This window comes from Prenolepis imparis, unplaced genomic scaffold (genome assembly GCF_030444845.1).
Source record: "Prenolepis imparis isolate NDT839.2.m4 unplaced genomic scaffold, iyPreImpa1.0 SCAF_50, whole genome shotgun sequence".
NCBI lineage: Eukaryota > Metazoa > Arthropoda > Insecta > Hymenoptera > Formicidae > Prenolepis > Prenolepis imparis.
Window position 1 is genome coordinate 134640 of NW_028141208.1, and position 72089 is coordinate 206728.

A 72089-nucleotide genomic window follows, 5' to 3' on the forward strand; every position below is an offset into this window, starting at 1 on the left:
ACATAGATAACAGAAAAAAATCTTGAGGAAATAATAAGGCAAACGAAAAATGTTTGGGAAATACGGAACGGCCGTGTGATGGCGATAGCCAACGCAAAGAAATCTCCTATCTCTCTCCTGACTCCTCTCCTTATCTCCGTCGCTTAAGCCAAGTCTCAAATTTCTTAATTAACCGAAGTTAAAAATAATTTTCCCTTGGGCCCCACGTTGGGCGCCAAATTTGCAACGGACTTTTCTTCCTAGTGCCGCGCAACTTCGTCACTTTTCTCGGTATCTCTATACACAAAAATTCGACAGATTGCTTAGGCGCCAGGTACGGTCAGGCCGCACCACTCAAAATAACGATAATTAATTCTACGATAGTGACGGCTTAAGCTCGGTAACTCAGTTTCTTAATTGGCAAAGGGGCGGGATTCTTAATGCGGGGAATCGTACTCGGGGCTTCGGAGAGAAGGAGAGTCATTAAATCAGCAACTCGGAATCTTTCAATAAAAATTAAGAAAATATATTTCGTATAAGAAAATGGATTAATGCTTCATATTATTCATTTACGGCCTCGTGACTCGGTAGATCCTCGACACTCGAGGTATTACAAAACAATTGTGGTCTGATATTTATCGCTACCAAGGGGAACATATTATATTTCCCGTATTATATTTCAATCGAGGAGGCGAGGGAGAAAGACATCTCCCAAATTACAAGACTCAAATACTCGATACAAGACAATCAGAGAGACGAAACTCGATAAATAATTAGACTAACATTTATACACAAAATTCTGGACTGTCGACTCGGTACGACTCTCCACGGAGAGAGAGAGGCGGCGCAATTCTTACATTAATGGCGAATCTCGGTACGGGCCTCGCGTTTTGCACACTCCCGAGTGCTCGGTAACGAAAGTAATTAACAATAACCTAGGTAACAATTTTTGCCGTGTTACTAGAGACGCGAGTCCCCGCCGAGTTCGCTCTTACCGAGATTTCGAAAGTGGTGGCCTTACAATATATGGAGGTCCGTCAGTGTCTCACGTGGTTCGCACGCCGCAGTCTCGTCGAACAGTGTACGACTCACGGCACGCCGGTAGCCGGCGTCGGTGGCGCTGCGCGCGCCGCCTATAATCGATCCTTGATCCTCTGTCGACGATAGTCGATCCTTGTGGGCCTCGTGGCCCCGGTATTTTCGGAACTGCTCTCGGTACTTTTCGGAATGTTGGTGCGGATAATGTAGCTGCTCGCTGCACGTTCCGAATAACTGCTTCTCTCCTTCTTTAATGGCTGTCGACTTGCTGGGGAACCCGCCGAGAGGTGATCAGTCTCCGACGGTTCCGCTTTCTTCGGGACGATGCCGGCGGCCCCACTGGAGTAGCCATCCCTGTCTCGAGATGTCGGTACCTTTTTATGTGCTGCTCCGCTTAGTTCCGTCCGCTATCCGAGGCTGTAAAACGTATCCGGCAGTAACGGGTCCTTGCGTATTTATTCTATTTATTTGACAATAAATACCTTACTTGATCGTGTTATCCGGCGTCCCCGAGCGCACCGCTTCCACCCAGGTCGTCCACTCTTGCTGCAAATTCCGCCATCCCACGATGGCTGCTCCCTTTGATACATTAGAGCCTTCTCCGACCACTCACTTCCACTCGGTAAACCTACGGGACTTAACTAACTAAAGGCGAGTCGACGAAGAAAAGTTCGTCGCTCGCCGACCCAAAATTCGTTTCCTCCCTCTCGATCCTTTCTCGGCCGGGCCGTTCCGGCCCTGTGACGGGCGTAAAACCGTCACGTCACAAGGTGTAACCGAAACCACGCATGCCGGCCTTAGCCGACCAGAGTGGCCGCATCCTCCATGTTCCCTACACATAGACAATGGGAGCAGGGATGACCGGCAATTATGCCAATCACCCCTGCATCCAACTAATGGTCCAAGGACCACCACTGGACAACGACGATAACGAACGCCACCTCATTAAAAGGACGTAACCGGACCTAACATACCCGCGAGGCGAGTCAGATAGGCCGCAGTCCTTATCCACATTAAATAAATAAATAACCACGTACAAAAATGGACCAACTAACGAAGGGCGTAACCAGACCATACAGACCGGCCGAAGCCGTCAACATAGGCCGCAGCCCCCATAACATTAGACGAAACATTACATACCGAGTATGGGAGAGGGAGGCAGACCCACGTCCACCGGGTTCACCTCCATATCCCCCTGCTCTTCTCCCTCGGTGGATGTGCCCTCGCAAGAACCCCCATCCGGGCGTCCCGAGGCCTGTCTTTTATCTTGAGAAGCGGCACCCATCCGCTCCTCACCGTGCCTTTTTGGAAGGGCGGCCAACTTGGCACACACCCCTAAGCCCAACCTGTGATTGGCAAGTTTGCCCCTGCCCGCGCAGACAACGCAGTGTGGCGGCGCCGAACAGCCGGCAGCCCTATGCCCCACCTTGCCGCAGCGATAACAGTCCCCTCGATCCAGATGAGGGAACTGTATCTCAGGGCCGCGTGTCCAAACTCTAAGCAACGGTAGCATTGTATGGGGCGGCGGGCCAACGGAACTACTGCCAGTTCCGACTACACCACACGAAGCCTTTCCTTCGCCACCAACTTGCGCGCCACCTTAGCGGGGCAGCGTAACCAAATTGTGCTGACGTCAGTTTTTGGGGTACCTCGGACTAACCCAGCCCGGATGTTCCCAAAATCGCATTCTCGACGTCAGCAGCCTCCCTCAGGATGTCCTCGCGAGAAGAAAAGGCCATGACACCCTTTAGACGCACCTCCTCCAGTCGTACCGGACGTGATATCCAGACGTATCGAGACCCGTCGAAGATCTGCCTCAGCCGACCAGCAAGCTGGTCCGCCTTGGCAAACGCATCCTGACTGGGTATTTGCATTAGCGAACCCCCGGTTACCGTTCGACACATCCCCATCCCCGAGATGCCAATCTTCTTAAGGTCGATCCACTCCTTTGCCTCGGACAGAACCGAGGCATAGGTGGGCCGATCCTTCCCCCCCCCCCGACCACAGTCAACGCCACCGTCGCCGTGGACAAGGGACGAATACGGACTCGCTTGCGAGGAGCCCCCGCATCCGAAGCCGCAGCGCCAACGCGCATTCTTTTCTACCCTGTACGGAGCCTCCTGGCTCTCCTCCTAGTCCTCCCCCCGATCCCAGGGGCATCCGAGGACCCCTTCGCAAACGCAGAGGGCACAGAGCCCCCATGAGCGGGAGAAGCAACGGGCGCAATAGAGCCCGTAACACTGCCCGTCGGACCCAAAAATCTGGAAACTCCTTCAGGAGGAGGAGCCCCAGCCTGAGCACCGACAGGCTCTAGTCGAAAAGCGGCTGCCATCGTCGAGACAATATCGCCTCTGAGATCGACAAGTTTTCGATCCAGGAGCAACGAGATCTCCTCCGCAAACGGGGATCTATCCGCTATGGCAGCGGTCAGAGGAGGCCCTTCCACAAGCAATGGAGGGGGCTCTCCTTCCCCCTTGCCGGCTCCACGCTCTGCAACTCCCCACTGTAAAGTAGAGCATCGTATTTTGCCCCCAATGAAAGGAGGCTAGCCCGAAGGGCTCCTAGTTCACCGTTAACACGGTTGACCTCCTTGTCCTAATATGCGCCACCTTAGGCCCTCATTTTCGGACCATAACCCCTTTACCTGCGAATCCGCAGCAGCATATAGGCGTTCTTCGAAAGCTCCCACGATCTCATCCAGCCTGGAAGATGAGATCAAAAGCTCCCTAGCCAAGGAGTTATCCAGACCCTCGGATACCTCAGATACTTTTTCAATCTGGCACACAAACTTCCGCGCCAGATTCCGTAAATCCAGCGGGGAGACGTTCGCAAGACCCCCGCGAAACGTCTCCCGAGATGGAATATTCCCCCGGCTCACAGCGGAGAGGACGGGACCAGTGGACGGATCCAAAATCCTCTCAATCTCTTTAAGCAGGATCTCCTCTTTCTTGGCAACGTTAAGCCGCTCCTTGGCTTCGGCAATGCCAACATAATCACCGGTCTTAGCCGAACGACCGCGTTTTTTTAATAGAGTGGAGGTTGTACTCACCCTTATCCGCTTGTTTCTCCACTACTGGCTACGGAAACGTGTCGGACGAAATCACCATCGGAGCCTCCTCATCCTGGCTCACCGATGGTGAAATATCCGTCGACGGTCCGGGAAGCGGCGACTTCTTCCCCATATGAACCGCGAGCCTTTCCAGAACAACAAAGGGAATCTTCCCGCTGTCCGCCAAACACCGTAGTGCCGCACTTCGGGGTTGCTGCTCTTCCACAGCGCTTTGAGCGATAGCCACTTCCTCTGGCACCCTCGCTGGCAAAGTACCAGATGGCTCGACGTCTGATGACGACGAGGAGGTGGCCGGGACAATACCCCCCGGTCCTTAAGCATCCGTGACTCTAAGGCAGTCTTCTCTTGTTTCTTTTCCATCATGGTTTCTGAAACATTGGTTTTCTGTCAGGGTTTTTCTTCCCTTAGGAGATTCTCTTACCAGACTAACGGAGTCTCCACTCCGGGTGTTTTTTCGGTGTTTTCCTTCATCTAAGCTCCGGTATCTCGGGCGCGCTAATGCCCGTACATCTTAGACTCGTCTAAGATGCCTGTGAGGGGATCTATCTATTTATCTATCTATCTATCTTGTTTTTTTTTCGAATCCTGCATAGAACACCCTCTACCTCGGGGGAGGCTTCGGGTAGTGCCGGACTCTTACCGACTAAACCCCACCGGTGGCAACCTTGCGCTTGCGACGACACCCCGGAAACTGCTCTCGCATAACTTCCGGGATGTCGCTTCGCGCCTTTTTTTACTCGCTGGGGAAACCTTTTATAGGTACCCATGCCTCCGGGATGAGAACATGGGTTATGTGGGACTCATTCTGCTTATCCCAAGAAAAACCGAAGTTTTCCCCGTGATAAATCACAGAATATTACCGCACTAAAACCCCAGCGGGTGTCCTTCTCGGGCGTTGGTTGGGGGGCGCCCGGGATGCTGGTATCCCATGCCGTCCGGACGCCCCCCCGCCCAGCCTTCTCCAGGGAGATGCCTTAACCTTGCGGCCAAGACATCTCCCCGTCCGTCATCGTGCGGATACCACCGGGTTGTGACGCGGAGCGGACACCGGCTCCACGTCACGCCCTCCCATTGGTATTGGGGGGCGGGGTCGGGGCTCGAGTGTTCCCGCTCGAGCCCCGGCCCCCCGCCCTTCGGCCGCGGCCCCCTCCGTCCCCCACAAGGTGCAGCGGATCCGACCGTCAGCCGGAGGGCCCTCCTCGAGGTTCGGGCGACTCCCCAGGACTTACGCCGTAAGAATCCGCCCTTATCCCTCCCTCGAGGTCTCCGGGAGCAGAGCGCCAGACTTAAACGTCCAGCACTCCCCCCCGGTGACCTTATCCCACCCCAGTACTATCTAGGGCGAGACGGGGCCCGACCCTCCCCCGGCCTCCACCACAGCGACCTCTTCGCCTGGGCAGCCAGGAGGGGTCGTCCCGGGATTCAGGGAAGAGAACAAGTCTCCCCCTTCTCCCGCTCTTTTTCCTCTCCCTTTCCGTCTTCTCCTCCTTCTGCGACATGACTTTTTCGACATGACATGTCCGGTGAATACCAGGGTCATCCTGTAGGACACCCCTCCTCTGGATCTGTCCAGCCAGTGGACGAGATGAGGTCTAATAGCCTCGACGGTCCTCTGGCCGGGCAAGCTGGGGTGGAATCCTCCAGCATGCCCCGCCATCTGTCTATGAGGACTCGTCTGGCTTGTCCCCTCACTGTACGTCTGATACCGTCGGTGATGAGAACTCCTGCCCGCTGTAGCTCCTTTATCCTGGAGTATACCTCTGAGTACATGCGGGCCAGGAGCTCCGCAGGGGGCACTCCGGAGAGCACCCCCACTGCCGTCCAGCTCACTGTCCGGTACCCCCGGCATATGCGGTTGGCCGCCCGGCGCTGCAATTGCCTTAAGGCGTCACGCAGGCGTCGAGTGGCCCCCACCTTTTCCGCCCAAACGGGGGCACCGTACATGAGCATGGCGTGCACGGTACCAGCGTACAGTCGACGAACATTTTCTGCCGGTCCCCCAAGGTTTGGTAGTAGGCGGCCCAAGGCCATGGCCGCCCTTTCTACTTTGGGGGAGATTCGTCTGAAATGCTCGCCGAACGTCCACCGACTGTCCAGGTGGAGGCCCAAGTATTTAATGTGGGCCCCCACCTCGATCGGGGTGTCCATTACCCTTATTCGGGCTCTTGGTGGCGCCCCATGTTTTCCGTTGTGGAAAAAGGCTGCCTCTGTTTTAGGGGGCGCCACCATGAGCCCTACCGTCCTTATGGTGTTTATCACCCTTCCCGTGGCCCAGTTGGCCCTTACTATTGCTTCCCCCCAGTTTCTCCCTCCGGCTAGGAGTCAACAGTGTTGTCTGCATAGCAGACGACATGACAGCCGGAGGGGAGGGCAGTTCGCAGAACCCCGTCGTATGTGATGTTCCACAGGAGCGGACCCAACACGGATCCCTGTGGAACACACACGACATACTTCGTTCCGTCCTCTCCGCATCCCGGTCGTAGCAGGAGACTTTCCTACCCCGGAAATAATCCCGAACCATGGCTATCAGGTAGGGGGGCACTCGGTGATGTTCCAGCGCTACCCCTACCCGACGCCAGGGCAGGGTGTTAAAGGCATTGGAGATATCCAATGACACCGCCACCAACACCCCGCCCTCCTCCATGACGGATCCCGCGATTGAGCGCACTCTCTTGACTGCGTCAATTGTCGAGCGCCCAACCCGGAATCCGTACTGATCATTATTGAGGTTCGGGCCCTCCCGAGTCAAGTGCCAGACGAGGCGGTCGCAAACAATCCTTTCAAGGACTTTGCCCGCCTCGTCTAAAAGGCATATCGGCCGGTATGCGGAGGGCTGGTCCCGCGGCTTGCCCTCTTTCGGAAGGAGGACTATGTTTGCCTCCTTCTGGGGGGTTGCTTCCATACTGGGGGGAATTTGCCTTCCCTGAGACATGAGGTATAAAGGTTCCTCATATCATCCTGGAGATCCTTGTGAGCAAGGCGCCATGTCCTTCCTGGGATGCCGTCAGGTCCGGGCGCCTTGGCGCTCTTGATTTTCCTGACGACATCCCGCAGCTCTCCTCTAGAGACGTGCATCAGCTCCTCGTCCCATTCTATATTCCTCTCGGGGATTGGGTCATTGTAACCATCCTCCATTATTGGAAACAGGGTATCAATGACCCGTCGGACGAAGAGCGGATCCATGGTCTCTGTGACCGGGGACGCCACCTGTTTAAACTTGCCAAGCACTAGCTTATAGGGGCGCCCCCATGGATCTCTGTCTAGAGAGGAGAGCAGTTCTCCCCATGACTTCGTTTTCGCTGCCCTGATCTCCAGTCTGAGTTCGTCCCTGAGGGACCTATAATCTTCCCATGCCTCTTCGTGTCCTTCCTGGTTGCGGCATCGGTTGGCCCGTCTTTTGGCTCGGACCAATCTTTGTCGTAGCTCCGCTATCTGTTCCGACCACCAGTAGGCTTTCTTTGGTGGCCGGAACTTGGTCCTGGGCATGGAGGCTTCGCACGCAGCCTCCAGGGTGCCCATGACCCAGCGGAGCTTGTGTCGTCCAATTCTTCCAGTACGCCCTTCTTACAAGGGGAGGCTACGACGTGATACCAATCGATTTGAACGAAACTCGTTGTAGCGATAGATATTGATGTCGAGTAATATTGGGTAAAAGGATAAGTTGCAATACTCAAGCGTTTACGAGAAAACCTAAAATGAAAATTTTGAGCGCGTTATAAGCAAATGGAATAGAACGTTTTTTCGAAGAGCGCGTGGTCCAGCGGCTAAGTACCAGACACGTAACGTCAACATTGCGGGTTCAAATCCACAAGTAGAGTGTCTAGAGAGAAAGAACGTAAATAAAAAGATTCATTTTTGTAAAATAAAATAAAATAGACGTATTAATCCATTAATCGTATTTATTGTGTGTCATAATAGCATTTTATTATTAAAAAAAAAAAGTTAAAAAGATTTGAACCCGCAACGTTGACGTTACGTGTCTGGTACTTAGCCGCTGGACCACGCGCTCTTCGAAAAAACGTTCTATTCCATTTGCTTATAACGCGCTCAAAATTTTCATTTTAGGTTTTCTCGTAAACGCTTGAGTATTGCATCTTATCCTTTTACCCAATATTACTCGACATCAATACCTATCGCTACAACGAGTTTCGTTCAAATCGATTGGTATCACGTCGTAGCCTCCCCTTGTTAGTCATGAGGGCGCACTGAATGGATGCCATGAAGGCATCTCCGTCTAGTTTCCTGAGGGCCTATCGCTTGGCACGGGACTCCTTGTCCCGGCGGCGGGCCACGGTCTCTCGGGGGATGGCAGCAACGGAGAAGGTTATATGCTCATGATCGGAGAGTGTCTCCCTCTCCGCCGCTACCCTCCATTCCCTTATGATTCTGGCTGCGAGGGGGTTCGCCCAAGTCAAATCGACTATTGAACCCTCTCGCATTCTGATGCACGTATTATGTGCGCCAGAATTTATCACATTGAGACCGAAGTCCGCCGCCCAGTCCAACACCATGCCCCCTCTCCTGTCCTGCCGCGGGGACCCCCAGACGCCTGATTTAGCGTTGAAGTCTCCCGCAACGATGATTGGAGAGAGTCTTCTGGTCAATCTGCCCACCCTTCACAATCTGCGCGCGTATTCCTCGTGCGACAGACTCGGTGAAAGGTAGACAGATATGACTGCGATGAGCCCCCAGGTCACTGCCACGAATCCTTTCCCCCTGGTATGCGTCGCCATTGGGGAAGAGTTTGTGGCTCCTCTCCACGTGATGGCCGCCGTGCCATCCAAACTAACGGCCCACCTGGGACCCTCTCGGGCATTGTACGGCTCCGAGAGGATCCCTAGGCCACAGTTCTCCTGCGCCATGTATTGTAGCAGGAGGTCTTGCGCCGGCCCCGAGTGGTTAAGATTGGCCTGTATTACTCACCTATGTGAACTTGGCATCTGACTTTAAGAAAATGGATTTTTTTAAAAAGCATTCGATTACGCTTCGTTTGCACCCGTTTGTACCGTCTTTGATTTCGTTTGTACCCCAAAGTTATTAAGAGTTGAAAAATCGCCAGCACCCCACTTTAAGATAACGTAATTTTTTTGATGCAGTTCGATTCAGCATCATTTGTACCCGTTTGTACCGCCTCTCGTTTCGTTTGTACCCTCACGGGGATGGAAATACCAAATTTTTAAAATAGGGGTAAGAGCCAACTGTTATTTTGAGAGATATTTTAATTCTGTAAACGGGTGCTGTTTCGTAATCGTTTGTACCCGTTTGTACCGCTTTTCGTTTCGTTTGTATCCCTACGGGGGTGGAAGTACCGGATTCTAAATGTAGGGGTAAGAGCTAACTTTTTTATTTTTAAAGATATTTGAATTGTGAAGCGGATGTTGCCTTCTAATCGTTTGTATATTTAATTGCGGAATCTTTTATATCAAATCTACGGTATAGATGTAAAAAAAATAAGTTGCAGGTTTGATATAAAATTAAACTAAAATTAAACTGAAATAAAATTCTCAATCTGAACTCAAACTAAAATTGAACTAAAAAATTAAACTGAAATAAAATTCTCAATCTGAACTCAAACTAAAATTGAACTAAAATATTAAATTGAAATAAAATTCTCAATCTGACCTCAAATTAAAATTAAACTCAAATTAAAATTCTCAAACTGAACTCAAACTAAAATTAAACTAAATTTAAACTTAAATTAAAATTCTCAAACTGAACTCAAACTAAAATTAAACTTTAATTAAACTCAAAATAAAATTGAAAAATGAATATTCTTTGATTAAAAATTTATGTCTTATTAGTTAATCATTTTTTACTTCTGCGGAACTAAATAACAAAAACTTAAATGTAAATGCTTTGACATAGTAAAATAAAAACGTGTGTGTGTGTGTGTGTGTGTGTGTGTGTAAATTGTGAAGTGTAAATATATATAAATATATTAAAATGTAAATAATATGTTAAAACTTTACATATATTTTTTTATTTTTTTTATTTTTTTTTAGGTTTTTTAATTTTTTTCCTTTTAAACTTTAAAACTATTTTTGTTTCATAGACATTAAACAAACTTAAAATGAATAATTAAGATGTGGCACATATGTATAATAATAGTGTGTTTTATATTTTAATATATATTAATAAAGATAATTTCTTTTTTTGTAACATCATTCTTTGTGATGCCAGTAGCGGCTTTTTATCTCTACAGAGATCATTATGAACTTCCCATTTTTCTGTCAGCCTGCGTATGTTTGCAATATAATGCCCTACACTTTCTGCATCTGATGTGCCTTGATACTCTATAACGGAAAGCAATTTATACATGCAATCATGAAATAGGAGATCTACGGGTACGTGGCTCAATGTGAATGTTCCTTCCCAATCTGATATATTTAAGTTTCTTGCTAGATGTGTCGATTGTAAACACTCTATATCAATAAAAAGCAGTTGACCACAAATAACTGAACATTCTATGTTTTCTCCGTCACAACGAATACATCTTTTGTTCTTGTAAATATATTTTTCATTTATCGAATGTTGTAAAGCGCGCATATTTTCTTTATAAAAGGGCTTGACATTAATATCTATAATATTAAAGTTGTTATTTTGTGCGTGTTGGCAATTCTGACAAGTTACATTTATGCTTAAGGAGAATTCGTCCTTTAATAAATGTTTTGCAACTAAATTACAGATATTATAGCAGCAATTCATAGTTCCATGTACAGGAGTGATAAACTTATTTAATATTAGTGCTCTTTCTTTATATATTTTTGTGGAAGGTCCACATGTCGATAATTTTTTAATAAACTGGAACATGTCACTTTGAGCTTCTTCTACATAACAATGGAAGTTTGTCCAATCATAATAACCGACTAGTAACGTCTGAGCAATTGCATCAAAAGGGCATGTATTAATAAGCATAGTAGAATTTTTTCCAAGAACTACCGGTGCTAAAGTGTTACCATTTTTTAATAAGGGTACTGAGGTTGTGAATTTTGGTTTTAGATGAATATTTTCAATGTCCGGGCACACAGTTAAATATTTTCCACGCTTCTTTGGACTATTATTTTTACCTCTCCAATTTTCCATTTTATTAAGATAGGTAAAACTTAAGTTAGCGCTAGTATCTTCTATATTACTGTCTGAGTCAATAGGCTTAATATCAATAGGCGCGATAGAATTATCAGACACGCTAATATCGTTCTCAGTGGTAATTTTAAAATCTTTCGAGCTATTTGGAGGATCATTTATGTCATCGGAAATGTCATTATTATTTATAGTTGTTTGGAAAATGTCTAAACTCCTAAACGACCTCTTCCTTGTTCGTTCTCACTCCCACTCACCCGCTATCACTCGCTCTCTCATTTTCTCTCTTTCTGACTTCACACATCGCATTCTCGCTCCCCCTTTCCCACGGCCCACAAATCACGGGCTATCTCCCTGAGGTAACTAGGCCAATCAAGTAGCAACACATCAATCATCGTGCGCACATGTCGTCTCTCAAAGGATCTCGCTATCATCGTTTCTGTACTTCGTTTTCTGGCAACAACGAGCGGTTCTCTCGCAGCTACACACGTGTGAACAAGAAAGTGAAACGGATCAAAAGGTGAATATCAGGAACTCTACAACGGATCAGTGCTATCTCTCGGACTCTCTATCTCCAAGGAACGATTATAGGATCTCTCATAATGACAACGGACTACGACAAGTGAATCTCAACGAACAGATCAAGTGCGACATAACAATCAGTGCGGCCATTACCGCTCTCCTCGGGCGGCCACGTGTCGCGATATCCTTCGGACTTCTCCATACATTTTTCTCGTCATAAAGACCAAAGACATTTTATTTTCCATTTTGTATATTCTAACGTTTCTTGATTGGCAGAAGGCTGGTATTCAGTGCCGCCGTACATTATTATAATAAATTAGAATTATATTGTTGTGTGAAACATCGCCCGTTTTGATTTTGTGGTTTCTGCCCATATTTCCGCCTCACTCCAACCAACCAGAATTCTCACCGGACTTTTATCTCAATAGTAGTATTGTTAGTAATACAGAAAGATTGAACATTAGATTTATTTAGATTAATATTATCATCGGAATTATCCGAGTTATTTTGTGCGGCATGCAAATTAGTACTTACTAGCTTGTAAAATTTTTACCGCGCCTGCAAGCGATTTAATGTGTGTAACAAGAAATTTGTCGATACGCGTACACTTAGCATCTTTAAAAACAAGTTGTTTTAATTCCCTAAAATATTCTTCGCTGCAAGCGGAAGATGCTATGCTGGCCGACATTATTGCTGTCCATAAAGGAAAGTGTCTAACAATTTTTAATAAATTGCTGCCAACTTGAGGACACCAGTATGGATTCGGTTTTTCGCCAGTATCACTTGGTTTACTTTCAATTTGTATAGATTGCAAAAAACTTGTTATTTTCATACCGCATTTATCATCTAAATCATCTATCAAATCTTCATTTGTAAAGTCTGTATCATAATTAGTATCATAATTAGTATCATACATTTTATCGTTTTTTATTAATTGGATTAATCTTCGTTGTGCAGTAAGGCATCTAATTTGTTCGTCGGTAATTTCCTCTTCAGTATCTGATGCGCATACAATTAAAATGTCACGACAAATCTGACGAAATTGATATTAATCCTATTGACTCAGACAGTAATATAGAAGATACTAGCGCTAACTTAAGTTTTACCTATCTTAATAAAATGGAAAATTGGAGAGGTAAAAATAATAGTCCAAAGAAGCGTGGAAAATATTTAACTGTGTGCCCGGACGTTGAAAATATTCATCTAAAACCAAAATTCACAACCTCAGTACCCTTATTAAAAAATGGTAACACTTTAGCACCGGTAGTTCTTGGAAAATATTCTACTATGCTTATTAATACATGCCCTTTTGATGCAATTGCTCAGACGTTACTAGTCGGTTATTATGATTGGACAAACTTCCATTGTTATGTAGAAGAAGCTCAAAGTGACATGTTCCAGTTTATTAAAAAATTATCGACATATGGATCTTCCATAAAAATATATAAAGAAGGAGCACTAATATTAAATAAGTTTATCACTCCTGTACTCGTACATGGAACTATGAATTGCTGCTATAATATCTGTAATTTAGTTGCAAAACTTTATTAAAGGACGAATTCTCCTTAAGCATAAATGTAACTTGTCAGAATTGCCAACACGCACAAAATAACAACTTTAATATTATAGATATTAATGTCAAGCCGTTTTATAAAGAAAATATGCGCGCCTTACAACATTCGATAAATGAAAAATATATTTACGAGAACAAAAGATGTATTCGTTGTGACGGAGAAAACGTAGAATGTTCAGTTATTTGTGATCAACTGCTTTTTATTAATATAGAGTGTTTACAATCGACACATCTAGCAAGAAATTTAAATATATCAGATTGGGAAGGAACATTCACATTGAGTCACGTACCCGTAGATCTCCTATTTCATGATTGCATGTATAAATTGCTTTCCGTTATAGAGTATCAAGGTACATCAGATGCAGAAAGTGTAGGGCATTATATTGCAAACATACGCAGGCTGACAGGAAAATGGGAAGTTCATAATGATCTCTGTAGAGATAAAAAGCCGCTACTGGCATCACAAAGAATGATGTTACAAAAAAGAAATTATCTTTATTAATATATATTAAAATATAAAACACACTATTATTATACATATGTGCCACATCTTAATTATTCATTTTAAGTTCGTTTAATGTCTATAAAACAAAAATAATTTTAAAGTTTAAAAGTAAAAAAATTAAAAAACCTCAAAAAAATAAAAAAAGGTAAAAAAAATAAAAAATATATGTAAAGTTTTAACATATTATTTACATTTTAATATATTTATATATATTTATACTTCACAATTTACACACACACACACACACACACACACACACACACACGTTTTTATTTTACTATACCAAAGCATTTACATTTTAGTTTTTGTTATTTAGTTACGCTGAAATAAAAAATGATTAATCAATGAGACATAAATTTTCAATCAAAGAATATTCATTTTATGTTCAATTTTATTTTGAGTTTAATTAAAGTTTAATTTTAGTTTGAGTTTAGTTTGAGAATTTTAATTTAAGTTTAAATTTAGTTTAATTTTAGTTTGAGAATTTTATTTCAGTTTAATTTTTTAGTTCAATTTTAGTTTGAGTTCAGATTGAGAATTTTATTTCAGTTTAATTTTAATTTAATTTTATATCAAACCTGCAACTTATTTTTTTTACATCTATACCGTAGATTTTATATAAAAGATTCCGCAATTAAATATACAAACGATTAGAATGCAACATCCGCTTCACAATTCAAATATCTTTAAAAATAAAAAAGTTATCTCTTACCCCTACATTTAGAATCCGGTACTTCCACCCCCGTAGGGATACAAACGAAACGAAAAGCGGTACAAACGGGTACAAACGATTACGAACCAGCACGCGCTTTCAGATTTCGAATATCTTTAAAAATAAAAGTTAGCTCTTACCCCAATTTTAAAAATGCGGTACTTTCACTCCCGTAGGGATACAAACGAAACGAAAAGCGGTACAAACGGGTACAAACTATTACGAACCAGTACCCGCTTTCAGATTTCGAATATCTTTGAAAATAACAAAGTTAGCTCTTACCCCTATTTTAAAAATGCGGTACTTTCACCCCCGTAGTGGTACAAACGAAACGAAAAGCGGTACAAATGGGTAGAAACGATTACGAAACAGCACCCGTTTACAGAATTAAAATATCTCTCAAAATAAAAAAGTTAGCTCTTATACCTATTTAAAAAATTTGGTATTTCCACCCCCGTGAGGGTACAAACGAAACGAGAGGCGGTACAAACGGGTACAAACGATGCTGAATCGAACTGCATCAAAAAATTACGTTATCTTAAAGTGGGATGCTGGCGATTTTTCAACCCTTAATAACTTGCATCCCTTTGGGATACAAACGAAATCAAAGACGGTACAAACGAAGCGTAATCGAATGCTTTTTAAAAAAATCCATTTTCTTAAAGTCGGGTGCCAAGTTCACATAGGTATTACTCTACAGGTCATCTTCCTCGGAGCCGGTGTCCTGTCCGCCCTGCGCTTCCATTTCAGAAGCGGAGTCCTTTTCCTCCAAATTTTCTCTTAGCCTCTTCCTCTTTCCGCCTCTCATTGCTTGAGGGGTGTTTTCCTCCTCCTTCGCTTTCCTCCTTTCGGCGTTCGGGAGGGGCGTCGAAGCCCTAGTGGAAGAAGAAGAAGTTGTGGGTCTCCTCTCCTCCTCTCGCCCTTCTTGTGTAATGGGCTGGCTTCTACTTAATGTAGTAAGAGCCAGCCCTCTTGTGCCCTTTCTCACTGACGGGCATGATTTTCCTCCAGAGCGGTGTCCTGCTGGGAGATTTTTGTCCTTACATATTGGACATTCTTCTTTCTCCCGACAGGACCTCGCTTCATGTCCCTTGCCGCACCTAAAGCACTGCCCGCTGCGGTCTTCTTTGTTGGGGCACCGCTGCCTGACGTGGCCTCCCTCCAGGCATTTATAGCACTGGAGGGGCCTGTTTTCAAGCAGCTGTACCCCAACTATCGCCCACCCTATCCTTATTCTTTCCGCAGTCGCAATTTTGTTCGCCGCGGTTAGGAGGCATCTGGCTCATGCCGTTCCCATGCCATTTGGGGACATTCGTATGTCCCCAACCTTGATCTCTTCCTTTTCACATCCCCCGGCTAGTGATATCGATGTGGCTATTTCCGGAGGAGTGATCGATTCCTCGAGTCCTCTTAGCCGGATCTCCGCCATTTTGGTGGGTCTATCCACCCTGACGCTGTCCTTTCCCGCGAACACCTTTCTAAGGTTTAGTGCCAGCTTATCAGCCAGCGCATTACCATTCTTGCCGGGGACCTCAATTATGAGGGCCCCGGTTATTGCTCTCCTTATTTTGACTCCCTCTGTGATGCCGAGGGAACCAAGGCTTATTCTTGTTCTTGCCTCTCGCATAGTCTCCTCATACTTGCCAGGAGGGCACGTAACGGTTACTGCCGCCGTTTTTGGTTCCCTCCTGGCCTTTGTCTCGATTTTGGGTTTGGTCGGTTGTCCCTTCCTCTTCTCCTCCATCGTTGTCTGTCCTTGGGCAGTAGTTTGTGTCGCTTTTTTTGCCTTTTGGGCTGTTTTGCGACTAACTACTGTAGCCCATGTATTTTTGTCTTCCTTTCCTTTCTGTTGTGCCGCTTTTGCCGTTTGTTGTTGCTGCTGTTGTTGTTGTTGCTGCTGTTGTTGTTGCAGCCTGGCGTTTTGCGGTTTCTGTCCTTCCTTCATGGCCTTTGGTTGTTGCCTTGCTGCAGTTTCCTTCTCGTTCTTCCTCGTTGGGGGTTTTGCGACCCTGCTCTTCCCCGGATTGGCAGGGGGATTGAGCGTGGTCGCAGTCGTTGGTTTCCCCTTCTTTTCCTCCTTATCCTTTCCTTTGTCCCCTCCCCTGGTCTTCGTCAGGGGGGCCGGTCTAATTATCTGAGAGGTGTCAATGCCTCTCAGTTTGTCCTTCTTCCATGCGTCATGGTTGTTAGTTGGGACGCCTAGTCTCTTGTCGAGTAGGCGTTCCATCACGTCTTCCAGCATGGCCATGAAGCGCTCCTGATGCTCCATTTCCCCGCCCATTGACTTGTCGGCTGTTTGCGACAAGATTCATCGGTGAGGGGTTCCACGTGGCCATGGGTTCGCTGTCCTCCTCCATCATTACATCCTCTTCTTCTTCCTCCCTCCTTGAGGGGCTCGAGGTCTCCCCACTTAATTGTGGAAGTGAGATTCCGGGTTCCTCCCGATGCCTGGAGGCCCGCCGTCTTCCGACGGGGAAGTGGGGCTTCCTCGCATCCCTCCTGTTCTCTCCTCGTCCTTCTTATCTCCCTCCTCGGCCTCTGCGATAGAGGTATTTCCTGTATTTGTTCCAGGATTTCTTCGTCTAGGGATGGTTGCGAAGTCCCGGAATTTCTATCCCAGAAGTCCTCTCCATCTCCCGTTGCAGGAACCTTCTTCTTCTTCTCTGTGTTCTTGAACTTGTTTAGAAGAATCTTGTTTAGAAGAAGTTCTTGTTCTCGTGCCTTATTTTGTCCATCTGGGCCCTCGTCCAATTGCTGGTCGATTGGTGTATCTATCGGGTTTTGGGCCCTGATGGCCAGAGCGGTTGCTGCCGCGCATATACTCGTGGCTGCGTCTTTCGTCCCTTTTGTTAGAGTGCCCTTTATTTGGCCACTCTTCACGGCTATCTTGTATAGCGTTGTGGCCTGTTCGGCCGCTTCCAGGTCTGATGTAGGCCTATGCCTATATTCTGCCTCCTTGTCTCGAATTTCTTCGAGGAACTCTTTATACGACTTAGTCGTGTCCGGTTTCTCTAAAGATTCGAGTATGTCTCTCTCCTTTCTCGCTACCGCCTCTGCCTGCATCTTCTTCTCCTTTTCCTTCTTTTTCCGGAGTCCTCCGGAAGAAGTGTTTCCGGTCTTCCACGATCCCTCTTTTCAGGGATCTCGGGGACCTCGACGTCATTCTCCTCCCCGCTGGTGATCAACTCGGTGTATATGGTCCGAGTCTCGTCGTTCGGATCTCCTTCTTTTGGGCCTCTGAGGGCCTGCGGCTCTTGACTGCCGCTACTTCCTTGAAGAGGTTCCCCCTTCATTTCTTCTGTGCGCCCATACAAGGCTGCTGTGCGCCTACAAAAAGTGGCTGCTGTGCGCCGATAAATTATTACATATTTACAAAAAAATGGTATCTTTGTAATTATTATATTTTTATCGAATATATATAAATAATGTCTGTAAAGACAAAAAAGCATAGAATTCTATCACCTAAGGATAAAGATATAATCATTCGAGGTGAATGGTTAACCGATATACATATGGAATATTTTGACAATTTATTGCAAAATTGTTCAGATTATAGACGTGTCGAAACATGACGATTACAACTTCCTGATACTATTCAGCCTATGCCAATTGATAAAAAGCATATACAAATATTACATAGTTCATCAGGTCCATCAGATGGACATTGGGTGTGTAGTTATTACGATACAAAAAATATATTTATTTATGATTCATTATTAAAATGTACTATTAAAATGTATAATCGATGAATTTTTGGCTCGTCTTAAAATATTAGAAATCGATACTTTTTTACCGCTGACCCTATGCGACGCATCCTTAATTTATGTATAGCAAATGAAAAAGTTTGTACGCTGTTGTCTGCTTGGTACCAAAAGATTCTGTAATCAATGTACTATTAAAATGTATAATGGATGAATTTTTGGCTCGTCTTTAAATATTAGAAATCGATACTTTTTTACCGCTGACCCCATGCGACGCAACCTTATTTTATGTATATCAAGTTAAAAAATTTGTACGCTGGTGTCTGTTTGGTACCAAATGGTTCTGTAATCAATGTACTATTAAAATGTATAATCGATGAAATTTTGGCTCGTCTTAAAATATTAGAAATCCATACTTTTTTACCGCTGACCCTATGCGACGCAACTTTATTTTATGTATATCAAGTTAAAAAATTTGTACGCTGGTGTCTGTTTGGTACCAAATGATTCTGTAATCAATGTACTATTAAAATGTATAATCGATGAATTTTTGGCTCGTCTTAAAATATTAGAAAGCGATACTTTTTTACCGCTGACCCCATTTGACGCAACTTTATTTTATGTATAGCAAGTTAAAAAATTTGTACGCTGGTGTCTGTTTGGTACCAAATGGTTCTGTAATCAATGTACTATTAAAATGTATAATCGATGAAATTTTGGCTCGTCTTAAAATATTAGAAATCCATACTTTTTTACCGCTGACCCTATGCGACGCAACCTTATTTTATGTATATCAAGTTAAAAAATTTGTACGCTGGTGTCTGTTTGGTACCAAATGGTTCTGTAATCAATGTACTATTAAAATGTATAATCGATGAATTTTTGGCTCGTCTTAAAATATTAGTAATCGATACTTTTTTACCGCTGACCCTATGCGACGCATCCTTAATTTATGTATATCAAGTTAAAAAATATGTACGCAGGTGTCTGTTTGGTACCAAATGGTTCTGTAATCAATGTACTATTAAAATGTATAATCGATGAATTTTTGGCTCGTCTTAAAATATTAGAAATCGATACTTTTTTACCGCTGACCCTATGCGACGCAACCTTATTTTATGTACATCAAGTTAAAAAATTTGTACGCTGGTGTCTGTTTGGTACCAAATGATTCTGTAACCAATGTACGATTAAAATGTATAATCGATGAATTTTTGGCTCGTCTTAAAATATTAGAAATCGATACTTTTTTACCGCTGACCCTATGCGACGCAACCTTATTTTAAATATTTGAAATCGATACTTTTTTACCGCTGACCTCATGCGACGCAACCTTATTTTATGTATATCAAGTTAAAAAATTTGTACGCAGGTGTCTGTTTGGTACCAAATGGTTCTGTAATCAATGTACTATTAAAATGTATAATCGATGAATTTTTGGCTCGTCTTAAAATATTAGAAATCGATACTTTTTTATCGCTGACCCTATGCGACGCAACCTTATTTTATGTACATCAAGTTAAAAAATTTGTACGCTGGTGTCTGTTTGGTACCAAATGATTCTGTAACCAATGTACTATTAAAATGTATAATCGATGAATTTTTGGCTCGTCTTTAAATATTTGAAATCGATACTTTTTTACCGCTGATCCCATTCGACGCAACTTTATTATATGTATATCAAGTTAAAAAATTTGTACGCTGGTGTCTGCATGGTACCAAATGATTGTGTAATCAATGTACTATTAAAATGTATAATCGATGAATTTTTGGCTCGTCTTTAAATATTTGAAATCGATACTTTTTTACCGCTGACCCCATTCGACGCAACTTTATTTTATGTATATCAAGTTAAAAAATTTGTACGCTGGTGTCTGCATGGTATCAAAAGATTCTGTAATCAATGTATTATTAAAATGTATAATGGATGAATTTTTTGCTCGTCTTTAAATATTAGAAATCGATACTTTTTTACCGCTAACCCCATGCGACGCAACCTTATTTTATGTATATCAAGTTAAAAAATTTGTACGCTGGTGTCTGCATGGTACCAAATGGTTCTGTAATCAATGTACTATTAAAATGTATAATCGATGAATTTTTGGCTCGTCTTAAAATATTAGAAATCTATACTTTTTTACCGCTGACCCCATTCGACGCAACTTTATTTTATGTATATCAAGTTAAAAAATTTGTACGCTGGTGTCTGTTTGGTATAAATAGAGATTTCAAATGCTCGCTTGAGATCCATGAAAATTACCCCCACCATTTTTGCCTCACTAACTACCAGTTTCCATTCGTCAATGACTGTTTGAATCGCTGTTTCACACGAATACTGTTTTCTAAAACCTGACTGATGTTCTGTTATAATACAGTTATCTTCTAAATACGCCTCAATTTGCTTTTTAACTACTAATTCTAATACTTTCTCGAATATTGGTAACATATTAATAGGCCTAAATTCACTTGCTTTTCTGGCTTTTTCTATTTTTGGAATCGGTATTATCGTAGACGTTTTCCAACCTTCTGGACAGCAACCTTCCCTCAAAGAGTTATTTATTATATCAATAAATTCCTCTTTTATTACGTAAAATACTGCTTTAAGTATATCACTAGTTAATCCCTCCTCCGTGCCTTTCTTTTTTGGTAGTTCCATAACAATTTTTTGTAAATGCTCTATTCTAATCATCTCATAATTTTCCATTATTCCCTCGCTTTCAATAACAAAAATAATTCTTTTACCTGGACTTCCTAACTTATCTCTACTTATAGATTTTACTATGTTCTCAATACTCTGTATATAATATAAATTAAATTTATTAGCTATATTGCACCCTTCAGTATTATCTAATATTTCAAAATCTATATTCTCTATTTTTTTTGTAACCGTTGGTTCGCCCCTTATTATTTCTTTTAAGGTTTTCCACATAGATGTCGGATTTCCCTTGTTATGATCTATCATATTTTCATAGTATTCTTTTTTCTTTGTCCTGATTAGTTTAACCACTGCATTTCTTTCGATTTTAAACTGTGACCAATTTTTATCCGTGTCATCATACAACGCTTTACTGTACGCCTCATCCCTTTTAGCCGCTGCTTCCCTTATTTCATCTGAAAACCACTTTTTCCCTTCCCATATTTTCGGAATTCTAAATTTTTTTCTAGGTGCTGTAGCATCCAACGCATCTACTATATTATCGACAAGTTTCTTCGCTCTCACACTGACATTCATATCTTTTTCCTAATTTATTTTCCACTAATTTAATAAATTCATCTACATTAAACTCTTTAAAATTCCTAGCATTAAATTCTCTGTATTTATTATCAATTTTATTCGCATTAAGATCAACTTTTAACCACGCATGGTCCGTTATTTTAGGTTCATGAATTACTTGCACTTCTATTTTATTATTAGCGTAAATTAAATCTATAATTGTCTTACTATCTTTCGTAATTCTCGTCGGTTTATTTACATATTGTTTCATGCCTAAGCTCAACATTGTCGTTTGTAACTTCTTTGTATAAAACGAGTCCAACATAATATCTATATTAAAGTCTCCTATTACTATACATTCTCCCCGTATTATTAATTCTTCTATTATATCCTCCAGAAATCTCACGAACTCACCATGCGATGAACTCGGTGAATGATATATTACTGTTATCACTCCTTTATACAATTTATCTTTCACCTCAATCGCAGCACACCAACAATTCGCTTCTAACTTTTTTACTAATACTATCTCATATTTAATATCGTCCCTTACATATAAAAGAACCCTTCCTGTATTTCTGTTTTCAGCATCACATCTAATCATACTATACCCCGTTACGTTCACTTCACAGTCTTCAATTTCAGCAGTCACTCTGGTTTCTGATAACGCTATGAACGCAGGATTCATTTTCTTCATAATCTGATGCTGCATCTCGTCTTTATGCGCCATCAAACTTTGCGCATTTGTATATAGTATTAATTCCGTTTCCTTCTGTAGTTGCTATTTATCTTCCTCCCATCCGGCCCTCCTCTTCTCCTCCTGTATCGCCCTCTTGAAAGTCGGACATTCCGGATCAAGTGCGCCATGCTCATCATTTATTTTCAAATTGTATGTTTGAATCTTAAACATACAATTTATACATCTTTTCTTTGTCGCTGTACATTCACTCACCTTGTGATTTCCTGCACATTTGTGACATGTTTCATTACGCGCTCAATTCTTTGCAATATGATAATAACCCCAGCATTTAAAACATCTTTTAATGTTAATGTGATTGAATACAGGACACTTTCTCCATCCTACATTCAGTTTCCCTTTTCTTAACATTACTTCATGAGTCTCTTCATCTGCTTCAATTATTACGATACCATCTTTTCCTCTTCTTCCGGACTGATATTTCTCATTTATTTTCTCTTTAACTATTCTCTTCACTATTCGCATATGAATTCCTTCATTTTTCACGTCAATTTTGTTCTGCTTCTTAATTGTACCTATTAAATCATCATCATTCAACTCCATTTCTTCCTCGCCAATATTGACAATTTTTATCTTAGGTTTCATCCGCGGTGACTCAGTAACGTTAAAGTTCTCGCCCAGCTTGGCTTGTACTGTCGCCTTTAGCTTTTCCATTTCTTCTCCAGTCTCACAGCCGAGAATCACTGTTCCCTTACTTCCTTTTTTTAACTTCGTTATTCCCATAGCCATATTCTTGATATCTACCTTTTCTTTTATCAGTTTTTTAGTTGCTTCACTCTCCTGTTGCACCTTGGGTTTGACAATTATAATATTTTCTTTTTCCTTCTCTTTAACTGCTTCACTATAACATCTTTGAGCTCCCCCTGCCAGTCCACCCGCTCCTCCTTGTATAATTCTTCTCAAGTCTTCCAGTTCTTGTTTAATACTTCCAAATTCTTCTCGAACTATTTCCTTAACCATCATTTTAATTTCCTTCTTACATGCTGTTTCGTCTTTTATTTCTTTCACAGTTTTTACAAGCCAATCTATTTTTACGTCAATACTCGATGATCCACTCGCTCCTGATATTCTATTTCCACTGCTTGATGTCGTAAACGAACCCGTAGATCCTGTAGATCCTTGTCTTTCCCTGCTGCTCCCCGCTGCTGTCGGTGCCTTCTTCATATCTGCTTCACTTTCAATTGTAAATTTCTCAAATGGGCCAGGACACGACACCAGTTAGCGATTTCTATCATAAATGTTATGTTTACTTGCACATCCTGGATGATAAAACAGTTTAATACAAGACTTGCATGCAACAACCTGATTTTTTATTGCCTTCTTACATGCCGAGCATCGATACTCGTCATATTCATCGTTCATATCGATAATTACCGGCCGAAGCTGTTAATATCAGCATAGGCGGTCAATTACCTTTGTCCAAATTCACACGTCAGCGCTTTGTGTCCACCTTTAATGTCTACCTGTCGCGTGAAATCTCGATGCCTCATACACGAAATATAACTCTCACGCTCACAAATCAGCATATTCCTGTTAGATAACACTCATGTCTATTCCCGGTCTATGCAACTATTACTTCAATACTTTTTCGCCACTCTCCCTCACTATATAATCACTTAAAAGTTATCACTTTTGCAGAGCGATGTTTGACACGTCTTCTCTCAGAAAAAAAAGAGAGAGAGAGAGAGAGAGAGAGAGAGAAATTGATTGATTTGATATTTATTAGCTTTCTCAGCTATTTGTAAAATACAAGTCTAATTTACATTAATTACAATATACTCCTTTAACTCTCGCTTAAACGCTTCCAGTTCTTCGATTCGTCTTATTTCAGCTGGTAAGGCATTGTACATTTTCACTCCCTCATAAAACATACTCTTCTGTGCACTCGTTATCCTACGAAATTGTACCACAATGTCCCCAGCTTGCCGTGTCTGTCTTTCATTCTCTTTTCCCACTATTGTTAACTTATTTCTTAATTGATCCGATAACATATTCTTTAAAATCTTAAAGATAAATATACATACATTATAATTCAGTCTCTGTCTTATGGACATAAACTGCAGCGCTTGCAGCATACTCTCCACTTTGGTATATCTATCACATTGCAATATGACCCTCATGGCCCGGTTTTGCGCTTTTTGCAATTCATTTAGTTGTGTTTCTCCCATATCAATTAACAGCGTCGCACAATACTCAAAGTGAGGCGCTATGATTGACTTATATATAATACATCTAGTGTATGCCGATATGTAGTTACCTATTCTATTTAAAAAACTCACTTTTTTCCCTATTTTCTTTAGCATATAATCACAGTGGTCCTTAAATCTTAACCTATCGTCAATAATTAACTTAACCATTCTAAAGCTGTTCCTCTAATTCCGTATTGATATAATTTCTCTAACAGTCTTTCTCTATCTATCGTTTCAAATGCTCGCTTGAGATCCATGAAAATTACCCCCACCATTTTTGCCTCACTAACTACCAGTTTCCATTCGTCAATGACTGTTTGAATCGCTGTTTCACACGAATACTGTTTTCTAAAACCTGACTGATGTTCTGTTATGTTCGATAACAATAAAATGTAATTTTTGTACGTACCGAACGTAACTTCTTAACTCTTATTCCAAGATTAATATCAATTCTTTCTATATTCTTGCTATGTATAATCCTTCCTTGTTTTACGACGTTATTTCATATTATGTACAGGACTGAATGTAGTACAGGTTATATAGGAGTTGTCTTCATCTTAGAAACAGGAACCAGAATATTTATAGGATTCAAAACAGGAACCAGGAAATATATATATATATATATATATATATATCTGTAAAGAATTCCTGCGTCTCTAAAGAAATTAGGAAATATAATTAAAATATGAATTAAATGATATCACCGTAAGGCAAGATAAAAATGATTATGGATAATATCACCGTAAGGCAAAATATGAATAAGAGTTTTATAGTTTTCAGTTATCACCTTTTAAGGCAGAGAAAATATTAATCAGCTTTGATAAGATTAGATTGATAAAAATATAAATCACCATAAGGCAAAGATAGAATTAATTTGATAAAGATATAAATCACCATAAGGCATAGATATATTAATCACCATAAGGCAAAGATAGAATTTGTTTGATAAAGATATAAATCACCATAAGGCAAAGATATATTAATCACCATAAGGCAAAGATAGAATTTGTTTGATAAAGATATAAATCACCATAAGGCAAAGATATATTAATCACCATAAGGCAAAGATAGAATTTGTTTGATAAAGATATAAATCACCATAAGGCAAAAATATATTAATCACCATAAGGCAAAGATAGAATTTGGATGATCACCTTATGGCTAGCCTCAAATAATTGGCTTGATGGAAGGTATCGACTATCATGATATGTACTTACATGATGTCCCCAATTGGACAAAGTCGACCTTCCTAACCAGATATATGTAATTAACCAAATATATTTCGATGTATCTCTGATGATCTTGATATTTCCGTACGATGCGCATCGTGTCGATTCAAACATAAAACGAAACACGATAAACAGCTGCATAGCAACCAGATCTTTTTCTTTTCTCACGGCACTCTATGAAAGATTCGAATAGACTTTCCTATACATTTTCTCCGCCCGCATTCAACAATAGATTTGTTGAATGAATTTCAGGATCAGTTGGGATAATACATAATTTTGTTATAGGTCTCTTGTAAATAGAGTTTGCAGTTTTCACTGTAACAACTCTGGTTAAACCGTCTGGTCCTGGATGTAAATGTATGACTCTTGCGAGGGGCCACTTTCCTGGCGGGTAACGCTCATCCGTAATTAATACTAAGGATCCTTCCTTTATTTCATTCGAAGGGCGATACTATTTAGAAATGGCTTGATACCTTTGTAAACACTCTATAGACCATCTTGACCAAAAATGATCTACTTTCTGTTTAAGTAATTGCCAGCGTGAAAGCAAAGATGTCTTTTCAGTTAATAGACTCGGTTCCGGTAATGTAGTTGGTGCTTCTCCAATAAGAAAATGTCCTGGAGTCAGGGGTGAATAGTCAGATGCATCATCTGATAAAGGACATAATGGCCTTGAATTTAACACTGCTTCTATTTGTACAGTTATCGTTGTCATTTCTTCATACGTTAATATAGTATCCTTTAAAATTCGTTGTAAATGAAATTTAATAGATTTTACAGCTGCTTCCCACTTTCCTCCAAAATGAGGGGTTGATGGAGGATTGAATTTCCATTCAGTGTTATCTTTAGCGAGAAGATAGGCAAGGTCACGTAATTCATTAGAAGATGACTTGAAAAAACGTCTTAAAGTTGCATCTGCTCCAACAAAGTTTGTTCCACAATCACTTTGTAGCGTAGCACATATACCTCTTCTACCAGTAAACCGTTTATAGGCAGCTATAAATGCATCAGTGGTATAATCCGTAACTACTTCTATATGTATTGCTGATGTTGTGAGACAAACAAATATAGCTAAATAGCCTTTATAAGTTTTTGCCGCTCGCCCTCTCCAAGTCTTCATTATCACGGGACCAGCATAATCTAAACCTGTGTTATAAAAAGGTCTTGCTGGAGTCACACGTGATGATGGTAATTGACCCATCAGCTGTTTCGCTCGAATTCCGCGATACCGTGCACACCTTCCACATCTTAGGATGTAAGAACGTACAGGTGCTCTTCCACCGATAATCCAATATGAACTTCGTAAAAAACCGAGAGTAACTTGAGTACCTCCATGTAGCGTCCTTTTGTGAGCATCATCAATAATCAAAGTACTTAACGAAGATCTTCTTGGTATAATAAGTGGATGTTTTGTGTCAGACTCTATCTGTGCATTATGGAGACGACCTCCAACATGAAGTAATCCTTCATGGTCTATAAAAGGTGTAAGGCGAATCAAAGGGTTGGATTTAGGCAAATGCTCTCTATTAGAAATTATACGAATCTCGTTCGAAAACCATGCTTGTTGTACAATTCGTACCCAAAAATTACGACTCTTCTCGATTTCCATGGGTGTTATGGGATGTTTAATCAGTGTTGATTGTGATTCTCTACGGAGACAACGAATAAATCTGCGACAAATAGAAGTAATTCGTAATAATTTCATGAGTGAAGAGTACTTATCCAACAATTCCCAGTATAAAGGTTGATGGGTGACAGCAATCATGACTTGTCTGGATCGTTCTTCCAAACCAGTTTCCGGTAACTCTTTACACTTGAAAGAAGGCCAAGATGATGGAGACTCAGAAAGCCAATTTGGTCCTTTCCACCATAGATCAAATTTAATTAATTGATCTGGCCTTAAACCACGAGATGCACAATCCGCAGGATTTTCTTTCCCAGGAACAAAATGCCAAGATCCATAAGGTAATAATTCTTGTATAGTAGATACACGATTACGAACAAAATCTTTCCATTTGGTTGGATGAGCCGAAATCCAAGAAAGAGTTACAGATGAATCAGACCAACAAAACACCGATACGTCAGAAAGTGCTAGTGCTTTTAAAGTATGTACAGTTAATCGCGCTAATAACAAAGCCGCAACAAGTTCAAGACGTGGAATCGTAAGCCGTTTAATTGGTGCAACCTTTGTCTTGGAACAAATCAGTTGAGTAGATATTTTACCATCGTTACTGGAAATTCTTATATAAATCACAGCTGCCATGGCTAATTCTGATGCATCTGAAAATCCATGAATTTCAACAGAAGTACTGGAATGAACATAACCAAACCATCTAGGAATTGCTAATTGATCTAGATGCTGAAGTTGTTTTCTAAAATTCTCCCAACGATATTGCATGTCTTGAGAAAGAGGTTCATCCCATTCAATCTTTCTTAACCAGAGTTCTTGAAGAAAGATTTTGGCTGTTATGAGAATAGGTGCGATAAGTCCTAATGGATCATATAATTTTGCGATTTCAGAAGAAATTATTCTTTTAGTATATTTTGTAGTAGATGTTGGTAAAGCTGAAAAATGAAACGTGTCCGAGTCGGGTCTCCAAATAAGACCTAATATCTTGCAAAGTGTAGATTCAATTTCCACAGCAGATGACGATTCTTCACATTCTTCACCCGACATCGACATTGGCAGAATCTCTCTACAATTACTACTCCATTTTTGTAAAGGAAATCCACCCGCTGCACATAATTGAATAAGTTGATTGACAATCTCTTTAACTTCCGAAATTGAATCCGCTCCTCCAAAGATATCATCAACATATCTTCCCTTTGTCAAAGGAATAACAGCCTTAGGAAAATGATGACCTTCGTCGGTTACTAATTGTTGTAATGCTCGTAATGCAAGAAACGGAGCACAGACAAGTCCATAAGTTACAGTTGTGAGTCTAAAAGCTACCAGTTGATTTTCAGAACCTCGCCACAATATCCTTTGTAAATCCCAATCGTCAGGATTAAGAGCAATTTGTCGAAACATTTTAACTATATCTGTAGAAAAAAGAAATCGATGTGTACGAATCCATATAAGAATATCTGAAATATCTGTCTGAAGTTTTGCGCCTGCGTGAAGCAGATCATTAAGAGAATAACCACTGTTTGTACGGCTAGACCCATTAAAAACAACTCTTAATTTTGTGGTACGACTGCTTTCTCGAAGAACTCCATGGTGTGGTAAATAGTGTATAGGAGAATTATTATTTCCGGAAATATCAGCTAACATCATATGACCCAATGTTTTGTATTCTTCTATGAAATCAACATAGAGTTCTTGAAACTTGGGATTTAAAGTAAATCGTTGAAATAATCTATTGAGACAACATAGTGCCTTTTGTTTTGAATCACCCAGAAGTGAAGGATTTGATTTTAGAGGAAGACGTACAACATATCTTCCAGTAGCATCTCTTGTATGAGTAGACAAAAAATGTCGTTCACACTCTTCTTCTTCCTCACTTAATTTAGATTCCGTTGTAGTAGGTAGTTCCTCTTGATTCCAAAATCTAGCAATAAGATCTTGTAAATCATGATCCAAAGTACAATGATACGTTCTTGCTGAATTAGATAAATCATTTTCTGATATTGGTCCTGAAAGAACCCATCCGAAAATAGTTTGCTGAGCAATAGGCGTTGACAAATCCCCTCGTATTAATCCTGGCAGAATTACCGAGCCATAATTATCTGAACCTAAAATGATATGAATATGACCAGAACAAAAAAAATCAGGATCTGCAAGTTGAAGTCCAGCAATATGAGACCAAGTATGACAAGACGCGTTAAAAGGCGGTAATTTAGTTGTTAGACGAGGTAACACGTAGGCTTCGATTGTACAATTATAAGTTGGATCATAGATGGACTGTAATTTTATTGTAACACTTCCTTTAGTGTGACCGGAATATGTACCACCGACTCCAAGAAGTGGTATTGAAGCTGAACTGCGTTTTAGTTGTGCATGATTTACTAAATTTTCTGAAATAAAAGATAATTCTGATCCTTGATCTATTAATAAACGTACTGCAAAATTTACATCTTTATTTTTATGTAATATGGCTCTACTCGTAGCTAATAACGTAAATTTTAGTAAAGAATTTGCTTGTCCAGATTGATGAGCACATAATTTGTTTTGTCATTCTATTGAAGGTTGTGACTGAGGATTTTCTTTAGATTGAGTAGATTGAGCATTATCTATCTTAGATGATTTTTCACCAAAATGTTTTGATGAAGACACGTTGATGTCATGAATTGAAGTATGATGCTTCTTTCCACATTTGAGACATCTTTTTAAAGAATTACATTTGCTTGCTACATGTGGGCCAAGACAATTAAAACATCGTCGATGCTTCATAATAATATCCCTTCGTTGTTGCTGAGTTTTCGAATGATATTGATCGCACTTTGCTAAAAAATGTGAAGATCCACATAGCGGGCAAATGAAAGAATTAGTAAAAGAATTTTGATTAGATGATGTAGCTACATGAGCAGCTATTTTTGTACGAGACTTTCCAAAAGAGGAATGATCCTTATCCTTATGTGATCCAGAAGAAAAAGTATTATTATGTAAATTAAGATTCTCTAAAGCTCGTGTCCTCCCAATAAGAAATTCTTCAAATTGTAAGTAAGTCGGATATGAAGAGGTTGAACCAAGTTTAACCTCCCATGCTTCTCGAGTTTCAGGATCAAGTATTCTTACGAGCTGATGTAATAATAATGGATCCCAATGATCTACTTCACAGTTCAAAGCACGTAAAGCACCAATAACTTCTGATATGGTTGTCAAAAGAGTTCTGAGACCTTGAGCGCATTTTGTTTTAAGCGGCTTTAAATTTGTAATTCTATCCAATTGAGTAGTAATCAAAAATCGTTTATTCTCATATCTTGAAACTAATATATCCCATGCAACAGTAAAATTTTCATCAGAAATAGGCAAATTATACATTAACCGAGCCGCTTCACCAGTTACACATGTCTTCAAATAATGCATCTTTTCAACGTTTGATAAATCTTCATTATCGTGAATCAAAGAAACAAATAAATCATGGAATGATCTCCATGATTGATAATCTCCTGAAAAGCTTGGTAATTTTATACGAGGCAATGCACTACGAGGTAATTGTGAGGTAGATGATGCTACATGTTCCGAATGAGTAGGTCGAGATTGCCGATCTACCGTTTCTAAATCATCTCGATATGTAAGTAATTTAGCACGAGAATATACATAAAACGCTTGACAACGTTCATACACGTGTTCTTTAATATATGATTGATCATTATTCTCAGAAAGTATCTCAAGATATAAATTTTCATGTTCTACTTGAAATTTAGACCAATTCTGATCAAGTAAATCCAAACGTGTATTAATTAATTGACGATTTAAACGTGAAATTTCTACGATATCAAAATCCGCTGCATCTTGTATTAGATTAAATCGACTTTTTTGTAAAGCGATCTTTGCTTCTATATTAGACATCTTGAAAAGCTTGGTATCCGGCTCGAAGGACCAAAAAATGTTCGATAACAATAAAATGTAATTTTTGTACGTACCGAACATAACTTCTTAACTCTTATTCCAAGATTAATATCAATTCTTTCTATATTCTTGCTATGTATAATCCTTCCTTGTTTTACGACGTTATTTCATATTATGTACAGGACTGAATGTAGTACAGGTTATATAGGAGTTGTCTTCATCTTAGAAACAGGAACCAGAATATTTATAGGATTTAAAACAGGAACCAGAAAATATATATATATATATATATATATCTGTAAAGAATTCCTGCGTCTCTAAAGAAATTAGGAAATATAATTAAAATATGAATTAAATGATATCACCGTAAGGCAAGATAAAAATGATTATGGATAATATCACCGTAAGGCAAAATATGAATAAGAGTTTTATAGTTTTCAGTTATCACCTTTTAAGGCAGAGAAAATATTAATCAGCTTTGATAAGATTAGATTGATAAAAATATAAATCACCATAAGGCAAAGATAGAATTAATTTGATAAAGATATAAATCACCATAAGGCATAGATATATTAATCACCATAAGGCAAAGATAGAATTTGTTTGATAAAGATATAAATCACCATAAGGCAAAGATATATTAATCACCATAAGGCAAAGATAGAATTTGTTTGATAAAGATATAAATCACCATAAGGCAAAGATATATTAATCACCATAAGGCAAAGATAGAATTTGTTTGATAAAGATATAAATCACCATAAGGCAAAAATATATTAATCACCATAAGGCAAAGATAGAATTTGGATGATCACCTTATGGCTAGCCTCAAATAATTGGCTTGATGGAAGGTATCGACTATCATGATATGTACTTACATGATGTCCCCAATTGGACAAAGTCGACCTTCCTAACCAGATATATGTAATTAACCAAATATATTTCGATGTATCTCTGATGATCTTGATATTTCTGTACGATGCGCATCGTGTCGATTCAAACATAAAACGAAACACGATAAACAGCTGCATAGCAACCAGATCTTTTTCTTTTCTCACGGCACTCTATGAAAGATTCGAATAGACTTTCCTATACAGTTATAATACAGTTATCTTCTAAATACGCCTCAATTTGCTTTTTAACTACTAATTCTAATACTTTCTCGAATATTGGTAACATATTAATAGGCCTAAATTCACTTGCTTTTCTGGCTTTTTCTATTTTTGGAATCGGTATTATCGTAGACGTTTTCCAACCTTCTGGACAGCAACCTTCCCTCAAAGAGTTATTTATTATATCAATAAATTCCTCTTTTATTACGTAAAATACTGCTTTAAGTATATCACTAGTTAATCCCTCCTCCGTGCCTTTCTTTTTTGGTAGTTCCATAACAATTTTTTGTAAATGCTCTATTCTAATCATCTCATAATTTTCCATTATTCCCTCGCTTTCAATAACAAAAATAATTCTTTTACCTGGACTTCCTAACTTATCTCTACTTATAGATTTTACTATGTTCTCAATACTCTGTATATAATATAAATTAAATTTATTAGCTATATTGCACCCTTCAGTATTATCTAATATTTCAAAATCTATATTCTCTATTTTTTTTGTAACCGTTGGTTCGCCCCTTATTATTTCTTTTAAGGTTTTCCACATAGATGTCGGATTTCCCTTGTTATGATCTATCATATTTTCATAGTATTCTTTTTTCTTTGTCCTGATTAGTTTAACCACTGCATTTCTTTCGATTTTAAACTGTGACCAATTTTTATCCGTGTCATCATACAACGCTTTACTGTACGCCTCATCCCTTTTAGCCGCTGCTTCCCTTATTTCATCTGAAAACCACTTTTTCCCTTCCCATATTTTCGGAATTCTAAATTTTTTTCTAGGTGCTGTAGCATCCAACGCATCTACTATATTATCGACAAGTTTCTTCGCTCTCACACTGACATTCATATCTTTTTCCTAATTTATTTTCCACTAATTTAATAAATTCATCTACATTAAACTCTTTAAAATTCCTAGCATTAAATTCTCTGTATTTATTATCAATTTTATTCGCATTAAGATCAACTTTTAACCACGCATGGTCCGTTATTTTAGGTTCATGAATTACTTGCACTTCTATTTTATTATTAGCGTAAATTAAATCTATAATTGTCTTACTATCTTTCGTAATTCTCGTCGGTTTATTTACATATTGTTTCATGCCTAAGCTCAACATTGTCGTTTGTAACTTCTTTGTATAAAACGAGTCCAACATAATATCTATATTAAAGTCTCCTATTACTATACATTCTCCCCGTATTATTAATTCTTCTATTATATCCTCCAGAAATCTCACGAACTCACCATGCGATGAACTCGGTGAATGATATATTACTGTTATCACTCCTTTATACAATTTATCTTTCACCTCAATCGCAGCACACCAACAATTCGCTTCTAACTTTTTTACTAATACTATCTCATATTTAATATCGTCCCTTACATATAAAAGAACCCTTCCTGTATTTCTGTTTTCAGCATCACATCTAATCATACTATACCCCGTTACGTTCACTTCACAGTCTTCAATTTCAGCAGTCACTCTGGTTTCTGATAACGCTATGAACGCAGGATTCATTTTCTTCATAATCTGATGCTGCATCTCGTCTTTATGCGCCATCAAACTTTGCGCATTTGTATACAGTATTAATTCCGTTTCCTTCTGTAGTTGCTATTTATCTTCCTCCCATCCGGCCCTCCTCTTCTCCTCCTGTATCGCCCTCTTGAAAGTCGGACATTCCGGATCAAGTGCGCCATGCTCATCATTTATTTTCAAATTGTATGTTTGAATCTTAAACATACAATTTATACATCTTTTCTTTGTCGCTGTACATTCACTCACCTTGTGATTTCCTGCACATTTGTGACATGTTTCATTACGCGCTCAATTCTTTGCAATATGATAATAACCCCAGCATTTAAAACATCTTTTAATGTTAATGTGATTGAATACAGGACACTTTCTCCATCCTACATTCAGTTTCCCTTTTCTTAACATTACTTCATGAGTCTCTTCATCTGCTTCAATTATTACGATACCATCTTTTCCTCTTCTTCCGGACTGATATTTCTCATTTATTTTCTCTTTAACTATTCTCTTCACTATTCGCATATGAATTCCTTCATTTTTCACGTCAATTTTGTTCTGCTTCTTAATTGTACCTATTAAATCATCATCATTCAACTCCATTTCTTCCTCGCCAATATTGACAATTTTTATCTTAGGTTTCATCCGCGGTGACTCAGTAACGTTAAAGTTCTCGCCCAGCTTGGCTTGTACTGTCGCCTTTAGCTTTTCCATTTCTTCTCCAGTCTCACAGCCGAGAATCACTGTTCCCTTACTTCCTTTTTTTAACTTCGTTATTCCCATAGCCATATTCTTGATATCTACCTTTTCTTTTATCAGTTTTTTAGTTGCTTCACTCTCCTGTTGCACCTTGGGTTTGACAATTATAATATTTTCTTTTTCCTTCTCTTTAACTGCTTCACTATAACATCTTTGAGCTCCCCCTGCCAGTCCACCCGCTCCTCCTTGTATAATTCTTCTCAAGTCTTCCAGTTCTTGTTTAATACTTCCAAATTCTTCTCGAACTATTTCCTTAACCATCATTTTAATTTCCTTCTTACATGCTGTTTCGTCTTTTATTTCTTTCACAGTTTTTACAAGCCAATCTATTTTTACGTCAATACTCGATGATCCACTCGCTCCTGATATTCTATTTCCACTGCTTGATGTCGTAAACGAACCCGTAGATCCTGTAGATCCTTGTCTTTCCCTGCTGCTCCCCGCTGCTGTCGGTGCCTTCTTCATATCTGCTTCACTTTCAATTGTAAATTTCTCAAATGGGCCAGGACACGACACCAGTTAGCGATTTCTATCATAAATGTTATGTTTACTTGCACATCCTGGATGATAAAACAGTTTAATACAAGACTTGCATGCAACAACCTGATTTTTTATTGCCTTCTTACATGCCGAGCATCGATACTCGTCATATTCATCGTTCATATCGATAATTACCGGCCGAAGCTGTTAATACCAGCATAGGCGGTCAATTACCTTTGTCCAAATTCACACGTCAGCGCTTTGTGTCCACCTTTAATGTCTACCTGTCGCGTGAAATCTCGATGCCTCAATACACGAAATATAACTCTCACGCTCACAAATCAGCATATTCCTGTTAGATAACACTCATGTCTATTCCCGGTCTATGCAACTATTACTTCAATACTTTTTCGCCACTCTCCCTCACTATATAATCACTTAAAAGTTATCACTTTTGCAGAGCGATGTTTGACACGTCTTCTCTCAGAAAAAAAAGAGAGAGAGAGAGAGAGAGGGGGAGAGAGAGAGAGAGAGAAGATCCACTGACAAAAAAGTATGTATACGGCGCTGACTTGATTATTAAAGTAGTATTAATATTCGAAGACGAGCGATAAATTAATCTTTTCCATATTTCAAAAGTATATTGTTTGTACAACATTTTGCTGCGAAGCAGATGTCGGCTTGCACACTTTTTCAATTTTTGCCTCGTCTTGAAATATTGAATACCGCCAATAGTCGCCGCGCAATTAATACGGCGCTGATTTTATTATTAAAGTAGTATTAATAAAAGGCTAGCGATAAATTAATTATAGATAAAAAAGCTATAAAGCATTTAAAGCATTTGAAGTTCACGTAAAGTTCATGTATAAACCGCGCGGCGACATTGGTCAGTATTTAATAATTAAATACGTGGCAGAAATTAAAAGACTGTGCAAGCCGACATCTGCTTGGCAGCAAAATGTTGTCCAAATGATATACATTTAAAAAATGTAAAATATTAATTTATCGCTCGTCTTTAAATATTAATACTCTTTTAATAATTCTTTAAATATTGAACACCGACAATTGTTGCCGCGTGTGGTTTTACAGCGCTGACTTGACGATTAAAGGAGTATTAATATTTAATGGCGAGCGAGATAAATTAATCTTTTTCATATTTAAAAATTATATTGTTTGGACAACATTTTGCTGCCAAGCAGATGTCTTCCTGCAAATTCTTAATATTATTATTAATAAAGAAATAATAAATAAATAATATATTTCAGGTTATAAATAGTTAAAAAATAAGAAGAAACAATTAAAAACAACAAAAAATAAAAAAAGAGAAATAGAATAAAGAAGAAAATAAAGAAAAGATTTTCATCGAGAAAAAAAGGGGCAAAGAGAGGGAGAGAAAGATATAGAGAAAGTGAGAAGATACATAACCGATAGAGAGAAAATACACAGATAAAAAAGTATGTTATTGACTTGATTATTAAAGCAGTATTAATATTTAAAAATGAGCGATAAATTAATCTTTTCTATATTTCAAAAGTATATATATATATATATATATATATATATATTATTACATATATATATTTATTATATACACATATATGTATATTTATATATATTATATATATATTATTACATGTGTATATATATTATAAGTATTCATTTATGCATTGTACGTATAAATATGTATCACTTTATTTTATTATACAAAATCTAATAAATAAATAATTTATTACAGCTAATAGAAAAGCCTAAAGAAGAGGGGTTAAAAACAATTAAAAGAAAAAAAATAAGAAAGAGAAATAAAAAAGATATAGAAAAAAGAAGATTTTCATCAAGAGAAGAAGATAGAGAGTGGGAGATTGAGTTAGAAGGGAGAGAGAGAGAGAGAGAGAGAGAGAGAAAGAGAGACAAGATATAAAGAAAAGAATAAATATCCTTTATTTATATCTTTTTTTATACCAAAATTGTCATATAGTTTGTTTCAAATAATTATTTAAATTTTATATATGTATAAAAATGTATTATTCTGCTTTTATATATATTACATTTATCAATATATATATTATCAAATTTAAGTTTTGTGACGTGACGCCTTTTGAGCGCCGTCACAAGGGCAATAGCTCGACCGGGGAGGGAAGGGGAGAGCCGTCCTGGGGTTGCTTCTCACACCCTGAGAGATAGCGACCTTAAAGCGAAAAGATTATATTTTATTGTTATTTTTGTTTGTATAATATTTCCTGCGTTACCGTATTGAGCGAATGTGGGTTGAAATAACCGTGACACGACTAACTGAGTGGAGGATTCCTCAACGAAATGTGCAGCAAGATTCCGGAGATCCAAGGAGGAAACTACCGTAAATGGATACCGTGCCAAAGGTCATGTATCGAGTTCCCGTCGCTACCGCCATCCCGAGATATTATTTAAACTATAAACTGTTCTAGAGATCTGATGGAAGCGCTAAAGGATACCGAGAGGCCCCCTCATGCTGCAGAGTGAGGAGAGGGCCCTATATCAGCCCATAAACACCTGCGGGAAGGATTGGATGACGGCCCGGCCAGCCTGCCAATTCAAACCCCGGAAATCAAGAATTATGAGGTGATACCGCCACGATACCGGAAAGAACGGGAAGCGAGTCTCCGAAAATCACGGGTACAAGGACGAGGGCGCCGAAGGATCGATGGGCGGATCCCGGCGGCCCCACGGCGACCGAATATCGATAGGATGCGCGAGAAATCGGCGCGGAGCTCGAGGGACCTAAGGACTCTCTCTCGGAGAGTCACTTCTGTCTGGCGTACGGAACAAGTGAGAGGGACTCCAGGACGACAATCGATCAGCCTTGCGAACCTATTGTAAGCCGCCACTCGGGTAGTTCGTGAGTAGAAATTGTTCCCGGTCCAGCTAGTGTCGTGTATTACCGTGCTGTGGGTTAAAGTCTGTCGAGTAAAATCGACAGCTTTATACCGAATTACCGTTTCCGTTTAGCGGAGCATAGTTGCTCCAGAAAATTGTTACCGCGATACTGGCTCATACCGGGTTCCGCGAAAGTGTCTCTCTCAGGGAAGTTGCCGCCGACAGTCGTCATAAGTTAAGACTCGAGAATTATATTGTATTGTATCGTATCGTATCGTATCGTGTTTTTGATGGAATTATAAGATCGCGTTAAATAACCTCGGAATTTGTGCGTGGTCGCTCTCTGCGAGTTACCGTTACCGTATCTATTGCGAGGAACTCGGCGAGAGTCGTACATATAGCGCGAAATTACCGTTTGTTTCATTTCGTAAAGATTCCGTAAATATCGTCTCGTCCCGCCTGTTCGAGGGACTTTCATGGCAAATAACGTTATATATCATCGTGGTGAGCCATTGGGGACGCCTCGTTAATACCGTAATTACCGTTCCTTAATATTCCGACATTTCGAGATATCGATTGTGAAGATTGTAGTCTCGCGCGCGTGAGGAATGCTGCGACCACATTCCGGAGTTTTTGTATACCGCGCTTACCTTCTCGCACCTATTGTTCGCTACCGGAGCTAGTTTCGATTCGAATATGTTTATATATCGTGTGTACCGATTACCTCGCACGTGGATTCCCACCGTAAGGTAATCGTTTCCTGTAATTTCGAGATTATTACTGTATCAATTGTATATGTCCTTCTAATGTTATGTGTTAAATATATTTGTTAATTAATTATTGAATATTGAGTGTCAAATAATTTCCCTCCTCTCCTCCAGAATCTCTCTCTAGCGTTACCAAAGAATCGCGCCCCTCTGCCATACACTGAGCTAGGCGCAGCCGGACCTTTATATCAAGTTTCTTAAGAGATTCTAGTTACCGTGGCGCGAGAAATCGCGCCTGGCGCCCATTTATTAGCATAGAGTTTATACTGTAAAGTACCGCATTACCGTTGACTACCTATCTCGTTACCGTATCACCTACCTACGTTTCGATAGATATCGCTCCCGATTTACATTGCACGTCGCTTTCTCGAGAGCGGCGTTCTCGAGAGAGGCAAAGACGTCGCAGTTTATTTAGATTCAGTTAAAAATAAAGTTTTTTTAATTTTTTGTTATTATACTAAAATCGATTTTAATATTAATTATTAAATTAAAATTAACTTACTAATTTAATTGTTGGATTAATTACAATTGATTCTAATTTAAATTTTTAGATTAAAATTTATTTTATTATAAATTATTATATTAAAGTTTTAATTTTAAATGATATTGAAATTAGTTGTGATTAAATTTATTGTTAAATTAATTAGTTTTGATTGTTATAATTATTTAATTAAAATTAATTTAAATTATAAACAATTAGATTAAAAAATTTTTTAATTAAATTAAATTAAAAAATTGAAAAATATAAAAGTAAAAAAATAAATTAAAAAATAATAAAAAGTAAATAAAATAAAAAAATTAAGATTAAAATTTAAAAAAAATTATAAAACTAGATTTAATTAAAATTGTTTGGTTGAAATTAAATTAATTTTTATTTTTACCAAAATTGAATTTTATTTGATATAAAATTGAATGGCAATTTGACATTACTTGAATTGAAGTTGGTTGTGACTTGGATTATTGGACTGAAATTAATTGTAATTTGGATTATTAGATTGAAAATAAACTTGAATTGAAATTGGTTGTGAGTAGTTATTGATTTGAAATTATTATTGAATTGAAATTTGACTTGTGAATTGAAATTGGTTGTTACTTGGATTGTTGGACTGAAATGAATTGAAATTTGATTTGTGAATTGAAATTGGTTGTTACTTTGATTGTTGACTCAAATTGATGATTTGAATTATTAGCGATTGAAATTTGATTGAATTAAAATTAATTGTGATTTGGATTAGTGGATTAAAATTGATTTTGAGGCTTGGATTGTTGGATTGAAGTTTGACTTAAATTGAAATTGATTATGATTTGAAATTGATTGTAATTTGGATTTTTTATTAGATTAAAATTTGACTTAAATTGATGTTAGTTTTAACTTGATTCAAATTAGTTAAATGATTTAAATTAGTTAAGTGATTTAAATTATTAAATTAAAATTAGCTTTTATTTAAATCGTTTTTATTTACATCTAGATTAAAAGTAATTTTTACTTCGATTAATATTAATTTTAACTTATTATTAGATTATTAAATTAAAATTAATTTTAATTAAATTATTAGTTTAAAGTTAGTTTCGATTCAAATTAATTAATTAAAATTATGTTTTAATTTGAATTAATTTTACTTTAAATTGTTGAATTAAAAATAATTTTTATTAAAATTATAAGATTAAAATTTTTTTTTATTTTCAAATTAATATTAAATTAAATTAATTATACTAATTTAATTAATTTTAAACTGAAATAAATAAAAACTGATAAAGTATTATTATAATAATTATTATTATTTAATTATTATTTATTGATACAAAAATTAAAATTGATTTTAATATGGAAATTGACAGTGGTTGTCTCTTAAAGTTGGCTCTAATTTGAACTAAAATTGACTTTGGTTTGATGTTGAATTGAAATTGACTTTGATTTAGATTATTTAATTATTTTATTAAACTAATAATTAATTATACCTCGAAGAAAAGTAGTTCGAACTGCTGAAGAAGAAGAAGAATTCCAGTGTAATAAACAAGAAAGAAAAGCAAAATCTCAAATGGAAAGACGGAAAATGAAACGAATGATAACTAAAAAAGATTGTCAATCTTTATCAAATAGCAGTGAGATTTGTCCAAATATAGCGCAAACTTTAACAAGCTTCTCGAGAAATATAGTAATAGATCATGTTGTTTCACAATTGGTTAATTCACCTATGAAAGTATTATCTCCAACGAATAATTAATGTTAACGATGATACTGATATAATTAGAAATGTTCACAATTCAACTACAGAAACTTTATTAAATAATGATATTACTTTCTCTATACCTAGCACATCAAATAGTACAAGCTTCTCGAGAAATATAGTAATAGATCATGTTGTTTCACAATCGGTTAATTCACCTATGAAAGTATTATCTCCAACGAATAATGTTAATGTTAACGATGATACTGATATAATTAGAAATGTTCACAATTCAACTACAGAAACTTTATTAAATAACAATATTACTTTCTCTATACCTAGCACATCAAATAGTACAAGCTTCTCGAGAAATATAGTAATAGATCATGTTGTTTCACGAAAAGATTGAGAAATGAAAACTTTCGGCGAGCTTACACCTGCGTCCTCCACCTCTCGCTCCTTCCACCCCTTTTAGAGCATAAAGCAAGGGGATAAGAGGCGAGATAGCCGACAACCCGCGCGGAAAGACGTAAATAACCCACAAAGTCGTGAAAAAGAAGCAACGACAGCGCCCAACGGTAGCCGCAATCACGGAAAGTGGCCGAGTTTCAGCAAGTTTTCCATAATCCTCCCTCTGCAGCTTTACCGCGTGTCTTTTACGGTCATGACAGAAAGATGAAGATCATGGAGCCGGAATAAACGGTCGCGCGCGCGGAAAAGTCAGCTTTCGAGCTTGCACGAGAGATATATAAAACCTAATCGCCGGATGTGTGTTCCGATCTCTCGAGAGGATTGCTCCGCGCGGCTTTCGGATTCTGATGAATTTTTCCCTACAAGCTATAACCGAGATCTCGAACTCCGGCGTTTTGCCTGTCTATGTGTACAAACGGAAAAACCTCGTTGTTTTATTTTCCGCACGAGCGTGACGCGTATCATCAGCTCCCGGGATGGCGAACGAGGTCAGAGAGTGAGAGAGGGGTGACGCATCAAACATTTAGCGCATACTTCGCGCGATAACTTTGACTACGTCCGCATCAACGCGGCTGTTAGTTATCCCGGACAAAGAGAGCAACACAATCCCGCGCGTAGAGCGTGGATTTAACGTGGTAAAACAACCCTACCTGGTGAATATCGCGCGGTGGGCAAAATTTGCGCGAAACCGAATTTCTACCGTTCCTAACCGTGCAATGCACCTAATTACGCAATACATTAACAATACACGTACTTCAAACGCGCTCCGCTCCGGCCTCTCTTTCTACCGCGCTGGATTATTATTAGTCCGCACCACACAATACCGGTTGTAATGTCCATGAAAATCTCCTTCTCTGTCGGCGGCTAATATTTAGTCTGTAATTAAATCAGCGCTGAATAGGGGATCGCGAAAGGCCGTATAAAGATAATATATTCCGAAAAATCGCGGTGTGCGTGAAACTATTTTTTAATAGATATCACGAAAATGATACATTTCGGCTACAAAGATAAACGAGTTATAAGAAATATTGCGCATTATATATGTGTGTATTTTATACTCTGATATAATTCTCGTAAATATCTATTACCATCAGGACTGTCATTTTCATAAATAATGTATATATCACTCCTGTTACGTCCTGGCCTGCACGAAGGAAAGGCCGCTCGAAGGTCGTAACAGCGTTTTCCCGAAATCGGAGTGATTTCGGGTCGAACGGACTGTCTGGCCCTTTTGCAGGTCAACGACTGGATAGTCGCTTTTACCTGGCTTATTTCAGGGGTCCGTTCGTCGGTTCTTTTCGGTAAGGGAATTAAATCCCTTTTACGCGGGATAGGACCTTGTGCGATCTCGGGGGATATATGAAGGAACGCAGGGGTTTAAATAAGACTTTAAATTCGCGTAATGTAAATAATTATCATTTATTCAAAAAAAATAAAATCTTAATAATATTCAGAGAATTAGACATTTGAATTTGTGGACATGTATAAACAATTATATATGAGTGTGTGTGTAACGTTGATGTGCTATGAGGCGGTTGAGGATTCGCGTTGGCTTTTGATCGTCCCGTTTCAATCGGAGAGCGCGTTTCAATGCTCGACGGGCAGCGATTTCCACTACTTATTAAGTTTAGTCGCGATTCCGGGGATTTATTCACTTCCGTGATCGTAGAAGAATGAAAGTACTCACTGTTGGCTGTATATTATTTGGTGAGCGGGTTGGCAGCTATAGGTTGATCCTCAGGATCGATAATTCCTTCGAGTGGTGTGGGCGAAGGTGTAGGTTGACTGATAGCTGGTTGTTGAGCCTCGATGGTCACAATGTATGTTTAATGCGAGGATCCAGAAGTGTGTAACTGCCACGATGTAGGCGGAATTAATAGTACGTTCTTGGAAGATTCGCTGCTTTTATACTATTCGTCTGCCCTTCCTATAGGGCAAAGGGCGTCCTCTTTTCTTGTGACTCATAGTCATACGTTCGGTGTTTAATCCCCTTTGCGCAACGTATTGCTTCCTTGTATGAAGAGTTCTTTCCTAATTCCGATCTTTGGTCTACTGATAGCGTGTGTCGATCGTGATATTTCAACATTACCTATGACTTATTGATCAAAGTGTAGGTTTCGTAATCTCACCGATCGAGTTGTTTCACAATCACTGTCTTTCTCCGTTTAATTCTTATAACTAATTTCGGTCTTATAATTAATATGTTCGCGGAACGCGAATCTGCGTAAATCGGGGAGAAAAGAATCGTGCAGTCCACAGGACGTAACACTCTAAATACAGTTTTTCATTAATATCTCGAGAACGGAAGCAGCTGGAGGAGCCGTCGAGGTCTCGGACGAAAGGTTTCGTCGAGCCCTTTCGTCCGAGACCTGGAACGTCAATCCATCTCTTTTGGTTCGCGAGATATTAAATTTTTAATTATCTCTAGAGATGGTTTTTCGTTAATATCTCGGGAACGGAAGCAGCTGGAGGAGCCGTCGAGGTCTCTGATGAAAGGTCTCGTCGAGCCCTTTCGTCCGAGACCTGGAACGTCAATCTATCTCTTTTGGTTCGCGAGATATTAAATTTTTAATTATCTCTAGAGATGGTTTTTCGTTAATATCTCGGGAACGGAAGCAGCTGGAGGAGCCGTCGAGGTCTCGGATGAAAGGTCTCGTCGAGCTCTTTCGTTCAAGACTTGTACCGTTTTGTGATTATTATGCCGGAGCCCCGTTAGCCGTCGAGATGCCTTGAGGAAGGCTCTCTACGTTGCCCGACTCTTACCACGAGGAGGTGGGGACGGTCTTTACAGAGTCTTTTTTTTTTTTTTTTTATTTAATATTCCGGACTCAATTTATTTCATTCGGATTCTTGTTTTTTCTCTGCAACGTCATCGTCCTCGACGTCGTCGTTCTTCTCGACGTCGTTGTTCTCGACGTCGTCGTCCTCGACGTCGTCGTCCTCGACGTCGTCGTCCTCGACGTCGTCGTCCTCGACGTCGTCGTCCTCGACGTCGTCGTCCTCGACGTCGTCGTCCTCGACGTCGTCGTTCTCGACGTCTTCGTCCTTCTCGACGTCGTTGTTGTTCTCGTTGTTGTCGACAACGGTCTCCACGTCCAAGTCGTCCGAAAATGACATGTCCGAATATATTGACACAGTATCGTCACTGTCCGGTGACGGTTCAGGCAAGATTGTCATAATACGCACCGGAATGACAAATGCTCTTAATTGGAAACTGAAAGAACAATAAAATAATTAATACAAAATTTGTTTAAAAACGGAGAAGAAGACTTATCGTTCCGTCTATTGTACTTACTCAAATTCACCGCGCTCGTGCGCCTGGAAAACTCTCTCGTCCATTACACGAGGTTCCATTTCTTTATTTGAACTGTTTCAGAATATTAACTATTAAAAACAAGAAAAATATTAAATGAGAAAAGTTTAAGTTAATATAAATGCTTACCTCTGTCAACGTCGGGAGCACGTCTTCGCACGATCTTCTCGCTACGAGAGCACAGCTAACAATGACTGGATCCAGCTCGTCGCTCGGTCGTTGCGCAGTCAAGGATCGACGGGATTGAACGTGTCGGTCGGTCGTTGCGTAGTTGGCGAGGCGGCCTTCTTTGTTGTACGCCACAGGTGGCTTCTAAGGAGTCGCCGCTTTTTTTTTTTTTTTATTTTAATTCTTTTTTTTTTTAAACTACTCAACCTTTTATGTTGAAAACGAGAAGTCGGACGGGAGTGGGGTCTGCGGGATCGGAAAGGGTACGACCGGAAGTTTAAACGCTCAAAAGTCGGAAACCGGAAGTGGCGATATCTCGAGAACGGTGCTCCGTAGAGGGGTGGGGTCAACGGGTTTGGGTTCGGTTCGACCGGAAGTTTAAATGCCGAAAAGTCGAAAACCGGAAGTGGCAATATCTCATCAACGGTGCGTCGTAGGAAGTTGGGAAGGGGTGCGTCGGATAGGGTTCGCCATCGAAAGATCTCAGATAAAACAAATTTTTTTTTTTTTTCGAAAATATGCATATATTTCTTCTTTCTCGAAAACTATAGGAGATACAAGGTCCAGTTACGGGCTATCTTGTTCCTCTCTTCGAGCCCTACAAAAAAGTATTAGGACTTTTTTATAAAGGACTTATTGTTTTCGAGTTATTAATATTTCTTTTTTTTTCGTCCCTGAATGTTGCGTAGTTATTAAAAAAAATACAAAATAAGTATATATCAATCGATGGAGAATCGAAAGTTATGCATTTTGAACTATACGATTTTTTTTTTTTTTTTTTTTTAAGTCTCATAACTTTTGAAAATCATACACTACAAGTGTACTCCAATCGACACAGAATGAAAAGTTATGAATTCTGAACCAGCTTTTTTTTTTTTTTTCTTTTTTTCCCAAGTCTCATAACTTTTGATGGGGTTAAGTCTCATAACCAGGCGGGGCCTGGCCCTGACACCGAAAGCGGCAGAAGTGGGCCGGCAACGGGCAAGACAGCGCGCGGTGGAACGATGGTCGGAGGAACTACTCCGACCGAGGGCCGGTCTGCGCGCTGTCCAAGCAATTCAGCCGGTTCTATCGGATTGGCTGTCGAGAGATTTCGGACTCTCTTATAGGATTGTGCAGGTGCTCACCGGGCACGGGTGCTTCGGTGAGTACCTGCACGATAAGGCGCGGAGGGAGCCAACGACGAAGTGCCACCACTGTACGGAGGTCAGGGACACGGCGCAACACACAGTGGAATTCTGCCCAGCATGGGCGGAACAGCGCCGTGCCCTGACCGACGCAATAGGGGGAGATTTGCAGCTCTCCAGCATGGTCAAGGCCATGCTGGAGAGCAAAGAAAAGTGGAGCGCCGTCGCCTCCTTCTGCGAGGACGTCCTAACGCGGAAGGAGGTGGCGGAAAGGGAGAGAGAGGAAGACCCGGACGCCGACCCGATGCGTCGCAAGAGGGCTGGCGTCCGGCGAAGGAGATTCGCCGCAGCCGCGGCGAGAGGATAGCGGGAAGGAGTTGTGCGAAGGAGGTGGGATCGGGGGAACAGTGTTCCCTCGATCCCGCCTCGGAGGCGGGGGGGGAGAGTCGTTCCTCTCGGGGGACGACTCCTCCCCTTGCGAGGAGGTTCTCTCGGGGACCGTGGCCGAATCCCAACCCCCTCCGGGGGCGGAGGGAGCCCGATCCCCGGGAGAAAACCAAAAGAGAGGCGGAACGGAGGGGACACGATCCTCGCCTCACGGGGCGAGGTCCACGGTCCCCTCCCTTCCGCTTAGGGATACTCCCTCTATCGAGGGGTCTCCCAGGAGGTGTCCCCCGTGTCACGGCCGAATCCTAACCCCCTCCGGGGGCGGAGGGAGCCGTGATACGAGGGGGCGGAGGGCTAGCAGGATCTTTGGAGCGGGGGCTCCGGAGATCCATTGCACGCGGGCTCTCACGAGGGGGAAGAGAATGGGTGGCCCCATTCTCTTCCTTCCAGGACCGGGGTAAAACCCGGACCTTTTATCAAGGTTTGGAGCGCAAGCTCAGCGTGCAGCGGCCCCGGCGTATGCGAAAGCGATTCCCGGGGCTGCTGCACAAGCGCTCAGAGGGCCACCGTGTGGTTTTAGTGGGTCGGGGGAGTCCCCGGGAGGCATTTGAGTCCCGGTGGCGTTGATCCCAGCCCCACATAACCCTCTCACCTCCCCCGAGGTGTGAGGGTATGCGGTCGCGCATTTCCACACGTTAAAAAAAAAAAAAAAAAAGGTTAGGTTAGGTTAGGTTAGGTTAGGTTAGGTTAGGTTAGGTTAGGTTAGGTTAGGTTAGGTTTCACGGGTGCGGGTAATCCGCAGGCTTCGGGCAAAAAATACCGCCCCGGGGCCTGATGGGATCCCAGGAAAGGCCTGGGCTATCGCGTTGAGCATTCTCGGTGGCCGGATGAGGCAGTTGTTTGACAACTGCCTCAAAATGGGACGTTTCCCCCGCATATGGAAGGAGGCGGGACTCGTTCTGCTGAGAAAAGAGGGGCGCCCCGCGGACTCTCCCGCGGCGTACCGTCCCATCTGTTTGTTGGACGAGGCGGGCAAGCTCTTTGAGCGTATTATTGCGGCCCGCCTCAGACTGCACCTGTCACGGGTAGGGCCCGATCTGGCGGACTGCCAGTACGGATTCCGAGAAGGTCGATCTACGATAGATGCGGTGCTGCGCGTGAAGGCCTTCTCGGATGAGGCGGTCCGCCGGGGCGACGTGTTGTTGGCGACGAGCCTTGATATATCGAACGCCTTCAACACGTTGCCCTGGAGATATATACGAGAGGCGCTTCGCTATCACGAGGTGCCTCTTTATATTCAGGAGGTGATCGGGAACTATCTTAGTGATAGGTGCATCACATACAGGGGACGGTACAAACAGCTGCACACAAGGGAAGTATACTGTGGGGTTCCGCAGGGTTCGGTCCTTGGACCAATCCTGTGGAACCTTGGATACAACTGGGTGCTGCGGGGCGCCCTCCTCGCGGGCCTGCACCTGGTGTGTTATGCCGATGACACGCTGGTGCTGGCCCGTGGGGAAAATTGGGACGAAGCCGCGCGCAGATCGCGCGCGGGGGTGACTCTCGTCGTTCGCCGGATTCGCGCATTGGGACTAAGGGTGGCCCTCCAAAAAACAGAGATCATGTTCTTCTCCGGGGCACGAAGGGGGGGGCCGCCCTGGTCCCATATCTCGGTAGAAGGGGTCCGAATGGAAGTAAAGCCCCAGATGAAATATCTGGGACTAACACTTGACAGCCGTTGGGACTGGAAGGATCACTTTCGTCGCTTGGCCCCTCGAATTAGGGCGGCGGTCAACAGTATTGGCCGACTGCTGCCCAACATCGGGGGGCCCAAGGAGAGGACCCGCCGCCTCTACATGGGGGTGGTCGGGTCCATTGCGCTCTACGGGGCTCCGGTGTGGTCGGGCAGCCTGACGGTCGCCAGCGTAAAGTCGCTGCATGAATTGCAGCGGCAGCTGGCTGTCAGGCTTGTCCGAGCCTATCGCACCGTCCCCGTAGAAGCAGCGTGTGTGGTGTCAGGGTCGATACCATGGTCTCTGCTAGCGGAGGTGTACAAAGAACTGTACAATCAGAAGAGGGACCTCCGCGAGCGGGGACTGGCCCTGACACAAAGAGCGGCGGAAGTGGAGAGGGCGAGGGCCCGGCAGCGCGCGGTCGACAGATGGAAGGAGAAGCTTCTCCTTCCACGAGCGGGGCTGCGAGCTGTTGGGGCCATCCGTCCGATTCTGGACCAATGGCTGGAGAGACCCTTCGGACTCACCTACCGAGTAGTGCAGGTGCTCACCGGGCACGGCTGCTTTGGTGAGTACCTGCACGAAAAGGCGGGACGCGAGGCAACGACGAGATGTCACCATTGCACGGAGGTCAGGGACACGGCGCAGCACACGCTGGAACATTGCCCGGCGTGGGCGGTGCAGCGTCGTGCCCTGACCGATGTGATAGGGGAGGACCTGGCTCTCTATACTGTGGTCCTAGCTACATTGGAGAGCCAGGAAAAATGGAACGCCGTCGCCTCCTTCTGCGAGGACGTTATCTCGCGGAAGGAGGTTGCGGAAAGAGAAAGGGAGGGCGATCCGGACGCCGACCCCATGAGAAGAAGAAGGGGCGGCGTCCGGCGTCGTCGCTTCGCTGCTCAAGCGGCGATAGATTGAGAAGAAGGCGGCGGAGTGGGAGGGACATAAACCGGCTTGCCGGTCGGTCCCTCCCATCCCGCCGTGGGAGGGAGGAGTATGGAGGAGCGGGACGAGGGGGACACGGTCTTCACCCCACGGGATGGAGACCTGGAACCCCTTCCTCCCGCTGAGGGAGGCCTCCTCTTTGGAGGTCTCTCGTAGGTGCCCCCTGGCCCGCGGCCGAATCCTAACCCCCTTTTGGGGGCGGAAGGAGCCGTGGTACAGGGGGCGGGGGGCTTGCAGAGTTCTGGGAGCGGGGGCTTCTAGGACTCATTGCACGCAGACCCCCACGAGGGGAAGAGAGGTGGGTGGCCCCACTTCTCTTCTTCAGGACCGGGGTCAAACCCGGCCCTTATGTCAAGGAGGGGAGCGCAAGCTCAGCGTACTGCGGCCCCGGAGCATGCGAAAGCGATTCCCGGGGCCGCAGTACAAGCGCTCAGAGGGCCACCGTGTGGTTTTAGTGGGTCGGGGGAGTCCCCGGGACGCATTTGAGTCCCGGTGGCGTTGATCCCAGCCCCACATAACCCTCCCACCTCCCCCGAGGTGTGAGGGTATGCGGTCGCGCATTTCCACACGCAAAAAAAAAAAAAAAAAAAAAAAGGTTTCACGGGTGCAATGGTCTATGAGGTCAAGGGGAAGGATCGTGGGACCAAAGCAGATGAGTTTGCGAATAAGCTCCGCGAAGTCCTAAAGGACGTTGAAGGCGTCAGAGTAGGAAGGCCGGTTAAAACGGCTGAACTACGTGTTCGTGGCCTTGATAGGGCCACAACAGATGAAGAAATAAGAAGGAAGCTAGCGGAGGTGGGAGAGTGCAGCCCAGACGATGTAAGAGTTGGGAAAATGCGCTTTGCCGCCAGAGCCCTAGGCACCGTTTGGGTGAAGTGCCCGCTTGCCTCTGCGAAGAAGATACTAGCGGTGGCCAGAATCCAGATTGGCTGGATAATGGCCACCGTGGAACTTCTAAAAGAACGGCCTGTGCAGTGCTACAAATGCATGGGCATGGGCCATGTGCAGGCGCAATGCAAGAATGACAGGGACAGGAGAAATACCTGTTACAATTGTGGGGAAGAGGGGCACAAAGCTCAAGATTGCCAAAACTCTTCCAAGTGCGTGTTGTGCGCGGAAGCAGGCAGACCTGCGGGACACAGGATGGGGAGCAGGATCTGCACCCCTCCTAAACAAAGGGGCAAACCAGAGAAGGAGAAGGCAGGGCTGCCAAAGAAAACCCCGGCTGGAAGGAGTGCAGAAGGTGGAACAACCTCAAGAGAAGGAACGCAGAAGACCCGCAGAATCACGCGCAGTGGAAGCAAAGGAATGTCTGCTGCTGCCGCTGTCGCTGCAAAAGAATTATCTGCGGAGAGGAAGGAACAACCTAAGAAAGATGGGAATGATGAGCCTAAGGAGGCAAATCAAATGATGGAGGTGGTCATGGAGGAGGCCGGCGACACATAGAGTCATGTCGATACCCCTTCTTCAGGCCAACCTTAATCACGCCCGGCGCGCCCAGGATCTATTCATTCAGACCATGATGGCGCGCCGGTGTGGTGTGGGGATTGCCGCCGAGCCCTACATGGTACCGGAAAGTCACCCATGTTGGGCGACTAACGGTGCGGGCTCGGTGGCCATTACGTGGAGGAGAGAGGTGAACTCCCCCCCCTGCAGAAAAATAGGTGAGGGCAGGGGGTTCGTCTCTGTAGAATGGGGGCCTATCTCTATCGTGGGGTGCTACATCTCCCCAAATATGGGCATTGCCGAGTTTGAGCAAGTGATGGACGGGGTGGCGGACTTTGTCCGTACCTGCCTTCCCCGCCCGGTAATAGTGGCCGGGGACTTTAACGCTAAGTCTAGCAGTTGGGGTTCCCGGCGCACCGATGCTAGGGGCAATGCCCTTGAGACATGGGCGGCGGCACTCGGCCTGTACATTATGAATACAGGCACGAGGAGCACCCTTATCAGGCCGCAGGGAGAGTCGATAATTGACCTTACGTGGGCCAATTCCCCTGCGGCCAGCAGAATAAGCGGATGGAGAGTGGTGGACGACGAGACTCTATCTGATCATCTCTATATAGAGATGCGGGTCTGCGTCGTCCGCCAAGGGGTGCTCAGCCGCGCCCAAGGGGGAGATGAGAGGCCTCCAAGGAGATGGGCCTTGAAGAAGTTGGATGCAGACAGGCTAGTGGCCGCAGTCGCCTCGGCGACCTGGCCCGGCACGGTTATACCCAATGAGGGAGTGCAGGGTCGGGTCGAATGGCTCGGGGAGGTGATCACGAGTGCGTGTGACGCAGCCATGCCCCGGGTCAAATATATACCGCGCCGCAAAGCGTACTGGTGGTCGGACGAAATAGCCGAACAAAGGCAAGTGTCAGTCCGAGCCAGACGCCGATTTACACGAGCAAGGCGGCGCGGAGATGACGAGGTGACGGCTGAGACTTACGCGGAATACCGATTCGAGCGTAATACCCTTAGCGCGGCCATTAGGAAGGCCAAGGCCAGAGCTTGGGACGAGCAGCTGCTCGCTCTGAACTCGGACCCGTGGGGGCGCCCGTACAAGACCGTCATGAACAAATTACGGCATTGGGCGCCCTCCGTGACGGAGACCCTAGAGGCCCCGGAGCTAACACAACTGCTCGACAAATTATTCCCAGTGGTGGTTAGGACTCCACGTCAACTTGACGACGAAGAGCCTGCCCCCTGGGAGGAGGAATACGGGGTCACGGGGTCTGAGATGGCCGGGATTGTCAAACGGTTGAAGTCGAGGGGCAATAAAGCCCCTGGACCGGATGGCATTCCCGGTCGGGTCTGGGTGCTGGCCTTGGACCACCTGTCTGCATTCGTGAGGCAATTGTTTACGGATTGCCTCAAGCAAGGAGTCTTCCCCCCGGCTTGGGAGAGGGCCAATTTGGTCCTCATCCCCAAGGGGGCCAAAGTTGCGGGGAGTTCGCAGGCGTACAGGCCCATCTGTCTGCTGGACGAGATTGGCAAATTATTCGAACGTATAATTGCCGACCGTCTCGTCCGGCATCTCGCCCGGGTTGGCCCCGATCTTCACGGGGACCAATATGGATTCCGCGAGGGAAAGTCAACCATTGACGCGATTCGCCGCGTCAGGTCCCTCGCGGAGTCAGTCATGGAGGATGGCGGGGTGGCGTTGGCGGTGTCGTTAGACATCGTCAACGCGTTTAACACCCTGCCATGGGATCGGATAGAGGACGCGATGACATATCATCGCGTCCCCGACTACCTCGTGAGGATCATCAGGGGATATTTCCGGGCGAGGTACATAGAGTACAGAGACAGGGATGGGTGTGTACGTCAAAGGGAGATCACGTGTGGGGTCCCGCAGGGGTCGGTTCTCGGACCCTTGTTGTGGGACCTCGCGTTTGATAGAACTCTCCGCACGGCCCTCCCCCCCGGCAGCGGTGTCGTCTGTTACGCGGACGACACGCTAGTGCTGACCGGGGCGGATAGCTGGGGGGAGGCCCGAGGACGGGCGGAAATAGCAGTGGCATGCGTAGTTCGCGAAATAAGAGGTATGGGCCTGAGAGTGGCGCCTCAGAAAACTGAGGCGCTTTACTTCCACGACGGTTCTCGCGGGGAGCCTCCGCAGGCCCATATCTCGGTGGATGGCACCTCCGTCCGGGTTGGGACACAGGCGAAATATCTGGGTCTCATTCTGGACGGAAAGTGGAGTTTTATACCCCATTTTGAGCGGCTGGCCCCCAGGTTGGAAGGGGTGGCGGCTGCACTTGGTCGACTCCTCCCTAACCTGGGGGGGCCGGATGGAAGGGTCCGCCGCATGTACGCCGGCATTGTCAACTCGGTTGCCCTCTATGGGGCACCGGTTTGGGCTGGGGCTGCGCTCACCACTCCTCGCATAAAAGACGCCCTGCGTAGAGTGCAGCGGCGCATCGCGATAAGGGTGGTGCGCGGTTATCGGACAGTGTCACATGCGGCGGCCGCGACCCTGGCGGGGCTTCCGCCAATGGAGCTCGTCGCGCTGATGTACCAAGAAACGTACGATCAGACGCGCGAGCTTCAGAGGCGGAACATACGTATGACTGCCGGGGTCAGAAGGGGTATGAGACTCCGTGCCCGGCGACGCATGACTGAGAGATGGGAGGAATATCTCCTCAACATCCCGGAGACCAACTCCGGGACTCGCGTCGTCGGGGCCGTGCGGCCACACCTGGAGGAATGGGTGAAGAGGCCGCGAGGCAATGAGGTGTCATTCCACACTGCGCAGGTGTTCTCCGGGCATGGTTGCTTTGGGGAATACCTGTGCAGAATCGGGAAGGAGCGAACTACAGCATGCCACCACTGCGAGGATGGATTGGACACTGCGCAGCACACGTTGGCCTATTGCCCCGCATGGGCCAACGAGCGCAGTGTCCTTACTGATAAAGTCGGGGAAGACCTCTCGCTGTCGACACTGGTGGAACGGATGCTCGACGGCGAGGAAGAATGGAAGGCGGTAACCTCCTTCTGCTCATCAGTCATGAGGCAGAAGGAGGATGCGGAGAGGGCGCGAGAGGGGGCCCGAGATAGAGGAGACGGCGACGGGGGCGGCCCGCCGAGGCGGGGTCGCGGAGGCGGACCACCTCGTCGCCGTACAAGGAGACGCCCCCCTGACGGGGTACGCTAAGAGGGAAGGATGAAGGACAAGGGGCGCTATGCCCCCCTCGTCCGGAGACAAAGATGGGAGGCCAATTAGGGCGATTGGTTGGGCGGGGGGCGCTGTGCCTCCCCCGCACGATAGGAGAACGAAGGCCCCTTTTGGGGCGGAGAAGTAGTAGTTCTAGGAGGGGAGCGGGGGCGGGTGTCGCCTGGCTGGCGGCCGCACGGCGAAAGCCTTGCGGCCGGGAGTCGGGCGGCATCCGTCCCCGCCCCCCCCCGGCCGAGGTCCTCCTCCCGGGGAGGGCCTCGGTGACGCCCCCGGACCAATGGTCGAATCCCGTTAATGGAGGGAACCGCGGCCCGGGGGCATGGGGACCACAGAGGCTCGCCAGGAGCCTCATCGCACGTGGTCCCCCGAGTATGGACGCGGCAGCGGCGGCCCTCTCACCGGTGCCTTAGAGCGCCGGTGGGAGGGTGGCGCTGCCTGCGGGGGTTCTCCCCTCTCTTCTGGGGGGGAGTTCCCAGGAGTAGGGTTCCCGGAGCGCTGGCCGAATCTCTTCTTCCTTTGGGAGAGAGAGGGAGCCTCGTTCCGGGAGCCGGGGGTGGCGGCTCGAGCGGGAACACTCGAGCCGTGACCCCGCCCCCCAAACTTTTTGGGAGGGCGTGACGTGGGGGTGGTGTCCCCCTGCGTCGCAACCGCGAAGAACCGCACGATAAGTGCGGGGGGAGAGTATCTTCCTCTCGGGGAAGATGCTCTCCCGGGATGAAAAGGCTTGGGGATGGCAAGAAGTAATGCTTCGGCAGTTCCTTGCCATCCCCCGAATAGCCCGCGAAGGCACCCGCTGTGGTTTTAGTGAGGTAGGTCTTGGACCCCATCGTCGATACATTCGTGTATCGGTGATGGGGGACAAGGAGTCCCACATAACCCTCATCCCCTACCCGGGGGATGAGTGGTACCATGAGGTTTCCACAGCGTCAAAAAAAAAAAAAAAAAAAAAAAAAGGTTAGGTTAGGTTTCCTCCCTAACCTGGGGGGGCCGGATGGAAGGGTCCGCCGCATGTACGCCGGCATTGTCAACTCGGTTGCCCTCTATGGGGCACCGGTTTGGGCTGGGGCTGCGCTCACCACTCCTCGCATAAAAGACGCCCTGCGTAGAGTGCAGCGGCGCATCGCGATAAGGGTGGTGCGCGGTTATCGGACAGTGTCACATGCGGCGGCCGCGACCCTGGCGGGGCTTCCGCCAATGGAGCTCGTCGCGCTGATGTACCAAGAAACGTACGATCAGACGCGCGAGCTTCAGAGGCGGAACATACGTATGACTGCCGGGGTCAGAAGGGGTATGAGACTCCGTGCCCGGCGACGCATGACTGAGAGATGGGAGGAATATCTCCTCAACATCCCGGAGACCAACTCCGGGACTCGCGTCGTCGGGGCCGTGCGGCCACACCTGGAGGAATGGGTGAAGAGGCCGCGAGGCAATGAGGTGTCATTCCACACTGCGCAGGTGTTCTCCGGGCATGGTTGCTTTGGGGAATACCTGTGCAGAATCGGGAAGGAGCGAACTACAGCATGCCACCACTGCGAGGATGGATTGGACACTGCGCAGCACACGTTGGCCTATTGCCCCGCATGGGCCAACGAGCGCAGTGTCCTTACTGATAAAGTCGGGGAAGACCTCTCGCTGTCGACACTGGTGGAACGGATGCTCGACGGCGAGGAAGAATGGAAGGCGGTAACCTCCTTCTGCTCATCAGTCATGAGGCAGAAGGAGGATGCGGAGAGGGCGCGAGAGGGGGCCCGAGATAGAGGAGACGGCGACGGGGGCGGCCCGCCGAGGCGGGGTCGCGGAGGCGGACCACCTCGTCGCCGTACAAGGAGACGCCCCCCTGACGGGGTACGCTAAGAGGGAAGGATGAAGGACAAGGGGCGCTATGCCCCCCTCGTCCGGAGACAAAGATGGGAGGCCAATTAGGGCGATTGGTTGGGCGGGGGGCGCTGTGCCTCCCCCGCACGATAGGAGAACGAAGGCCCCTTTTGGGGCGGAGAAGTAGTAGTTCTAGGAGGGGAGCGGGGGCGGGTGTCGCCTGGCTGGCGGCCGCACGGCGAAAGCCTTGCGGCCGGGAGTCGGGCGGCATCCGTCCCCGCCCCCCCGGCCGAGGTCCTCCTCCCGGGGAGGGCCTCGGTGACGCCCCCGGACCAATGGTCGAATCCCGTTAATGGAGGGAACCGCGGCCCGGGGGCATGGGGACCACAGAGGCTCGCCAGGAGCCTCATCGCACGTGGTCCCCCGGGTATGGACGCGGCAGCGGCGGCCCTCTCACCGGTGCCTTAGAGCGCCGGTGGGAGGGTGGCGCTGCCTGCGGGGGTTCTCCCCTCTCTTCTGGGGGGGAGTTCCCAGGAGTAGGGTTCCCGGAGCGCTGGCCGAATCTCTTCTTCCTTTGGGAGAGAGAGGGAGCCTCGTTCCGGGAGCCGGGGGTGGCGGCTCGAGCGGGAACACTCGAGCCGTGACCCCGCCCCCCAAACTTTTTGGGAGGGCGTGACGTGGGGGTGGTGTCCCCCTGCGTCGCAACCGCGAAGAACCGCACGATAAGTGCGGGGGGAGAGTATCTTCCTCTCGGGGAAGATGCTCTCCCGGGATGAAAAGGCTTGGGGATGGCAAGAAGTAATGCTTCGGCAGTTCCTTGCCATCCCCCGAATAGCCCGCGAAGGCACCCGCTGTGGTTTTAGTGAGGTAGGTCTTGGACCCCATCGTCGATACATTCGTGTATCGGTGATGGGGGACAAGGAGTCCCACATAACCCTCATCCCCTACCCGGGGGATGAGTGGTACCATGAGGTTTCCACAGCGTCAAAAAAAAAAAAAAAAAAAAAAAAAAAAGGTTAGGTTAGGTTCTCTCTCGTGGGATGCGGCCTTGCCGTGGCGAGAGAGCTCACCCCTTGCAAGAGGATAGTCTTGCAAGGGGTGCTAACAGCATCCCGTACCCGAGTAACGTCGGGTACATCAACTCCCCGGGTCTGGGGAGTTTCCCCAGTCCCGGGGAGCCCTCCCTGTGGGAGGACGGGGCCCACTTCCCCTATAGAGCTTCGGCTCGTATGTGGTAGAGGATGGCGACCTTGAATTCAAACGCCCGGTGGCATGGCACCGTTAGGAGAGGGCACTGCACGGCGCTCCGGCGCTTGCCCTCCCGCCATGCATTTGCGGCTCGGGCCGCGGGGTTCTTGCGTCGTTTTCTCGGGGGGGATGTTTCCGGGGTTTCTCCTGGGGGTGTTCCCCTCGGGGTCTCGGGGTGGGGTCTTGTGCGGCTGGGGCCGCGGGGGTGGGTGACCATCCGTGACTACCCGAGGGGCTTTGCCCGGAGGGTTTACCCGAGGGGCATCGCCCGGAGGGAGTCACGGTGGTCTGTCGTCGGGGCCGCTCGGACGTATTCCGAGGCGGGGCCCGGCGACAAGTGCGGCCTCAGGGTGCTGGTTGGGGGTCTCCAGGCTGGGTAGCCTGGGTCCCCGTCCCAGCGTCCCTGGGGTCGGCCGAGCCCGGGCCACTCGGACGTTTCCGAGCTCGGGCCGGGCGCGGCGTAGTGGTCACGCGTGGTTACCTGAGGGGCTTTGCCCGGAGGGTTTACCCGAGGGGCATCGCCCGGAGGGTGCCACGCGGGCCTACCGCTGGGGCCGCTCGGACTTATTCCGAGGCGGGGCCTGGCGGCGAGAGTTTGTACTCCTGGCTGGTCGGGACCGTTTCCCGTACCGAACCGGCCGGCCGGGAGAGGTGGTGTCCCTTCCACTGGATGTGATTACTGGTGGGGGGACGGCTGGTCGCCACGGCGTGTAGGGCAGGGCCGGGGAGCGGCGACCTTGCCCGAAACGTCCGTGGGGCCCCCCGGGTGGCGCCACCCGCTGCGGTACCCCTGTTGTCGGAGGCAGGGGACCCCCGAAAGCCCGTGTGGGCGTCAAAAACCCACACGGGTGAGTAAGGGGCTCGGAGTCTGGCCGGGGTGCGGTATCCCCCCGGCCTAAGACATATGTCCCCTCCCCGGGGGAACTTGGGGCCCGGCCTTGGGGTGTGGCCGGTCATGTTTCGGGGCACCCCTTGGCCGGTGGGGGTATACCCTGGGGGACGGAGCCGCAGCGGGAAAGTGGGATTAAAGGAGATGATTACTAGCACAAAAATAAATAAGAAACAGAATGAGCGGGAGGTGGAGGTGATGGAAACGGAAGTTTCCAAACTTACAAGCGCCACGATGTCAAGCGCAGGGGAGGAGCAGAGTCGGAGTGAAACGACGAGTGGGTCGAGCACTTGCAAGGCGCAGGTTCCAGTACTGAGGATCAAAAAGATCGATCAGATCGATCATAAAATCGCAGTGAGGAAGCCAGTGCTGAGGACGAGAATGACCCTACCGCCGAATGATCGGGCAGTGGCTGGTCCATCCAGAGGGCCTGTAATGTCGGTGAAACCATCTGTGGACACGGAGGAGCCATTTGTGGACGTGGAGGACACGGAACACTATGACTCAGATGAAGAGGAATTCATACCTCCTCCCAGGAAAAGGAAGAGAGGAAGGCCCGAGACCACCGGCGCATTCAGGCTGGTTAAACAAGAAAGGGAAGAGAGAGCCAAAATAGAAGAGGAGTATGAGAGAGCCATCGCGAGCACCAAGGTTCCTTATCAAGAATCTAAACAATTCTTGCGAATGAAGGACCTGGTGTTAGAATGTGCGGACGATCTGAGAATTGCTCCAAACGCAGAAATAGCGGCCGAGAGTCTGAACCAGACACGGGCGTTAATGGAGGCGCTCTGCAAGTCCAAGAAGGGATTGCAAGGGAAGATTCAGGCACAGATTAAGGAGGCGGCCTGCTATTTAGAGGCTGCCATCACTACCATCTGTGGGAGAATCTATGCAAAAGATATCGGAGAGGAAGAGGGCTCGACGGAGGCACTGAGGAAGCAAGTCCGGGCCCTTAAGGCGGAGAACACCAGGCTTCATAATGAAGCCAAAAGAGCGCGGATAATGCGTAAAAGTATAGAGGATGGAAGCATCCAACCTCCCGCAATAGACACGCACCCGCCAGACGAGTTGGAAAAGATGGGGGAAGCTGCGCAACCCCAACAGAGCACTGACGACCCGATGGAGGTGGAGATGGAGGTGAGGGCGACTCCCTTGCCTTCATCGCAGCCAATGAGACCCCCCATCAAAGGAACAACCAAGGCGCTAGGGGAGCATCCTCCTGGAATAAGCAAAGAGGAGGATAAAGTAATATATGATGACCTGTCACAAAGGATCCAGGCATTACTCGAGGAGAGAGGGGCTTTTATGGAGAACCTCAAGAGAGGGGATAGTAAATCCCTCCCGCTGGAAAGAAAACTTTCTTCTTCATTTTCAAATACCTCCACGCCCCTTCGGCCGGCGGTACCGGCCAGCTGCCCCGAGCGGACGCCTGCTGCGCAAGGTGGCGTTGATCCTCGGGCAACGACGGTTGGTGACAAGGAGAGGAAGAAAAAGAAGAAGGGGAAGAAGAAGAAGACAGAGGCGAAGGAGGAACCGAAGCCTCAACGTCCGAGAGAGGACTTTCTCTTGAAAAGGAAGAATCCCCCCTCCATCCCAATGCCCGGCCCGGAGAAGGCTCCACTCCCTCCCCAACAAACCGAAACCCAGGAAATTTTCTGGAGCAAGGTTGTAGGCAGACGGGAGAAGGAAGCCACAAGAAAACGGAACCAACAACAAACACCGACATCCGGACCGGGAAAAAGGGCCGCATCCTCACTCCCTCCTCAAAAAGAGGAGGGTAAGGCGATGGAGAGACCAAAGCCCGCAAAAAAGGAGGGTATAGGGAACAAGAGGGCTCTCAGAACTGCCGCGGTCACTCTCACATGTCCCCCTGGAAGTTATGGTGAGGTGATCGGCAAGGCAAGGGATATGATCAATATCAAGGACCTTGGCATCCCCAGCGTTAAGGCGCACATAGGGGTCACGGGTGCAATGGTCTATGAGGTCAAGGGGAAGGATCGTGGGACCAAAGCAGATGAGTTTGCGAATAAGCTCCGCGAAGTCCTAAAGGACGTTGAAGGCGTCAGAGTAGGAAGGCCGGTTAAAACGGCTGAACTACGTGTTCGTGGCCTTGATAGGGCCACAACAGATGAAGAAATAAGAAGGAAGCTAGCGGAGGTGGGAGAGTGCAGCCCAGACGATGTAAGAGTTGGGAAAATGCGCTTTGCCGCCAGAGCCCTAGGCACCGTTTGGGTGAAGTGCCCGCTTGCCTCTGCGAAGAAGATACTAGCGGTGGCCAGAATCCAGATTGGCTGGATAATGGCCACCGTGGAACTTCTAAAAGAACGGCCTGTGCAGTGCTACAAATGCATGGGCATGGGCCATGTGCAGGCGCAATGCAAGAATGACAGGGACAGGAGAAATACCTGTTACAATTGTGGGGAAGAGGGGCACAAAGCTCAAGATTGCCAAAACTCTTCCAAGTGCGTGTTGTGCGCGGAAGCAGGCAGACCTGCGGGACACAGGATGGGGAGCAGGATCTGCACCCCTCCTAAACAAAGGGGCAAACCAGAGAAGGAGAAGGCAGGGCTGCCAAAGAAAACCCCGGCTGGAAGGAGTGCAGAAGGTGGAACAACCTCAAGAGAAGGAACGCAGAAGACCCGCAGAATCACGCGCAGTGGAAGCAAAGGAATGTCTGCTGCTGCCGCTGTCGCTGCAAAAGAATTATCTGCGGAGAGGAAGGAACAACCTAAGAAAGATGGGAATGATGAGCCTAAGGAGGCAAATCAAATGATGGAGGTGGTCATGGAGGAGGCCGGCGACACATAGAGTCATGTCGATACCCCTTCTTCAGGCCAACCTTAATCACGCCCGGCGCGCCCAGGATCTATTCATTCAGACCATGATGGCGCGCCGGTGTGGTGTGGGGATTGCCGCCGAGCCCTACATGGTACCGGAAAGTCACCCATGTTGGGCGACTAACGGTGCGGGCTCGGTGGCCATTACATGGAGGAGAGAGGTGAACTCCCCCCCCTGCAGAAAAATAGGTGAGGGCAGGGGGTTCGTCTCTGTAGAATGGGGGCCTATCTCTATCGTGGGGTGCTACATCTCCCCAAATATGGGCATTGCCGAGTTTGAGCAAGTGATGGACGGGGTGGCGGACTTTGTCCGTACCTGCCTTCCCCGCCCGGTAATAGTGGCCGGGGACTTTAACGCTAAGTCTAGCAGTTGGGGTTCCCGGCGCACCGATGCTAGGGGCAATGCCCTTGAGACATGGGCGGCGGCACTCGGCCTGTACATTATGAATACAGGCACGAGGAGCACCCTTATCAGGCCGCAGGGAGAGTCGATAATTGACCTTACGTGGGCCAATTCCCCTGCGGCCAGCAGAATAAGCGGATGGAGAGTGGTGGACGACGAGACTCTATCTGATCATCTCTATATAGAGATGCGGGTCTGCGTCGTCCGCCAAGGGGTGCTCAGCCGCGCCCAAGGGGGAGATGAGAGGCCTCCAAGGAGATGGGCCTTGAAGAAGTTGGATGCAGACAGGCTAGTGGCCGCAGTCGCCTCGGCGACCTGGCCCGGCACGGTTATACCCAATGAGGGAGTGCAGGGTCGGGTCGAATGGCTCGGGGAGGTGATCACGAGTGCGTGTGACGCAGCCATGCCCCGGGTCAAATATATACCGCGCCGCAAAGCGTACTGGTGGTCGGACGAAATAGCCGAACAAAGGCAAGTGTCAGTCCGAGCCAGACGCCGATTTACACGAGCAAGGCGGCGCGGAGATGACGAGGTGACGGCTGAGACTTACGCGGAATACCGATTCGAGCGTAATACCCTTAGCGCGGCCATTAGGAAGGCCAAGGCCAGAGCTTGGGACGAGCAGCTGCTCGCTCTGAACTCGGACCCGTGGGGGCGCCCGTACAAGACCGTCATGAACAAATTACGGCATTGGGCGCCCTCCGTGACGGAGACCCTAGAGGCCCCGGAGCTAACACAACTGCTCGACAAATTATTCCCAGTGGTGGTTAGGACTCCACGTCAACTTGACGACGAAGAGCCTGCCCCCTGGGAGGAGGAATACGGGGTCACGGGGTCTGAGATGGCCGGGATTGTCAAACGGTTGAAGTCGAGGGGCAATAAAGCCCCTGGACCGGATGGCATTCCCGGTCGGGTCTGGGTGCTGGCCTTGGACCACCTGTCTGCATTCGTGAGGCAATTGTTTACGGATTGCCTCAAGCAAGGAGTCTTCCCCCCGGCTTGGGAGAGGGCCAATTTGGTCCTCATCCCCAAGGGGGCCAAAGTTGCGGGGAGTCCGCAGGCGTACAGGCCCATCTGTCTGCTGGACGAGATTGGCAAATTATTCGAACGTATAATTGCCGACCGTCTCGTCCGGCATCTCGCCCGGGTTGGCCCCGATCTTCACGGGGACCAATATGGATTCCGCGAGGGAAAGTCAACCATTGACGCGATTCGCCGCGTCAGGTCCCTCGCGGAGTCAGTCATGGAGGATGGCGGGGTGGCGTTGGCGGTGTCGTTAGACATCGTCAACGCGTTTAACACCCTGCCATGGGATCGGATAGAGGACGCGATGACATATCATCGCGTCCCCGACTACCTCGTGAGGATCATCAGGGGATATTTCCGGGCGAGGTACATAGAGTACAGAGACAGGGATGGGTGTGTACGTCAAAGGGAGATCACGTGTGGGGTCCCGCAGGGGTCGGTTCTCGGACCCTTGTTGTGGGACCTCGCGTTTGATAGAACTCTCCGCACGGCCCTCCCCCCCGGCAGCGGTGTCGTCTGTTACGCGGACGACACGCTAGTGCTGACCGGGGCGGATAGCTGGGGGGAGGCCCGAGGACGGGCGGAAATAGCAGTGGCATGCGTAGTTCGCGAAATAAGAGGTATGGGCCTGAGAGTGGCGCCTCAGAAAACTGAGGCGCTTTACTTCCACGACGGTTCTCGCGGGGAGCCTCCGCAGGCCCATATCTCGGTGGATGGCACCTCCGTCCGGGTTGGGACACAGGCGAAATATCTGGGTCTCATTCTGGACGGAAAGTGGAGTTTTATACCCCATTTTGAGCGGCTGGCCCCCAGGTTGGAAGGGGTGGCGGCTGCACTTGGTCGACTCCTCCCTAACCTGGGGGGGCCGGATGGAAGGGTCCGCCGCATGTACGCCGGCATTGTCAACTCGGTTGCCCTCTATGGGGCACCGGTTTGGGCTGGGGCTGCGCTCACCACTCCTCGCATAAAAGACGCCCTGCGTAGAGTGCAGCGGCGCATCGCGATAAGGGTGGTGCGCGGTTATCGGACAGTGTCACATGCGGCGGCCGCGACCCTGGCGGGGCTTCCGCCAATGGAGCTCGTCGCGCTGATGTACCAAGAAACGTACGATCAGACGCGCGAGCTTCAGAGGCGGAACATACGTATGACTGCCGGGGTCAGAAGGGGTATGAGACTCCGTGCCCGGCGACGCATGACTGAGAGATGGGAGGAATATCTCCTCAACATCCCGGAGACCAACTCCGGGACTCGCGTCGTCGGGGCCGTGCGGCCACACCTGGAGGAATGGGTGAAGAGGCCGCGAGGCAATGAGGTGTCATTCCACACTGCGCAGGTGTTCTCCGGGCATGGTTGCTTTGGGGAATACCTGTGCAGAATCGGGAAGGAGCGAACTACAGCATGCCACCACTGCGAGGATGGATTGGACACTGCGCAGCACACGTTGGCCTATTGCCCCGCATGGGCCAACGAGCGCAGTGTCCTTACTGATAAAGTCGGGGAAGACCTCTCGCTGTCGACACTGGTGGAACGGATGCTCGACGGCGAGGAAGAATGGAAGGCGGTAACCTCCTTCTGCTCATCAGTCATGAGGCAGAAGGAGGATGCGGAGAGGGCGCGAGAGGGGGCCCGAGATAGAGGAGACGGCGACGGGGGCGGCCCGCCGAGGCGGGGTCGCGGAGGCGGACCACCTCGTCGCCGTACAAGGAGACGCCCCCCTGACGGGGTACGCTAAGAGGGAAGGATGAAGGACAAGGGGCGCTATGCCCCCCTCGTCCGGAGACAAAGATGGGAGGCCAATTAGGGCGATTGGTTGGGCGGGGGGCGCTGTGCCTCCCCCGCACGATAGGAGAACGAAGGCCCCTTTTGGGGCGGAGAAGTAGTAGTTCTAGGAGGGGAGCGGGGGCGGGTGTCGCCTGGCTGGCGGCCGCACGGCGAAAGCCTTGCGGCCGGGAGTCGGGCGGCATCCGTCCCCGCCCCCCCGGCCGAGGTCCTCCTCCCGGGGAGGGCCTCGGTGACGCCCCCGGACCAATGGTCGAATCCCGTTAATGGAGGGAACCGCGGCCCGGGGGCATGGGGACCACAGAGGCTCGCCAGGAGCCTCATCGCACGTGGTCCCCCGGGTATGGACGCGGCAGCGGCGGCCCTCTCACCGGTGCCTTAGAGCGCCGGTGGGAGGGTGGCGCTGCCTGCGGGGGTTCTCCCCTCTCTTCTGGGGGGGAGTTCCCAGGAGTAGGGTTCCCGGAGCGCTGGCCGAATCTCTTCTTCCTTTGGGAGAGAGAGGGAGCCTCGTTCCGGGAGCCGGGGGTGGCGGCTCGAGCGGGAACACTCGAGCCGTGACCCCGCCCCCCAAACTTTTTGGGAGGGCGTGACGTGGGGGTGGTGTCCCCCTGCGTCGCAACCGCGAAGAACCGCACGATAAGTGCGGGGGGAGAGTATCTTCCTCTCGGGGAAGATGCTCTCCCGGGATGAAAAGGCTTGGGGATGGCAAGAAGTAATGCTTCGGCAGTTCCTTGCCATCCCCCGAATAGCCCGCGAAGGCACCCGCTGTGGTTTTAGTGAGGTAGGTCTTGGACCCCATCGTCGATACATTCGTGTATCGGTGATGGGGGACAAGGAGTCCCACATAACCCTCATCCCCTACCCGGGGGATGAGTGGTACCATGAGGTTTCCACAGCGTCAAAAAAAAAAAAAAAAAAAAAAAAAAGGTTAGGTTAGGTTAGGTTAGGTTAGGTTAGGTTAGGTTAGGTTAGGTTCTCTCCCGTACATAAACCGGCTTGCCGGTCGGTCCCTCCCATCCCGCCGTGGGAGGGAGGAGTATGGAGGAGCGGGACGAGGGGGACACGGTCTTCACCCCACGGGATGGAGACCTGGAACCCCTTCCTCCCGCTGAGGGAGGCCTCCTCATTGGAGGTCTCTCGTAGGTGCCCCCTGGCCCGCGGCCGAATCCTAACCCCCTTTTGGGGGCGGAAGGAGCCGTGGTACAGGGGGCGGGGGGCTTGCAGAGTTCTGGGAGCGGGGGCTTCTAGGACTCATTGCACGCAGGCCCCCACGAGGGGAAGAGAGGTGGGTGGCCCCACTTCTCTTCTTCAGGACCGGGGTCAAACCCGGCCCTTATGTCAAGGAGGGGAGCGCAAGCTCAGCGTACTGCGGCCCCGGAGCATGCGAAAGCGATTCCCGGGGCCGCAGTACAAGCGCTCAGAGGGCCACCGTGTGGTTTTAGTGGGTCGGGGGAGTCCCCGGGACGCATTTGAGTCCCGGTGGCGTTGATCCCAGCCCCACATAACCCTCCCACCTCCCCCGAGGTGTGAGGGTATGCGGTCGCGCATTTCCACACGCAAAAAAAAAAAAAAAAAAAAAAAGGTTCTCTCCCGTCGGTCGCCACCTTGTCGTGGTGGGAGAGCTCACCCAGTACACTGTCGTACTGGGTGCTAAGAGCGACCAGTACCAAGTTTACTTGGTACAAGGCCTTTCCATGCTTGGAAAGGCGGTGTGTGTGTGTGTGTGGATGAATGAATGAGGGCAGGACGGGCTCTATAGGGTTGGTACCCAACCGTCCTATGGGTGGGATCCCCAGAGAATAAAGCCAACTTCTTACACTACTCATGATGGACACTAAGAACGAGACGATCATTACTGTCGCAGCGGGATCGGATACCGCAGCGGCCGGTGGGAGGGGCTGTATTGTCCCGGCAGCCTCCTCATCGTCATCGTACGTCGGGCCTCCACGGGAGTTGGAAGCGAGCTCCCGTGGTGAATTGGCTATCCGCTTCACCAAGGGTGGGCTTAAGGCCGTACAAGTGCGGGGGAAGCCTAAGTCTAAGGCTAGTCCTAAGGCTGGCACCTCTCAGCCAACCGTACGGCTTACAAGAGTGGACCGAGGCGGAAAGATCTCCGCAAGCACCGCTCCCTTAACCAAAAGGGAGAGCGTGAGACAGACGACCACTGTGGCGACGAGGCAGGCTCATGTCTCCCCGGACCCACAGTGGGAGCATTCTTCCTCCTTCTCCTCGTCCTCGGACGAGGAGGAGGTAATGGACGTGGACGTGGAGGAGGTCCTCGAAGATCAGAGGAAGGCAACGGAGGCAGTGGAGAGAGGCCGAGGTCGGCCTCCAACCACTCAAGAATATACCGGCATGACGGCGGCCCGTGCCGATCGTCTCGCCATCTTAGAGAAGGAGGTGCGCCTAAAAGAGGCTTTATACGTCTTGGACGTAAATGCTCCGCCTAAACGTACCAGGGGCAGGGACAGCCTTCCCACGGAGGAGGAACTGAGGGCTATATTTCAAACACAGAAGACCTCAGAAATATTCGTGAAGGCATCTAAACACCTAATGACCGTAGATAAGACCTCGGACGTGTCGAAGGGCCTCCAATCAACCCTTAGCACTGCGCTAAGAAGAGCAGCGCGAGAGGTCCAAGCGGCATTGGGTGTTTTGATGGAGCGGGCTCGCGGCGCCTCGGAGGAGCCGATTCCTTCACAGGAAATCTGCGCTCTGAAGGCGTACGCGGAGTCCCTCAAGAGGGAGAAGGAGAAGGCGGACGCAGAGATTGACGACCTTAAAGGGTCGCTCGCAGCGGTCAAGGCTGAGCTTGCCACTGCGAGGGCTTCCGTCTCTCCGTCGCGTCGGCCCCCTGCCCTGAAGCGCAAGCTCAGAAGCAGGGTCGTCGACATGGAGCAGGAAGAGGATACCGACCCGCCAATACGGGATACGGAATGGTGCCCGAACATTCCGGCACCAATCTCAGCTCCGATAGCGGTGGACAGGGGGACTTCCCCTGGCCCATCCGTAGTGCAGGACAATGCGACCTCTAGTGGGCTTAGCACACAAGAGGTCGAGGCCCTCCTGACCCGAATCGGAGAGCTAAAACAGGAGGTAGACAATACGCGGGCCGAGATGGCGGAAGTCCTGGACTCCTCCATCTCGGCAATGCAAAAGTGTCGGGACGAGAACAGGGTGCTGCGTAGGAAGCTGGAGCTTCGGGAAAAGGAGAAAACTCCTACAACCGGGGCTACACGGGGGGGAAAGGTTACTGGGGGCCAACCATCTTCGGGGAAGAAGGGGGGGGTATCTCATGTGACGGGGAGTATTCCTAATTCTGGGGGGGACACTAAAGACCTGTGGTCTAAAGTAGTGGGGAGGAAATCCGTGGGCGCCGACCGGCAACCACGAGCCTCCAAGGGGTCTGCGGCTCCGATAACCGGGGAGCAGACAGGCTCTGGTCTTGCGGCGAAGCCGGATAGAAGGCGCCGCAAGACATCGCGAAGAAAAAAGAAGAAGGGCCCGAGAGCTCCCGCAACCGCGGCCGTAACGGTCACGATTGCGGGAAAAGAGGGCAGTGGCCTGACCTACGCCCGGGTGATGGGCGAGGCGAGGGAGAAGATCTCCCTCCAGGACCTCGGCATCGCGGGGTCGAGACTCAGGCCATCAATGATGGGGGGTCTCGTAATAGAGATTCCTGGGAAAGACCGCCTATCCAAAGCTCGGCTGTTAGCCGAGCGGATGAAGGACTTATTTAAGGAGAAGGAGGAGGTGAGGGTCACGCAGCCCCAAAAGACCGCGGAGTTGAGGGTCCGGGGCCTCGACGTGGCCACCACCTCCAAAGACGTCTCCCTGGCGATCGCCGCGGCGACGGGATGCCTGGAGGAGCTCGTTAGAGTGGGTGAGATCCGGCGCAGCTCGGACATTGGCCCAGGCTCAGCCTGGGTCTGCTGCCCGGTCTCGGTGGCCAGCAAACTGGCCAGAGCAGAAAAGCTGCAAATCGGGTGGAGCAGAGTCAAGGTGGAGACTCTTAAGGCTCGACCCGTGTTTTGTTTCCGGTGTCTCGGACATGGGCATGTCCGGGCCCGGTGCAAGGCAGCGATTGACCGAAGCACCGCATGCTACCGCTGCGGTGAACTCGGTCATAGCGCGAAGGGGTGCACGGCGCAACCCAAATGCCTGGCTTGCGCCGATCTGGGTTTGCCAGCCGCGCACCGAATGGGAGGTAGAGGGTGTAAACCCAAACCTCCCTCGAGAAGGAAAGAGGACGTGCCGCTTGCGGAGAGGATAGCCACGGCTTCCTCGAAGCAAGCGTCGACGAAGGCGAAAAAGCCCAGTATACCCGCGGCGAAGCGAGTCCCTGCTGGGCCAACAACAGCATCGTCCTCTGGCCGGCAGAAACCGGCCAGTTGTAGGGAGGAAGATGAGATGGAGACCGACACTTAGCCGGTCTCGTAGACCACCATCCTCAATTCGGAGGATGGAGTAAATCCCACAGTCAAGTGGGATTTACGGGGACTGCAGATCCACAAGTCGGGGGACTTGTGGGTCATTGCACGTAGTCCCCCGTGAGGAGGGGAGTGTGGCGCGACACCCACCTCCCCTCAGGAGGAGTGAGACAAACGTCTCCCTCCTCGCGAGTAGGGCGCGAGTCAACGCGCAGCCTGAGATGCTCTCGGACGTCATGCTTTAGCGGTTCCCGAGAGCATCTCGCAAGGCCGAGTGTCGCCGTCTGGTTTTTAGTGGGTCGGGGGTCGCTTACACCCCCAGCCCCACATAACCCACCTTGCCTCCCCCGAGGCGGGTGGGTATGCGGTTGCGCATTTTCCAGACGAAAAAAAAAAAAAAAAAAAAAAAGGTTAGGTTAGGTTAGGTTCTCTCCCGTCGGTCGCCACCTTGTCGTGGTGGGAGGGCTCACCCAGTACACTGTCGTACTGGGTGCCAAGAGCGACCAGTACCAGGATTTCCTGGTACAAGGCCTTTCCTTGATTGGAAAGGCGGTATGCGTGTGTGTGTGGATGAATGAATGAGGGCAGGACGGGCTCTATAGGGTTGGTACCCAACCGTCCTATGGGTGGGATCCCCAGAGAATAAAGCCAACTTCTTTTACACTACTCATGATGGACACTAAGAACGAGACGATCATTACTGTCGCAGCGGGATCGGATACCGCAGCGGCCGGTGGGAGAGGCTGTATTGTCCCGGCAGCTTCCTCATCGTCATCGTACGTCGGGCCTCCACGGGAGTTGGAAGCGAGCTCCCGTGGTGAATTGGCTATCCGCTTCACCAAGGGTGGGCTTAAGGCCGTGCAAGTGCGGGGGAAGCCTAAGGCTAGTCCTAAGGCTGGCACCTCTCAGCCAACCGTACGGCTTACAAGAGTGGACCGAGGCGGAAAGATTTCCGCAAGCACCGCTCCCTTAACCAAAAGGGAGAGCGGAAGTAAAGCCACCACTGGGACGATGAGGCAGGCGCATGTCTCCCCGGACCCCCAGTGGGAACATTCCTCCTCCTCCTCCTCGTCTTCTGACGAGGAGGAGGACATGGATGTGGACGTGGAGGAGGTCCACAGCGATCAGAGGAAGGCTACGGAGGCGGTGGAGAGAGGCCGAGGTCGGCCCCCAACTACCCAAGAATATACTGGCATGACGGCGGCCCGCGCCGACCGCCTTGCCATATTAGAGAAGGAGGTCCGCCTGAAGGAGGCGCTCTACGTCCTTGACGCGAACGCCCCTCCAAAGCGCACCAGGGGAAGGGACAGCCTTCCCACCGAGGAGGAGATGAGAACTGTGCTCTCAACACAGAAAACATCGGAGATTTACGCGAAGGCTTGTCGGCATCTTATGGCTGTCGACAAGACCTCCGACGTTTCAAAGGGGCTGCAGTCGACCCTTAGCACGGCGCTAAGGAGAGCGGCGCGGGAGGTCCAGGTCGCGCTGGGCGTCCTGATGGAGAGAGCGCGCAGCGCCTCGGAGGAACCGGTCCCCTCCCAGGAGCTGAGCGCCCTGAAAGCGTACGTTCAGACGCTTAAGAGTGGTAAGGAGAAGGCGGATGCCGAGATCGATGATCTCAAGAGGTCACTCGCGGCAGCCAAAGCAGAGCTGGCCACTGCGAGGGCATCCGTCTCTCCGTCGCGCCGACCCCCTGCTCTGAAGCGGAAGCTCAGAAACAGGGACGTCGACATGGAGAAGGAGGAGGAGTCCGACCCGCCTGCACGGGATTCGGAGTGGTGCCCGAACATTCCGGCACCAAGCTCTGCTCTGAGAACAGTGGACAGGGGGACCTCCCCCTGCCCAACCGTAGTGGAGGACAACGCGGCCTCTAGTGGGCTTAGCCCACAAGAGGTTGAGGCTCTTCTGTGCAGGATCACAGAATTAAAGCAGGAAGTCGACAACACGCGGGCCGAGATGGCGGAAGTCCTGGACTCCTCCATCTCGGCAATGCAGAAATGTCGGGATGAGAATAGAGAGCTGCGTGGGCAACTAGAACTCCGGGGGAGGAATAAACCTCCATCAGCCGGGGTTCCGCGGGGGGTTAAAACTACGGGGGGTCCGTCGTCTTCTGGGAAGGGGGGGGGATCTTCTGGGGTGAGGGACTGTATTGGCTCGGGGGGGAACACGAACGAACTATGGTCGAAGGTCGTAGGAAGGAAGTCCGCGAGCGCTGATAAGCGCCTACCGCGGGCTTCCAAGGGGTCTGTGGCTCCGCTAGCCGGGGAGCAGACAGGAGTGGGTCAAGCGGCGAAGCCAGATAAGGGGCGCCGCAAAACATCGCGGAGGAAAAAGAAGAGGGGCCCGCGAGCGCCCGCAACAGCGGCCGTAACGGTCACGATTGCGGACAATGCGGGCAGTGGTCTGACCTATGCCCGGGTGATGGGCGAGGCGAGGGAGAAGATCTCCCTCCAAGACCTCGGCATCTCGGGGTCGAGGCTCAGGCCATCAATGATGGGGGGCCTTGTTATAGAGATCCCCGGAAAGGACCGCCTGTCCAAAGCTCGGCAGTTGGCCGAGCGGATGAAGGATGTGTTCAAGGAGAAGGAGGAGGTGAAGGTCACGCAGCCCCAGAAGACCGCGGAGCTTAGGGTCCGGGGTCTCGACGTGGCCTCCACCTCCAAAGATGTCTCCCTGGCTATCGCCGCGGAGACGGGGTGCCTGGAGGAGCACATTCGAGTGGGGGAGATCCGGCGCAGCTCGGACGTTGGCCCAGGCTCAGTCTGGGTCTGCTGCCCGATCTCGGTGGCCAGTAAGCTGGTCAGAGCAGGTAAGCTGCAAGTCGGGTGGAGCAGTGTCAGGGTGGAGACACTAAAGGCTCGACCCGTATTTTGTTTCCGGTGCCTCGGACACGGTCACGTCCGGGCCCGGTGCAAAGCGGCAGTGGACCGCAGCACCGCCTGTTACCGGTGCGGGGAGCTGGGCCACAGTGCCAAGGGGTGCACGGCGCAGCCCAAATGCCTGGCTTGCGCCGACCTGGGTTTGCCAGCCGCGCACCGATTGGGAGGCAAAGGGTGTAGACCCAGGCCTCCCTCGAGGCGGAAGGAGGACATGCCGCTCGCCGAGAGGGTAGCTACAGCTTCCTCGAAGCAAGCGTCGTTGACGAAGGCGAAAAAGCCCGGTACACTCGCGGCGAAGCGAGTCCCTGCCGGGCCACCAACAGCATCGTCCTCTGGCCGACAGAAACCGGCCAGTTGTAGGGAGGAAGAGGAGATGGAGACCGACACTTAGTCGGCCTCGCAGACCACCATCCTCAATTCGGAGGATGGAGTAAATCCCCCAGTCAAGGGGGGTTTACGGGGACTGCAGATCCACAAGTCGGGGGACTTGTGGGTCATTGCACGTAGTCCCCCGTGAGGAGGAGAGTGTGGCGCGACACCCACCTCTCCTCATGAGGAGTGAGACAAACGTCTCCCTCCTCGCGAGAAGGGCGCGAGTCAACGCGCAGCCTGAGATGCTCTCGGATGTCATGCTTTAGCGGTTCCCGAGAGCATCTCGCAAGGCCGAGTGTCGCCGTCTGGTTTTTAGTGGGTCGGGGGTCGCTTACACCCCCAGCCCCACATAACCCACCTTGCCTCCCCCGAGGCGGGTGGGTATGCGGTTGCGCATTTTCCAGACGTAAAAAAAAAAAAAAAAAAAAAAAAAAGGTTAGGTTGACTCTCAAAGGACGACGGTCCATGTGCCAAACCCTCCTCCACGTGGTGAGAGTTGGAAACGTCGAGGTACCCCCTCGGCGGCTAACGGGTCACTGGCTTCGGGCAGAGCGCATATATCGCTATGTGTCTCTGGACACTGGCGTGATCGCTTGATATCCCTTCGAATGCTGCGGTCACAGCCGAAACTGGGCGAATGCCCGGTCGATAGGCTGGGGGTAATTATCCTTAAGCCGTGGCAGGGGATGTCGGGTGATCGCAAAGGTGTCATCGCGGCGCATTAGGCGCAATCTCGAGGAAGCTTGTTCCTCGGGATGGCCGACCTGAGGAGGAAGGAAATATAGCTTGGCTTGTTTCCGAATCTGAGGGAGAACCGGCTCGGGTGCCTTGCTTGCGGGGTGCTCACGGAGAGGTGGC

At 47.1% G+C, this 72089-nt stretch overlaps 2 protein-coding genes across 2 annotated transcripts; one reads left to right on the plus strand and one right to left on the minus strand.

The window, feature by feature from the left end:
* Positions 1 to 26020: 26020 nt before the first annotated feature.
* Positions 26021 to 34748, minus strand: LOC145947175 (uncharacterized). The gene is made up of 6 exons (XM_083056966.1): positions 34533 to 34748; positions 33984 to 33994; positions 33638 to 33765; positions 29074 to 29304; positions 28177 to 28611; positions 26021 to 28059 (listed from the first exon to the last, which is right to left on the minus strand). Exons 1-6 carry the CDS (start codon positions 34746 to 34748, stop codon positions 26021 to 26023), a joined length of 3060 nt encoding a protein of 1019 aa, XP_082913092.1.
* Positions 34749 to 45613: 10865 nt separating this feature from the next.
* LOC145947176 (uncharacterized) lies at positions 45614 to 46198 on the plus strand. The gene has a single exon (XM_083056967.1). It carries the CDS (start codon positions 45614 to 45616, stop codon positions 46196 to 46198), a length of 585 nt encoding a protein of 194 aa, XP_082913093.1.
* The last annotated feature ends 25891 nt before the right edge of the window (positions 46199 to 72089 follow it).

Bases quoted from the DNA above. Each gene is read 5' to 3' on its own strand.
- LOC145947176 (XM_083056967.1), top strand. From the start codon at position 45,614: ATGGGGTTAAGTCTCATAACCAGGCGGGGCCTGGCCCTGACACCGAAA.
- LOC145947175 (XM_083056966.1), bottom strand. From the start codon at position 34,748: ATGGTTAAGGAAATAGTTCGAGAAGAATTTGGAAGTATTAAACAAGAA. The intron at 29,305-33,637 runs GTATGATTAGAT...ATATCATTTTAG, and splicing joins AGTGAACGTAACGGGGTATA to GTTCAGATAATTATGGCTCG. The intron at 28,612-29,073 runs GTGAGGAAGAAG...TTTTTTCTACAG, and splicing joins TACAACGGAATCTAAATTAA to ATATAGTTAAAATGTTTCGA.